Genomic DNA, 62,853 nt, shown 5'->3' with positions numbered 1-62,853 from the left:
TTCATTCGAAGACATATCCATGACGCTCTACAAACTGAGTACCTTGCTGAGGAGGATCCACGTGCATTATGGGTCGCTTTGGCTGATCGTTTCGATCACCAAAAGGACATATTCTTGCCTGAAGCAAGACACGACTGGCAGCACTTGCGCTTCCAAGACTTTAAGTCTGTGAATGAATATAATTCTGAAGTTTGTCGAATCCGATCACTTCTCAAGTTTTGCAATGAAACTTTGACTGAAGAGGATCTCCTGGAGAAGACCTACTCGACCTTCTCTGCTTCTAATATTGTCCTGCAGCAACAATATAGAGCTCAGAAGTTCACTAAGTTCTCGGATTTGATCTCTGTTTTACTTCTTGCTAAAAAGCAGAACCAGCTGTTGATGAAGAATCATCAAGCTCGACCTACTGGGGCTACTGTTGTGCCTGAAGCACATTATAGCACTAATCAGCACCCAAAACGCCAAAAGAGGCGTGGTAAGGGCGGCCAGAAGCCATCCCACCAAGGTCAACAGAGCCAAGGCCCATCCAAGGGAGGAAACAAAGCCCAGAAGCGCCCAAACCTCGCTCCCAACGCCCCAAACTTCAAGAATAAGAGCAAAGCACCTGCCACAATGAATGACGATATGTGCTATCGTTGTGGTTCCAAGGACCATTGGTCCCGTATTTGCCGTGCTCCCAAGAAGGTTGTGGATGCATATCATTCTCGTCGTACGAAGTTTGAATCAAACTTCCTGCAAGTGGACGAACCGGAGACTACAAAGATGGAGGTTTCTGACTTTCAGGAGGATACCACTCCTATGGAAGATTAGAATCTTAGACATAGACTTATTTTTCAGTTGAAATAATACAATTGGGGCCGAATTCCACCTAGTGGCCGAACCCCACCTTGTTTTTGGTTGATTTTGAACAATTTTCCTTTATGTTTTGGATTATTAGTTGGCGATTTATTTTGGATATTAAGTTTTTAATCCTTGAAAAAATGAAATTAGTTTGAATTGATACTTGTTTTTATAAACTTTTATGCATGTGACCGATTCAAATTAATTTTTCATTCTAGGTATGACTAGTGGGAAAGTTAGTTGTCTGGCAGATAGTGCAACCACGCATACTGTTTTGCGTGAACGCATCTATTTCACTAACTTCATACCTAAGAATGCACCTCTGACAACCCTCTCAGGCCCATCCAACCTGATCGAAGGATACGGTAAGGCACGTATAATGTTGTCCAATGGTACAATCTTGACCATTGCTGAGGCACTTTATTCTCCACGTTCCGGAAGAACGTTACTAAGTTTCAAGGACATTAGAGATAACAATTACCACGCTGAAACCCACGTAGAAAACGGAGTTGAATTTCTGTGCGTAACTTCCTACGAATATGGCCAGAAGCGTATTCTAGAGAAGATGGAGCGTAACCCGAGTGGTCTGTATACTACGACCATACGCCCCATAGCATGCCACTATGTGGCCGGCCCTACCACAGGGACCGCGCACGAAATTACACTTTGGCATGATCGTTAAGAAGTCACATTCCGGATTTGCGATTGTTGTAGTATATGTCGATGACATGAATCTCATCGGAACTCCTGAAGAGCTCGCGAGAACTGCTTCGCACCTGAAGTCGGAATTTGAGATGAAAGATCTAGGTAAGACTCGATACTGTCTCAGTCTCGAGATAGAGCATTGTTCGGATGGAATCCTAGTACATCAATCGAACTACACCCAGAAGGTGTTGCGCCGTTTTAATGAGGATAAAGCGAAGTCTTCGAGTACTCCTATGGTCGTTCGTACGCTAGATGCAAAGCGAGATCCCTTCCGTCCGAAGGAGGATGATGAAGAGATTTTGGAGCCTGAAGTTCCTTATCTAAGTGCGATAGGCGCTTTATTGTACTTAGCTCAATGCACTAGACCCGACATCTCCTTCGCTGTTAATCTTTTGGCAAGATACAGCAATGCACCAACACGCAGACATTGGACTGGCATGAAAGACATCTTCCGTTACCTTAAGGGTACTACGGATTTGGGCTTATTCTATCCCTACGAATCCTCGAGTGATGCCGCACCCTATGCTCATCGGGTTGATTCTCCCCTTGTTGGTTATGCCGACGCTGGATACTTATCTGATCCGCACAAGGCGCGTTCTCAAACGGGTTATGTCTTTACCGTTAGAGGCACCGCAATATCTTGGAGGTCAACTAAACAGACCTTAGTTGCCACTTCGTCTAACCATGCTGAAATTCTCGCCTTACATGAAGCAACTCGGGAATGCTTTTGGTTGAGAGCAGTAGTGGGCCATATTCGAAGCTCCTGTGATCTTCATCCCGCCGTTAATGCCCCGACGACGATTTTTGAAGACAACGCAGCTTGCATCGAACAACTCAAGAAGGGTTACATCAAAGGAGACAACACCAAACATATTGCGCCGAAGTTCTTCTTTACACATCAACAACAAGAGCATCAGAAGATTGAAGTCACGCAAATCCGATCACAAGACAATCTGACCGACCTCTTCACCAAATCACTAAACTCAGGGGGAGTATCTTCTAGATACTTGCTTGATCTTAATGTACTCTTTTTCCCTACGATTAGGAGCATTTTTCCCACTGGGTTTTTGCTACCTAACTAGGTTTTAACGAGGCACCCACCTTGGGTTGGTCATATCCCTGATGACGTCCTGTAGACGTTTCTTTTGACTTTGCATTTCTCACGCATTTTTCCTTAGACTATGGATTTTGTCCCTACTTGGGTTTTTGCCATAGCCTTAGGGTTTTTTAGTGAGACTTACTACTTATGCAAGTTCCTACCTTATTGAGAATAAGCGTTGTTCCTTGGAATCAGTGCCAACGAGTCGACTTCCTCAACTTCTGCATGATGCTGAATCTACCTTGAGTATTTACACACTCAAGGGGGAGTGTTGTAAACATTCCTAGTTTAAGTATGATTGTGTAAATCCTAGATAAGATTTGATTCTAGTTATCCTTTCCTATTACAACTTGTATTACTTGGAGAAGAAGGAATATCTTCTCTCTCTTTACTACTATAAATAAAGGCACAATGTAGGAGGGATAACAACACACACATTCCCCTACAATTCTACAAACACACATCTCTCTCCTCTCTCTCTCTGCCGCCGGCCCTAGTCCCTCTGTCAGATAAAATAGACCACAACAATGACGAGGTTTTTATACTCTAATATTTTTGCTTGTAATATCATTTCATACTCCTAATTTCTACACATATCAATTAAGCAAAACAAAAAACCATATCAATTGATGAAGTAAAAAATATAAATGAACTAACCAACACATGATCCAAACTATAATTTAACATTCTACGTGATTAATTTAGACTAAAATGAAAAATTTACTTAAATTTAAAAATGAAGAGATTGAAAGGTAGTGGAGAAAAAACAGCTTACTGGTTGTGGAGCCGGTCGTCGAGGAAGGGGGTGGAATTGGGGAATGGAATAGCCAATTAGGATTGTTAGTATTGGAATTGAAAAAGTCAGATCTCTTTGAAAGTTTGAATCTTTTTTGTTTTTTTTAATTAACAAAATGGTAAAAACTATATATCAAAGAATGGGATTTAGTATAGGGCCTACAGGCTCAAAGGAGGATGTCTTTCCAAACCATTTAACCAAAACCGTTTTGCTTAAATGACTTGGCTCAAAACGACGTCATTTTGGCCAAGTCATTTGAAATAGAATTAGTCTTCTTCTTCCTCCTGGTTTCCAGAATGCAGAATACCAGAACGATGTGCAGCCACGCTCCTCCTCCTCCACTACATGCTTAGACTTGGGTGGTCCTCAGAGGCCCTCACAGCCACTTATTCGGACTTCCGAGTGGTCCTGGGACCACATGGGTCCCTTAATAGATCCGCCCCTGGCTACGGTAAGACTACCATTATTCAAGAGTCTGTTAAGTTGTTTTGATAGTACGAAGGAATTGGGTGTGGAGATAAGTTTCAAGTCTTATGAGGCTCTATTTAAGATCATTTTGCGCCACAACCAGCATATGACGGCCAAGAGGTATTTTAATGCAATGTTGAATGGGAATAGAGCCCAATATGCATACTTATAAGTCTCTCTCGAATCCCACGCTCAAGAGCTACGGTAGAGAGAATCGATGGGAAGATACCTTGTATCTCTTCCATAACATGATATCTGAGTCAAGAGGTAATGATGAAAAGCCCAATAATTTTACCATTCCCATTGCTCTGAAGGCGTGTGCGAGGTTAAGGCACTCACATATGAGAAAATAATACATGGGTTTGTGAAGAAACATGACAAGGTTGCATTGAATATGTTTGTGGGTTATGCGTTGATTGAATTGTATCCCAAATGTGGAGAAATGGGCAAGAATGTGAAAGTATTTGAAGAGTTTTTGCAACCGAATTTGTTTTTATGGAGCGCGACAAAAATAATGCAGAAGCTTCTACCCTTTAATAGCCCTCCCCTTGACAATTCCTAGCTTTGCCACTGGTAGGGGAGAAGGTGTATTACTCAGCCTCATTGATGGAATGGCAAAACAAACTTATATTCGCAACAATGGTACTAAATAAGCAGAGCAAGTGTGGATTAGCTTCTTTTCCTCAGCTACAAGAAAAGGAGGTGCATTTTTCTTTAATTTATGTCTACCCCATCTACATTATTATGAATTTTCTGGGTTTCTGAATGATCTTATTGCAAGAAGCAAGGAACGCCATATCATAGACTTAGCACATTTTTTTAGTCTCCATATGCCTGGAATGCATATAGAGAACATAAATGGTCAAATTTTAGCATTTACTAGTAAATATGCCTGTGTGTTGCTGCGGGACTTGAATATATTAGCCTTAACCATATGAATAAGACACATTTAACCTAAAATAAAATTCAATATAATCATGAACGAACAAAAGGGACATATGAGTGAACGGTGTCGGTAAGATAAGCAGCTTGGCTTTTATATACATTCAATCGAGCTGATTACAAAAGATATGGTTGCAAAAAATGCTTTGTTTCCCTAAGCAACATGCATTTTGCACATATATTGCCCTTGAAGTTAAGATGGCAAAATAAATGTCATGCAGGCCAGCCACCTGTTTTAGTAGTTAAACAAAAAAACATAAAAAGTGTTTCGTTCTTGTTTCAGCAGCTAAGCAACTAGGTAGAAGAATGTTTGTTCAAGTTGATGCAATGAGAGTTCTCCTTATAAATCAACACTGAGCAAAATTAACTGGGTTAGTTTGTGGATATGCAACCAAAATTAACACTAATAAAACTAGCACTTGAATCAAATGCATAAGAAAAAGCAGATGTTAAACATGAGAAAGATTACATGGAAAAGAAAACAATGTTAAATATCCTAGGTGCTCCATTTATAATTATTCTCTATTTCTATATATTTAAACTACCAATTATCAGCACAAATATGTCATTTCCTTGCAACTACCACAACTACATATAAAACATACTTGATAGAGCATGTACTTGCTTTAACTACATCTTTATTAAAAAAATTCATTGGGTGGGAAATGCAGAGTGTTGCAATGGAAACATGAAGACCGAATATAGGAGTGTGAATTAAGTGTGCCGTATGCTATATCAATGTCAACATTTTATTTTTACTTAAAATAGCCCCAAAGATTATATAATAATACAGAACTCACCAAACCACTTACCCTAACAAAAAAATGCCGAGAATAAACCTGTGTCAATATGTAGCCAAAGGGAGACATAAACTACAGATCAACAGTGACTAAAAACAAAATCTCAGAGACCAAACATGCACAAACATGCAGCAAAAAGAAAAAAAAAAGTTGGAAAAACTGACCTTTAATTGTGATTCTAATGAAAACAGCGAGGTTGATTAAACCTACAGATCATGCGCAACCCTCTCCTAAAACCAAACCAAACGCAAGATAAGCTAAATAACAAATGACTTCATTCAATACAACAACAACAACAACAACAAAGCTTTTTCCCACTAAGTGGGGTCGGCTATATGAATCCTAGAACGCCATTGCGCTCGGTTTTGTGTCATGTCCTCCGTTAGATCCAAGTACTCAAGTCTTTTCTTAGGGTCTCTTCCAAAGTTTTCCTAGGTCTTCCTCTACCCCTTCGGCCCTGAACCTCTGTCCCGTAGTCACATTTTCGAACCGGAGCGTCAGTAGGCTTTCTTTGCACATGTCCAAACCACCGGAACCGATTTTCTCTCATATTTCCTTCAATTTTGGCTACTCCTACTTTACCTCAGATATCCTCATTCCCAATCTTATCCTTTCTCGTGTGCCCATACATCCCACGAAGCATCCTCATCTCCGCTACACCCATTTTGTGTACGTGTTGATGCTTCACCGCCCAACATTCTGTGCCATACAACATCGCTGGCCTTATTGCCGTCCTATAAAATTTTCCCTTGAGCTTCAGTGGCCTACGACGGTCACACAACACGCCGGATGCACTCTTACACTTCATCCATCCAGCTTGTATTCTATGGTTGAGATCTCCATCTAATTCTCCGTTCTCTTGCAAGATAGATCCTAGGTAGCGAAAACGGTCACTTTTTGTGATCTTCGCTAGATTGCTCCGGTCATTAGTGTGGATAAGTATATAGATGGATAGAGATAGGAAAGCAAACACAAGATGTACGTGGTTCACCCAGATTGGCTACGTCCACGGAACAGAGGAGTTCTCATTAATTGTGAAGGGTTTACACAAGTACATAGGTTCAAGCTCTCCTTTAGTGAGTACAAGTGAATGATTTAGTACAAATGACATTAGGAAATATTGTGGGAGAATGATCTCGTAACCACGAAACTTCTAAGTACCGGAGTGTGGTATCGTCTTGACTTGCCTTATCTGTCTCATAGGTAGATGTGGCATCTTCTCTGGAAGTACTCTTCCTCCATCCAGGGGTGGTATCTGTAACTGGTGGAGATGCACAAGGTAATGTATCAATTTCACTTGAAGCTTACTTGTACTTTCAGGCTTGGTCAAGCGCGATACAAACCATGTAGTAGGAGTCCCCCAAGTCGCCGAGCTAGGGGATCTGCTGAAAGAGGTGACAGACAAGGTAAGTAATCAGAGCTCCGGCTGATTGTTCACATTCTCCCTATCTTGCAGGCAGCATGAAGGATAAAGAGAAGAAAAATGAGAAGAGATGATATGGGATACTTTTGCTTTTGAAGAAGTAACTTTCCACAGGCTTATTCTTGAACTGGGCTGGAGGGTTTTCTGGTTTCCTCCAGAGTATAAGGCCGACTGAAGAATTTGAGGGTCAAAACAAGTCCATCAAATCTAGAGTACGTTCGACCCTGCTGATATGGGATACGTTTGCTTTTGACAGAGTAGTGGATGTATCGGCACATGTGCTGTTACGGTTGTCTCCACATGCTTCCTTGTATCCTTCTCACTTGCCCTATCTGTTCCTCAGGCAGATGCGGTATCTTCCCTGGAAGCATAAGATGTTGAAGATGAGTACTCGAGAGCAATGCCAGGTAAGTAATCAGGTAAGGGGTTCCAGGCAGTCAGTTCCTGGCTGGAAGCTTGATTCCAAGTGCTGACTGATTGCTCTCTTTCTCCTTGTCTTGCAGGTAAGAACAAGGCCAAAGGAAAAGACAGGGAAAAAGCATGATATGGGATACTCTTGCTTTTAACCCTGATGATATGAGATATTCTTGCTCTAGTATAGCTTGTTTACAGAGGTATTATCGGGGGGGGGGGGGGAAAAGCTGAATATTTCGAAAGGCTTCGTTGGGAGTGCCCTCTCAGATAAGAGGAAGGGTTGAGCATTTTTGCAGGTCTGCCTGTCCGTTGGGGATGGAGGTCGACATATATATGAGTCTCCCTAACATCAAGTAATAATGCTATTCCTTTACCCTGCTTGGTCATAGCACGGTAGTGGGAGCTGCCAACTTCACATGTTTTAACTCTGTCAGAGCACTTTGAAAAAGTGGTCTATGGTATCTGGAAAGCTGATGTTGCGTGTGAAGATTACAAACAAGCTTTATCCAAGGAGATCCAGCTCTTGAAGTTGGGAAAGTGGTGACTCTTCGGTTTTCGAACAAGCAATCCTGTCGGGGATCTGGCTTTCGAGATTCAGAGAACGATGCCTCTTCGATTTTTGAGAAAGCAATCCTACTGGGGGTGTGGCTCTTGAGATTCGGGGAGTGGTGTCTCTTCGATTTTTGAGAAAGTAATCATGTTGGGAGTCTGGCTCTCGAGATTCGGAGGGCGGTGCCTCTTCGATTTTGGAGCAAGCAATCTTGTTGGGAGTGTTTTCTCGAATGTGAGTAAAGGTTGGGCATGTTTGCTAGTCTACCTTGCCACGAAGCACAGAGGTTGACACACAGGGACTTTCCAATTATCCAGCAGTGGTACTGTTCCTTTACACTCTCTTCGATTTTTGAGAAAGTAATCATGTTGGGAGTCTGGCTCTCGAGATTCGGAGGGTGGTGCCTCTTCGATTTTGGAGCAAGCAATCTTGTTGGGAGTGTTTTCTAGAATGTGAGTAAAGGTTGGGCATGTTTGCTAGTCTACCTTGCCACGAAGCACAAAGGTTGACACATAGGGACTTTCCAATTATCCAGCAGTGGTACTGTTCCTTTACCCTCTCTTCGATTTTTGAGAAAGTAATCATGTTGGGAGTCTGGCTCTCGAGGCGGTGCCTCTTCGATTTTGGAGCAAGCAATCTTGTTGGGAGTGTTTTCTCGAATGTGAGTAAAGGTTGGGCATGTTTGCTAGTCTACCTTGCCACGAAGCACAGAGGTTGACACACCGGGCCTTTTCAATCATCCAGCAGTGGTACTGTTCCTTTACCCTTGTGGGTAATAATATGGTAGCTAGACCTTCAAAATTTATATGTCTAAACTTTGTTAATGTTGTTTCTTTGCTATTCTTTTACCCTTCTTGGTCAGAGCGATGTAGTGGGAGTTGCAAGCTTCACGTGTCTCAACTTTGTCAGAGAACTTTGGCAAAGTTATCTGTGGTACCCATGAGCTACTGTTGCGTGTGGGAAGTGGGTGATTGAACAGTACGATTCATGTGCTTTCTACTTCGCCAGAAATCTTCGACAGAATGCCCATAATTTCCACAAAGCTGAGTGTGCGTGTGACAGGTGCTGACAAGGTTGGAAAAGTAGGTGCCTCTTCGATTTCTGAGATCGGCCCTCGTGGTCTCTGAGCAGCCCAGCTTTTGAGAAAGCAAGCCTCTTCGATTTCTGAGATCGGCCTTCATGGTCTTTGAGCAGCCCAGCTTTTGAGAAAGCAAACGCCTCTTCGATTTCTGAGATCGACCCTCGTGGTCTCTGAGCAGCCCAGCTTTTGAGAAAGCAAACGCCTCTTCGATTACTGAGCAGGCGTCTCTTCGATTTCTGAAGCTTCGTCGAGTACAGATTTTTATAGGGGCTGACATTAAGTTCCAAAGCACACTTGAATATCCACCAGTAGAAGCTCCATTCTTGCACTTCTAAGATCTTGATTTGTCCGACCTCTTCTCTCTTCAACACCTTTGAAAATGTCTGGCCCCTCCGACCGTCGTTTTGACTTGAACCTTGTTGAAGAGGCAGCCCCGCCTTCTCCAGACAACATATGGCGCCCATCCTTCGTCTCCCCTACTGGTCCTCTTACCGTTGGGGATTCCGTGATGAAGAATGATATGACCGCTGCGGTAGTGGCCAGGAACCTTCTCACTCCCAAAGATAACAGACTACTTTCCAAATGGTCTGATGAGTTGGCTGTTAAGGATTCTCTGGCTCTCAGTGTTCAGTGTGCAGGTTCTGTGTCTAATATGGCCCAACGCTTATTTGCTCGAACCCGCTAAGTTGAATCATTGGCGACTGAAGTGATGAGTCTCAAACAGGAGATTAGAGGGCTCAAGCATGAGAATAAACAGTTGCACCGGCTCGCACATTACTATGCTACAAACATGAATAGAAAGCTTGACCAGATGAAGGAATCTGATGGTCAGGTTTTACTTGATCATCAGAGATTTGCGGGTTTGTTTCAAAGGCATTTATTGCCTTCGTCTTCTTGGGCTGTACCGCGTAATGAAGCTCCAAACGATCAGCCTCTGATGCCTCCTCCTTCTAGGGTTCTGTCCAGTACTGAGGCTCCGAATGATCCCCCTCCGGTGCCTTCTCTTTTTGGGGCTCTACCGACTGCTGAGACTTCTCCTAAGCAACCTTTGTGAAGGCTCCCTCTTGTTTGTTTATTTTGACTCAAGTATATGTACATATTTGTAACTATTCGGGGATATCAATAAATAAGCTTTCCTTCATTTCAACGTATTGTGTTAAATACACCAAAGCCTTCTTCGCTAAGTTCTTTGAATTTTCTTTTGTTGAAGCTTGTATGTTGAAGCTTTGTGAGTGGAGCATGTAGGTTGAGGTAGTGTTCCCTTAATTTCCCGAGTGAGGAAAACTTCTCGGTTGGAGACTTGGAAAATCCAAGTCACTGAGTGGGATCGGCTATATGAATCTTAGAACACCATTGTGTTCTGTCCTGTGTCATGTCCTCCGTTAGATCCAAGTACTCTTAAGTCTTTTCTTAGGGTCTCTTCCAAAGTTTTCCTAGGTCTTCCTCTACCCCTTCGACCCTGAACCTCTGTCCTATAGTCGCATCTTCTAATCGGAGCGTCAGTAGGCCTTTTTTGCACATGTCCAAACCACCGTAACCGATTTTCTCTCATCTTTCCTTCAATTTCAGCTACTCCTACTTTACCCCGGATATCCTCATTCCTAATCTTATCATTTCTCGTGTGCCCACACATCCAACGAATCATCCTCATCTCCGCTACACCCATTTTGTGTACGTGTTGATGTTTCACCGCCCAACATTCTGTGCCATACAGCATCGCCGGCCTTATTGCCGTCCTATAAAATTTTCCCTTGAGCTTCAGTGGCATACGGCGGTCACACAACACGTCGGATGCACTCTTCCACTTCATCCATCCAGCTTGTATTCTATGGTTGAGATCTCCATCTAATTCTCCGTTCTTTTGCAAGATAGATCCTAGGTAACGAAAACGGTCGCTCTTTGGTATTTCTTGATCTCCGATCCTCACCCCTAACTCGTTTTGGCCTCCATTGGCGAGAGAACTCATAAGGAAACCCAACATTTTTTTAGAATATGATTAGCATTCTCATGTGTCACTTTCAATGTGAATTTCACACTTGTTTTTGACTCTTGCATTATCAACCACTTTTGTTCCAAATCCTGTATTCCAGAAACCAGTCCCAACATCTTGCAATTGAATAAAAGAGCATTGTAAGATTGTAGAGATGCATAGAACAGATAAAGCTAATGACAGACAGCTAAGCTACTTCATCTATTTCATAAGTCCATGTCTCCACCCAAGCCTAAACATCCCGACATTGCCCCAATAGGTGTGGTGTCCTGACCTGCAAGATTTACAAAGAAGAAGTAGAGAAATTGATGCCACAAATTATCACAGCCACCAAACAAAGGGTAAGTCTACAAATGTCAATTTTCATGCCACAAATTTGTGATATATTACAATCTAAAATCACACACATACATCATACATAGACATAGATCAGAGGAAAGGAAGCAAATATTTTCAGCAAATGCGATGGAATTCCTTACTTGGGAAAGGTTTGGCCCAGTGATGTGTACTATCCAGACTTTGCACATCCAGAAAGTGAAAAATATGACCTACCAAGGAAATCAGAGCATGCATGTGTTAGGTTTATCCTTTGTCTGTCCAACTGTGCAGTAGAGACCAAAATCAAAGAGATCGGTGTGTTTTACCTTTGAATTTTCCTATTTCCAGACTAATTTGCAGTGGTGGACTGCATATAAAGTTGCAGGCCTCCTTGATTTTCTTTTGCTTTGCAGGAGAAAAGAAGGCTCTAGGTTTGTTGGGGAGATGATCGAAGCCTATGGAAAACTTATACAGCTACCCAATGGAAAATTTAGGAATAACAAACGATATTAGGCATAAAAACAGAGTAAAATGTAGAATCAATCCAGAAACTGGTAATGGTTTTTTCAAAGATTAAAAGGGCAGTTAAACTGATTGGAATAAAAATAGTCACAACACATGACATGATTAGATGAACCACTGCGTTATCTGTAAGTTAAGTTGTGGCCCCATAAAACAGAAACACTTTCCAATGCATAACACAATAGATTTTGTTTCAAGTATACCTTGTATGACAGTGAATAAGTTCCTGCTGATTTTCTCCATCCATCTAGCCTGTTGTGAGAATCAGATGTACAAACTTGAACTCTGGAGCTTTGTTCACCAGAATCACTTCCTATTCCTAAAATTAGGCAAATTCCCAACAATAACAACAAAAAACCTCTTAGATTTCACTTTCACTTAATCATAGGCATCCACTCATCCGTAACAAATGGAGAAATAAGCAGAAATCATCTTGAGACAACAGAGTCCAATGTTGCTGCCTCAGCAGCATCTTGAATGTGGAGAATACCAATTAACCCCTTCTCTTCTTGATGCCATAACTCATGCTCCACCAATTTGACACTACATTAATCAAATTCCCCAAATTTATCAATTCGATAATCCACCAGTTAGAAAAATCTAACTTACAAACCGCATAATGATCAATTACCTAGAAAAAGAAAAAAGGAAAGTTGGCATTTGAAATTGACTCTGGAAAAATTGAAGAACAAAATATGCAAAATTTTTGTGCTGAGCAAAAACAGCTAGCGGTTAAAGTACATCCAAAGTTTTCTTAAGATTCAAACAGAAAAAACAATCAATCAAAAGACAAATTTTAAGGCTCAAAGGTACCTGCCGGGTGAAGTGCAATGAATTTGAAGATGGCGCAGGGTAGAAGGACCTTGTTTTAGAAGGGAAAGATGCCTAGGCGAGTGGGAAGCTGCACCGATTCCACCATATTTGGAAGTTGCACAAAGAGAAGAAGAAAAAGAAAAAGGAGTTGGAGGAGGAGGTAGAGAACACAAGCATAACCATATAAGTGCCTAATAAAAACTAAAAAAGTTAAAACAATTATGGACGCCTTTGTATGATAATAAACAAAAAAAAAAAAAAAAGTGCAAAAGATACAAAAGGTAACAATAGCATCTTTATATTTACCGTTTACACTTGCGGTAAAATCTCAAAATATTTCACAAATATCATATGAAATGCACAATATTACAAATAAAATTGATTAATTAGCACAAAAAAAAAATGATAGTGGAGAACTGGAAATAACTATTGTTTGTACCATACTTGACCAATCCCGAAACTACTGAGCACCGATCAACGTTATACCGTCAAGGACCCAGAAGAGCTTCCCTTCAACCAGGAGGCCAATCACAATACGGCACGTGTCGACATCAGAAGCCAATCACAGCTCGACACGTGTCAACATCAGAAGCCAATCACAACACGACACGTGTCAATGTTAGAACAAAACTAGAAACTCTATTCTATAAATAGGGATCATTCTCCCACAATAATCTCTAATGTCATTTTGTACTAAACTATTCATTAGAACTCACAAAATGAGAGCTTGAACCTATGTATTTGTGTAAACCCTTCACAATTAATGAGAACTCATCTACTCCGTAGACGTAGCCGATCTGGGTGAACCACGTACATCTTGTGTTTGCTTCCCTGTCCCTATTCATTTACATACTTATCTTCACTAGTGATCGAAGCAACCAAGTGAATGTCACAAACCTGACACTTTCTGTTGTACCAAAGTCCACGCTGATTTTGTGCATCAACATTTGGCGTCGTCTGTGGGAATCGACACGAAAAGTTATGTCGGTTCTCTCTCAATTTTTCACCTCCGCCGTGAATCTGCAAAAACCCAAAATTTACAGAAAACAGAGTTTCTTCCAAAATCCCAATTACAGAGAGGCACAGACTCCCACCACCAAACCTCATCTAAACCATCCCCAGTTCCTCCACCAGTCGAAGTCCAGTGCGTAAAATGCCACTCCTACGGGTTCACAGAGGATTACACCCCAGCATATATCTCCCGCGTCCGAGATTGCTACCAGGGCCGTTGGATTTGCAGACTCTGCGTCAAGGCGTTGAAAAACGAATTGGTGCGATCAAATAGGCTCATCTCCACAGAGGAAGCCCTGAACCGCCACACCAACTTCTGTAAAAAGTTCCAGTCGCAAAAAGAAACAGAGCACCTCATCTTCGCAATGGGTCAGATTTTTTGGCGGAGCTTGGATTCCCCGAGAGCCTGAGGTCAAATTCTGGTAGTAACCTCGTAGAAGTTGAAAGGGTTCGCTGGCCGCCGCTTGTTCGATTAGGATTTTCCAGCGAGCTTCACATCTCGCACTCGATTTACCCAAAGAGGACGAGGGAGGGGTCCGGGTTTCGGAGTGAACCCGTCGAAATGTTTGGCGGTTAAGTCCGGTGGGCTCGAGGAGAGGTGGGCGACGATCCAATCTTGGGGGAACCAACTGCTCGCGGTTTCGGATCCGAAGACCCATGAAATTATGGAGAAGGTGAGGAGCTACCAACCTCCACCCTCTAATCTTAATACCTGGGAATGGCGGGAACCAGCTGGAAGCCCGGTTAACCACCGACTACAAGCCCTCCGGTCTGTTATGCAACCGTTGGTACCCGTTTCAGAAGAAGAAGGACGGCTGGTTCAGGCTGTGGTTCGACCCGACCGTCCTCATCGCTCCGTTCACCAGCTGTTTTGCTCAGCTAATGACGCTTTATTACGACGCAGTTTCGGATGATTAAAACCACAATGCCCCTGGGTCCAGACTAGGGTCCCTCACTTTGGTTCCACTGAGTCACTTCTCTACCTTGATCCCCGTCTCAAGGACTGACAGCTATGGTGTCACCACTGGGTCCCGTGCTCCCTACCAGCTCCGAAGCTGCCACCGCTGAACACAGATATGGATGGAAAGTAAGGGCATCTCCAACCGAAGGGTCTAGAGGGCCAGAGGGTCGAAAATAGTCCTAAAATCGTCTCCAACCAAGGGCTAGGCCAGAAGGCTCTGGAATCTGGGAGGGCCCCACGGGATCGGAGAGGGCTGGAGGCTGGCTGGCTTATTTTTTTTTTAATGTTTTCTATTGCTGTCGGTTAAAACTGACAGCATTAAAGAGGTTTTATTTTTTTTTAATAGTTCTACTATTAGTGTCGGTTATAACCGACACTAATAGTTTGAATGTTTTTTAATATAACGGCTAGTAGCCGTTGTATTATTAGGCTTTTTTTTTTTTAATGAATTTAAACTTTTTTTTTCCCTTTTTTTTTTCCTTTTCATATTAATCAAATTTTGTTTCATATTTTTTTTCAATTCTATTTTACAAAATTTGTTTCAATTTTTTTTTAAATTCTATTTTTTTCCTATAACTTCTATTTTACAAAATTTGATTCATATTTTTTTTCAATTCTATTTTTTTCCTAGGCCATTTATACAACATTAAATTAAATTATGTTTGGCCCTATGGCCCTTTGGCCCCCGGTTGGAGACGGTTTTTTGTGATAGCACTAAAACGAGCCCTTTGGCCCTCTGGCCCTCGGTTGGAGACGGAGGCAAATATGGCCCTGTACTGTTCATTAAAATATTAATATCTTGGGGAATCTTGGAGGGCCAGAGGGCTCAAACGAGCCCTCTGGCCAGCCCTCGGTTGGAGATAGCCTAAACTTCTCCACCTGTTGTGGAAGCATTTTGTTAGAAGATCCGAGAAGCTGATAGCATTCTCTTTGCCTCACCTGAATACAATTACCTCGTCTCGAACCCTAGACGATCAGAGCAAGCTCTCGGGGAAGAAAATGGCCGAAAGAGCCAGGCCTTGCATGCTGTTTATCTTTTGACTCAGAGGGGAAGAAAGTCTTCAACAACATCATTTCCATACCCATCTGTCTTTTTCCACATTCATGATAATTTTGAAAAAGAAAAGATAAGGGAAGAGCCCTTGTCGGTCAGATCCACCAGATCCACACGTGAACAAGAGATAAGTCTTCACCTAATTCAATTATTTTTATTATTTAATATTTATGTGATGGTGGAACAATGATGACATCTTTGTATTATTTAATATTTATCAAATGGTACTGGTTATTGTGTGATGGTGGAACAATGATGATATCTTTATTTTATTTTTTGAATGTTTTCCACTAACTGATGGTAGGTTTACAACAGATGCTGAAAGTGGATGTGGGTTGCCACACCCATGCATTTTAAATTATGTTGAAATTATCAGCTCAAATCCAAAAGAACTAATCCACTTTTATAACCTAAAACTATGATATAATACGCATGGCAAGGTTTTACACTTATAAGAAATATACATATTAAATAATTGTTGTTACCATATTTCTTTTACGTATTTACTATATTTATTCATTGTACGCTCTAGGTCCACTGATCAACATTATTGCTGCCACGTGCTCGTGGTGATCTCTTGTCTGACCAAACACCCACTTGCTCAGACATTCGCTTATTGGGACACCTATGTGCCTGGACCCAACTCGATGACCCTACGTATTGCCCCGACTCAAAGACCCGAGTTGCGGACCCGATCCACGGATCCGACACATAGACCCAATATGCAAACCCGACAAGCAGACCCGAGTCATGTCGAGAATAAACTCATACTGAGTGCATGTCGACATAAAGTAGATACTTGCAATGAGGAATACCACGAGCTGAGCCGCCTCGTAGCGAGCATAGCCTCTAGCCGAGCCGCCTCGCAACGAGCATCGCTTTCAGCCGAGCAAACGCCTCGCCGCGAGCATAGCCTTTAGCCGAGCAGCCTCGCAAGGAGCATCGCCTCCAGCCGAGCAGTCTCGTAACGTGTGATACCTTTAGCCGAGTATTGCTTTATGTTGAGCATTGCCTTGGGTTGAGTACTGGTTCAAGACATCTAGCCACTTCGGCCCGTACATGGATTGGATTTGAAGTCTCCAGCCAAAAGACTCTCTTGACTGAAGACTTGGGGGACTACTGTTGGTACCACACATAATGGGCCTCAGACTTTGATACATTGGGCCTCATTACCCAGCCCATATGATTATGTAAAAGGAGGAGCCCCTTATTCTATAAAAGGGGACTCCTCCCCCCTCACAAATGGGACTAAATGAATCCAACATAGGGCAATACCCTCACAAATACCACAACACTCTCTTTCTCTAGGGACTCCCCCTCACCCTTGTAATCCATACATACAATCAGAGAAATACAATCAGTGTGGACGTAGCCCAAACCTTGGGGTGAACCACGATACATCTTCTGTCATTTACATTTCTTGCAGATTCACGGTCGGATTTACGTTGTTCCAAGACCATCCGGTTTTGTGCATCAACAACTATAAATTTTTTAAAATATCAATAGACCAAATTCCAGATTTGAAAGCACCTAAGGACGAAGATAAAATATTGCAGGAGAAAACTATTTTAAACAAAATGAAAACTCAGAATTTAGGATAAAAAAGAAGGAAAGCAATCAAACAGAAAAGAAGACAAAAGAGAAGAAAAAAAATTAAAGCAAAATACCTGAAGGTCGATGAAATTCAAGCTTGGAACTGAAAAAAGAAACATTCGGTGGTCAACACTCAACACCCAATCACTAAATAATTAAGTGGTGACCATGAACACATGAATAAATTGTAGAGATTAATTATACGGAATCTTACTGTGGAAAAAAAACTAAGTGAAATTATGTGTTGCGCACAATGATATCAAAGAAGAATAATTTCTATTTAATTGACATTAAATCCGAATAAATGATTCATAAAATTACAGATTTTCAATCAAATGCGGAATATATACAACAATTTTATTTCTGATTTGAATATAACCAACTACTTCCCAAGTTGTATCAGTATCAATGGCTCCAACATGGTGACCATCTGCCCCTAAAGTATTCATATTTGCAAACCCTCGTCCAAAGAAACATTCACTCAGAAATTAATCACTGAGTACGCAAGGTTGGCATGCATATTCACGTTTAATCATGGCCATGATGATAGGAATTAAAAAAAACACGAAAATAGGAATGATGTACCTTTACTTAGATTTCAGGATTCTAAAACCTATCGCTGAGATTTGAGAAACATAGGAAATGTGTTTCATGATTTCAAATTAGATTTGCATAAGAGTTCAGAAACGCAGACATGCCTTCTTTTCATTCTCCTAAACGCTAAACGCTAAACCCTACCACAATCAAGCACCATCTATCTAAACATAATCAGAACCCAAAGCACATACCAAATCTCTAAAATCAATTTACCCAACCCCTAAATATATAATAATAATAATAATAATAATAATAATAATAATAATAATAATAATAATAATAATAAAGCCTAGGCTTTCAAAACCAAAACTCCCAAATAGTACCAGAATTTTGCAATGTGCAGGGAATATACTAAAAAAACTTAAACCACAATCAAGCTCCATCTATCTAAACATAATCAGAACCCAAAGCACATACCAAATCTCTAAAATCAATTTACCCAACCCCTAAATAATAATAATAATAATAATAATAATAATTCTAGTAGAAATTCCAATCCATTACAACAAAACATAGATCTAAAACAACAAAACACAGAATATCAGGTATTGCTGGATGTAGATATCCAAAATAGCGGCACCCATCAATTGATCTAATTACGTATCCATTCCCTATCCATGGCATACAAAGTATATACTCCCTGTTTACATGTTATAATACATTTAGTAGACCAGCAATCATAATTAACAACCCTAATTGTTGTATACACTAAGCTCTGCAACTGAAAATGTTTAATTAAATTTTCCAACTTAAAACCCTAAATTAAATCCTACAAATTGAAATAGCAGAGAAACAGAATTAGAGAGAAGGAAGAAATCACTAACCTTCGAGTTGTTGGAAGCTCTGATGGATGTTTCTTTTCATCGAGCCCTAAAAACAGAACCCACAATTGTAATATAATATCCATTCATAGGTTAAGAATCAAATTAACCCAACCTTGTGTATAGAAAAATTGAACAAATTTAGACATTTATATGTATGTATATTCCAGTAAAAAAGATTGAAATGCACTGAACCCTAAATTGCAAAGCTACGTCAGACTGATTGAAGAAGAGAAACAGAGGGAATGGGAGAAAACCCTAAAAACAGAACCCTCTCGCAACCTAATACAAAATCAAGCCAACAAATTCCATTTCAATTTTGACAAAACAAATCGAAAAAGAATAATGAAAACCTAAACGAATTACAGAGGAACTGATGGGTTTATGCATCAACAACGTGACTCGGCCGGATGGAAACGAAGCACAGCCTCTCTCCCCCCTTGAAATCTGAAATCCCCACCTCAAAAAACCACAAACTTTACAGAGATTAGAATAATTAAGGAACCAAGAAATACATAAGGAACCAAGAAATGGAAAAACAGTCTACCTACAGAGGGATGAGAAGCAAACAGCAGGAAAGTATGAAAAAGCACAGAAATGAGCACAATGAAACAACAAAATTCCAATGACAGTTTTAACAAAGCAAATGGCAAACCAAACAATAAACAATGAACTTAAAACAGTGCATTATCTGTTGAATCAGAGGAAAAAATTGAAAACCCATACCTTCCCATACATTCCTCTGCCATTCTCTCCTCACCGACCCTGTGCGATCACAAATCAACCCGAAAAAATGGACACAGCCAGCCTTTCTCCTCTCCTTCTCTCTCCCTCCCTGTCCATCCCTCTCTCTAAAATTGGCGAACATCCCATAGGTCCTGACTTAGCTAAATCTCTCTCTCACTCAGTCCAAACCCATAGCTCCCATCTCTCTCCAATCCGTCAGTCCCTCTGCCCCCTCCTCTCCTCCCCCAACAACCCTCTGACCGATGCATCAGCCACATGACACCCACCCCCACGTCCCTGCCGAGAATCCTGGAAATTTGGAAAAATAACTAAAATTTACTCTCTATATAGAATTATAGCCATTTTTTTAAATATATGATAATTACAACCAAAAGTTGACATAAAAGTACTGATATACCCTTATTGACTGAAATTATTCATTGCTTTTAACTGTGAAAAAACAGCAATTGGTTGAGATCTTAAGGAACTCAGCCTCTTGAATACTACCCTACTCTCAAACCCCTCCATTTCTTACACTCTTCTTCTCTATATCCCCCATATATATATACAGCATTACTTTGGGTCTTATTTGTATCCTTTGTTGGAAGAGACTCGAGCACAAGTGCATTCAAGTGAAACTATATACAAAGCACCATTTGATGAAATAATTGCTTTTAAGAGTATGGGAAAAATCTATATGATGTCAAATAAACAGGTTCAGTGATCAGGGAAAGTTTGGCCGGTAGTATTTTCATTTCTTGTGGTCAAAGTAATTGAGAAGAATGAAAAATTGAAGGGAAATACTGCACAATGGAAAATATATAGTTTTGTAATTAGTTTAGTTAAGAAAGGATATTGTAGTATTTTTATGTTAAGTCTTGGTTAGAATAATGAAATTTTTTAATTGTTGGTTAAAATTCTATTTAGACTTCAAAGTTTGGCTAATTTTCCAAATTTCCCAAGAATCCTCTCCCGTAAATCCCCGCGAACGTCTCCCTCCAACGCGTCAACCCTTCGGTCCCCCTTCCCTCTCTCTCCCCGAGTCAAAGCCCAGATCCAGCCCAAAGACTGAAAACCCGTTCTTAAGCCCAGTGGCAATCTTGTAAATAAAGCAAAATTTGGTCTGAAATCAGCCCGGTGGCAAGGTTGTAAAGTAATGTACTAGCAAGAGTTTATGAACAGTTCACAAAATGAAAGCTTTTTGATCAAATAACAAGAATAGTTGAAATTGAGTATATCATTAAGTATAATTGATTTGATGTGTAAGGTTTATACTAGTATGTTTTTCATGTACAAAATAGAAGAACATAAACATCTAGTGATTTAGTGATTTAGGATTTTGAATGCATGACTCCAGCTTCTCAAGCTGGTTCTGTGCGTTATCAGATTTGCTTGTCTTATGCAGTACAGCATCGACTTGTGCAAATTCATTTGCCTCGGTTTCTTCCTCGCAGGCAATTTTTTTGGGGGGAATCATCTTAGAAACCAATGACCAGCTGCCTGGCTTTGACTTTGGCCCACAGATGAAGGACAGTAGAGATTCGAGCACTGCGAGAGTGATTTCTTTTACATCTCTCAACTTGTTGATAATGGCAACAGTCTCGGTGTCGTTGCTAAGAGAAGAGAATGTGGATTTGCTTTCGCTTCCCTTAAGATTCTTCATAGCCTTCTGGACTGCCTTTTTAACCATCTTCCTGGACCTCAAGTATTTGTTAACCAGAGCTCCAGATTCACCTCCTCGCGTTCTTCTTATGATCGATTGAAGACCCTGTACGTATGCCTTCGTTTGCAAGACCGCATCCTTGGATTCGAAAAAGCATAAAGTGTAACTTGTGAGTTACAATAAGGTGGACCTGAGATGATATAAAGTAAGACATTTTGGTTAATTTAAAGTTTATTTAAAGTTTCATCTCTTGATCATAATTTGTGTTTCATGTGAATGAGGATCTTAGCATGTGTGTTATGAAGGTTCTGGGTTGTGTCAATCCTACAACCTTGTTAGTTCTATGTTAAGAAATGCATTTGACAGAAGCTGCATTAAGGACGAGATGTAATCACTGTTACATGGCCACTAAAGTGACATTAATCTCCAATCTCAAGTATAAACATGAATATTACATTTTGTAGACCAAGTGGGAGAATGTTAGATTTATCCAATATAAATCGACCTTTTAAGTGGTCTACTACATGTAATAGGAATGTAATATTGGAGAATAATGTTGATTGTGATTTGATCTCTTAAAGATATCAATCCTATATAAGGTGTCTTATATTGGAAATAGGATTGATGGAATCCTTAATTGAATATAATTATAATACTTGACTTGGAGGCTAAGAAAGTAAAGTTTAGGTTTCGTTTATGGATGGAAACCCTAACTTTTAGCCTATATAAAACACCGGTCCCTATAAGCCCTAGAACACAACATAATGCTTCCCATAGAGTAGTTGTATCCGGCTAGGAGTTTAAAGAAGATCCTGGTGTTGCCGTGCCTTACTACTTTTGTGTTTGATTTCCATGGCCGCCATTGGAATCAGGTCAATTACTCATTCGTTTGTGTTTTAATTGTATAACCTCATAAGGCTAACAATTGGTATCAGAGCCGCTAGTTATATAATTAAAACCTATTAGGTTTAATGTTGGATTATATAATATTCTCTTGAACTGCGTGTTTAATCCAAATTATCATTGCATATACTCGGCAACATCACCATGCTGTTTGAATCAGTTCAATTGTTGATTATGATCAGGTTGTATAATTATTCAGTTTTAATCAAGAATATTTTTCACTAATACCATGGTTGCAATCAAGGGAAATTTATTAAGAACTATGCTAATTGATACCCTGATTATTATCAGCAAGACAAGTTGCCTGATTATGCAGTGCATTACATAGCTTTTGCTTGCCAATTGGAAATTGGACTACGCTTAGAGGCCCTTTTGATCAAGCATGAATTAAATTATGGAGTTGAAGCATATAATTTATATATAATATTCTTATAGAATTGAAGCATGAAATTTAAATTATGGTGATGATTGCTTCGAATTCCAAGAGTTTTCCAGATTATACCTATTATAATTACAGATAATATGGTTTAGTTGATAGCCTTTTGATCAGGCATTTTTGTTGCATAAAATATGTTTTGGTCGAACCACCAAAGTCTTGAGATTGCTAGTATTTTGATCAAGCTAGCACATGTAATTTTTATTTTTAGCCAAATTGATTAGTCAAATTTGATTACCACCAATAGTTCTGATAAGGGGATGTTAAAGAATATTGATTAGTTAGTTCATTGGATTAACTAGGACTGGAAACTATGGCATATTTCAGATTTTCTATTTCATTTTTAAAGTGATGTTTTTGGTTGGAATAGTTAACCATGTACTACAGATGTCTTTGTCAAATTTGTAAGCATATGTAAGTATACATTTACATTGGAAAAGTGATGCGGCCTTTCCATTTAGTAAGCTGACCTCTGCCAAAGCAGAGCATTATGTTTCATCGACTCAATTCGGATTTTGGATTTTCATCTTTTCCTTTGGTCTTAATTGCTGACAAGATTTTGTGGTGGATTTAAAAGGTTAGTATTTGGTTCCTGCATAACTTACCTATGCCGTGGCATCTCATTATTTGGAATATTATGTTTTTGGTTCCTTGTTTTGGTGGCATTGAAGAGTTTTCGTACTAGCATAACCAACTGATTATTCATAATCTAGTTTTAACTGCAACCTAATTCTTAGAATTAAGAAAGAGGCGTAACAATTCAAATATTGCTTGACATCTTTCTGAATGTATGTGACAGAATTGTTCACTTTTAGATTGTCTCAATACTATTATTGGTATATGAGCTGTGCCTATGTCTATGATTGTGGTAACATATATTACAGTTATGTTGCAGGGAAGCATATGCCAAGTTTTATGCATGTCAACTATATACCTGTCAGTTAATGAATTTTTGATAACATTCCTATACATGAAAGTAAGTCATACATATTTGGCAACATTTGTTGAGCAAATGGCATGTATAGTGTTACTTGTATGTCTAAAGCATGAGATGACATATTTTTAATATTGCCGTGGGTTTTGGACTATAGTGGATTGTAGTTTTGTTTCCACTAATTTTCACGAGATGTGAATGAATTTTTATGCCATTAATAGACTAATCAATCAGGTTTGTCTACAATTTTGCTTTCTTATCTCAGTATAGTCATTTAAATTATACATGACTAGTTAACTGTTAAAATTGATACATAATTTGTGAATTGAATGAGAATGACAGAAAGCATCCAGTGACAAGAACAAGGGTATTATACAAATGAATAAGGTTTGTAGTAATTATGGGACAATTCTCATTTGTATTTTTATCTATTCTTATATGAGAATTTTGGTTGGTCATATGATTATATATATGTTTACAAAGAAGTCGTGAACATATGAAGGCATGAGGTATGTAATCCATTCAAAGTATGTGGCTTAATTGATAAGCATGCATTTCAAGCATGTATTATTGTTTGTGGTTTTTCCTATGCCTTAAGAATTTAAACAGTGCTTTGATTAGTAAATTTTTATGTGTCATAAGGGGAGAAGAAAAGAAACTTTTCAAGGCTAATGTACGGCACATATTGGAGATGTTTTCTATGGAAGAAAATAATTTTGGTTGTTCCTTTTATTTAATTTGGTATTTACAAAGCTAATGCATGATTTTAATGCTATGTTTAGTAGTTTTGTACTACGGAAAGAAATATATAAAAAGGAAAGGAACATGTTTAACTTAAGAAAACATTTGAGCAATTTTGCTTTTAAGTAATTGACTCCATAATGATAAGTATTGACATTCTTGTGGTGGAATGAAACTTGTTCTATATGTGATTAATCTCTTTCAAGTATGTTGTCAGGTTTCTTGAGATTAATTTAATGTCAAAGGGAGTCATGAAGGAATTAGTGACATTTGCTGGCAAGACTCGAAGCTCGAATTAGGTTATCATAATTTTGTCATTTACAGTTAATTAAGCCAGTGACTTCTTGTATTGTTTCAGGGCGGAGTTGATCAATGTCTTTTCAACTAAAGCAAGCCGCAACATTTTAGTTCATGATGGGACTGTGTTTTGAGTTACTTCGGTCAACTTTGCATCTTAATTAGAATAAAAGGGATAATCTTCTGCCTATAGGTGTGGATTACTTTTTTTAGTTTAATTAAGATGGCATAGTATGAGTTTTATTTCACAGAAGTTGTGAAAATCTTCATCTTGCCTACAGGTGTTGAAGTTTTTCATGAAGGTACTTTTGTGACATAAAATCTAGTACTAGAAACTAGTTAATTTTCTTGCCTACAGATGTAAATTAATTTAGTTTCATGAAGTTTATTGGGATAAAGTTTCATGCCATTATTGACAAATATTTCCACAATGAGCCCCATAAAAGGTTATGGTTTGAAGGCATGGAAATCGGTTGCATCATGACATATTTTGTGTCTTTTCATGAGACTTGTTGATGCAAAGTATTGGACCCATGAAGGTTAATCAAGGATTGCTAAGGTATGCATTGTTTAAATTTTATGCTTGTAAATCTTTTCAATTTGAACTATGATGTCAATTTAAAGGATGAAATTTGACTACTAAAGTTTCCTTTGGACATTGAAATTGAAATGATATGAAATTGAATTTGTTATGGATGCATAAATTCATGATAGATGCACATAATTGTTTCTGGCAGATTGCGTGTCTTGATTTAAATCGAGTGAATGACACGTCTAATACGTTTTTGCAAATTTTCTTAATTTTTTTCCATGTATTTTAATTATGGTGAATTTACTAGTAACCCATGCTCGTATAGGCAGTTTTACTGGCAGATTGGACATGACTTTAGACTACTATTTTGACCCAAAACGACTCTATATTTTTATTTTATGAAGATTAGTATGCCTATTTTGATCAGTATAACTTTGGTAACAATCAAGCTTGTAAATTAATTATGATAAATTCTAAAGTAAGTGTAACTCATTGTTGAAATTCTGTTTGAACTTTATGTTGGTTGCGATGTCTGTTTTATTATGTCTAAAATATAGAGCAATTTTATTTAGGAACACCTTTGAAAGAATATATTAACGAGTGTTTGCCCAAGTGGGAGAATTAGTGAACGAAAATTGGGCTTCAACTCATTAAGTTATTTGCAAGTATAAACTTTGAAAACTTAGTGGGAGTTTTTGAGCATTAAGTGGTTTTACATGAATTTATTAAAGTGTTATTCTATCTTCCATGAATTTGTGTTACTCGAATAACAATAATATGTTTAAGTTGCACGAATGGCTACTTAGTACATGTGTACATATTTCTGTTACTTGCAATCATTTAGATTTCTCGATTGATCATGTTGTTTTGGGGCTCATAAGGACTTAGCATAAATGTGGACTTATTAATACATATAAGATGGTTGTTGGATGCACGTTTTTGGTGTAACCATCAGTGAATGCTTTCATGCTTAGTTGTACCTTTCATTGAGGTAATATGCATTCATTGACTAAGTAAGGCTATTCCCAAACGCATATTTTCAAAATTATGATTTAAGTATTGATTTGCAAATTAAGTAACGATGTTGCAAATCAATGGGAGTTTGAGTTTCGTGTTAGTAATGCCTTATATTTGCAGATGACCTATAAAGTATGTATAGAATCCATGTATTCATATTAATCTCCAGTTGGATTCATTAAGTCACATTTTTCGTGTGCTAGTCAATTATTTGATGAAATATACATTAGATATCAAGTTGTTATCAAATTGCATATTAAATGGCATGACATAGTTTGTGCATTACCTCAGTTGTGAGGATTTCCATCTTGCCCACAGGTGTTGGAAATCATTATGAAAGTAACTGGTATGGTGCATAGATCAGTGTCAAAAACATATTAATTCATCTTGCTCACAAGTGTTGAATTAATTTGTTTTATGAAGTTTTTGGGATATTTTACTTGGACATGTGCCTATTTGGTATTTTTAGTTGTGTTTGTTAGCTACAAACATCGTTTGTATTATTATTGATCCAATGAAAGTGATGCATGATTGTTTTGGAGATGTATTCACACCTGCAGGTTATGATAGTTTCATTAGATGAAGGATATCTGCATTGGCAGATTTAAGGCTTCAAAAAAGTATAAAGTGTAACTTGTGAGTTACAATAAGGTGGACCTGAGATGATATAAAGTAAGACATTTTGGTTAATTTAAAGTTTCATCTCTTGATCATAATTTATGTTTCATGTGAATGAGGATCTTAGCATTTGTGATTATGAAGGTTCTGGGTTGTGTCAATCCTACAACCTTGTTAGTTTCATGTTAAGAAATGCATTTGACAGAAGCTGCATTAAGGACGAGATGTAATCATTGTTACATGACCACTAAAGTGACATTAATCTCTAATCTCAAGTATAAACATGAATATTACATTTTGTAGACCAAGTGGGAGAATGTTGGATTTATCCAATATAAATTGACCTTTTAAGTGGTCTACTACATGTAATAGGAATGTAATATTGGAGAATAATGTTGATTGTGATTTGATCTCTTAAAGATATCAATCCTATATAAGGTGTCTTATATTGGAAATAGGATTGATGGAATCCTTAATTGAATATGATTATAATACTTGACTTGGAGGCTAAGAATGTAAAATTTAGGTTTCGTTTATGGATAGAAATCCTAGCTTTTAGCCTATATAAGACACCGGTCCCTATAAGCCCTAGAACACAACATAATGCTTCCCATTGAGTAGTTGTATCCGGCTAAGAGTTTAAAGAAGATCCTGGTGTTGCTGTGCCCTACTACTTTTGTGTTCGATTTCCATGGCTGCCGTTTGAATCATATCAGTTACTCATTCGTTTGTGTTTTAATTGTATAACCTCATAAGGCTAACAAGTGCTGCAAACGTCCAAGAGTCTGAGAGAGCCATCTAATAGCTCATTAGTCCATTTCTCATTCTGCTCTTGGGCCAAGGCTTGTTGTGTGGGGCATCTGAAGCAACCTATCAACACAACCATACAAGTCACCGATGCTACTTAGGTTATGGTTTATGGATGAGGAAGATGTGGAGGTAGCTTCGGAAGACGTCAATTTGGACAAATGTTCATCAACTTGTTGAACGATCGGGTGTGGCCTTGAGGGGAAGCTGTTAGAGCGAGTGTGGAAAGCCATTGCTTCTTTGTATTTTGAGAGAAAATAGAACAGAAGACTTTGTAGTTAATGTACAATTGAGATTGATGAGTTCTTTCGATATGCATGTACTTATTATATAGTGCTGGTTAAGGGAAGGGGACATGGAATCTCATGCACTTCAATGATAGCAAAAGGTAACACGATTTCGATTTCCATCTATATGTTCCCAAGGCAATGTTTACGCAATGTCTATTCCTACACCAGCACACCACCTCATTAGCTGATTTATTTTGCATATAAAATTCCAGAGGACACTATCATAATGTAACAATCACCCATTCATAACTAACATGTTAGACAACGATCATAAATTAAATAAGCTGTAGCGCGAGTGTCATTCGATCGGGGGCAAACACCATTTATCTCAACGATGCTGATCAACGTGTGTGATAACTTTATTATTCATCTTATTTTGCAGGTCCTTCACATGATTGTTTGCCAAGAAGGAGGCAAGATCCACCAAATATGCATTAGTTTGTTTCATGCTTGTGTTTCTATAATTTACAAAATGTAAGTTGCTGTTTGGTTAGCAAACTAGATGAGTTGGACTGTTCCCTAAACCGATAATGAACCAGCTTAATTTTTCATTAGACAAGCTTTAAGATCTGATTCTGCAATGTTAGTAGTTCATTAGTTTTTGTCACATTCATTATATATTTTGCACATGTTTATTATTTTTCATACAACAATAGTTCTAAACATGTGAATTATTGATTATTGATTATCTTCCTTGAGACAATTTGATACGATCTGCGTAAATCCCATCTGACCTCATTCATACAACAATAGTCCTAAACATGTGATGCTTCTGGTAGTGGAGTGGGAACAGTTCTGCAACAAAGGGGAAGGCTTCTTGCTTTCTCAAGTCAATCTCTGGGTCCTAGAAATCAAGCACCATTTACCTATGAAAGGGAACTTATAGCAATTGTCCAAGCAATCAAGCAGAATTATTTACAAGGAAGACATTTCATCATAAAGACTGATCATCAGTCTTAAGTACTTCCTTCATAGTAGAGCTCACACATCATTCCAACAGAAATGGGTTACTAAACTATTGGGCTTTGACTATGAAATTCAATATGAGAATGGTTCAGAGAATGTCGTTGCAGATGCATTGTCAAGGGTTGCAGGTTCTGATCAATTACTAGAAGAGCCTAGTGATTTTCCCTTGAACCACTGGAATGCAAAGCCATTTCTTACCCTTATTTTGGCTGGATGGATGATATTAAAAGGTCTAATGAGAAAGATGAATGGATCAACCAAAAAATCAAGAAGCTGGGGTACAAACCTCCCAACCACTCAAATTCTGGTACTACGTTGCAGTCCGAGTATCAGTTCGACAATGGACTACTGAAACACAATTCCAGAATCATATTGAGTCCTACATCCTTTTAGAGGTATAAGGTGTTAGAGGAGCATCATGCCACTCCTGCAGCAGGTCATCAAGGAGTCCTTAAGACTTAACAGAGAATTAAGATAGGGTTTTATTGGGAAGGAATGAAGACTGATATCAAAAAGTTTGTGGCTGAGTGTCGAGTATGCCAGCAAAACAAATATGAAACTATCTCTCCTCTGGTTTATTGCAATCCTTGCCCATTCCACAACAAATTTGGACTGATATTAGTATGGATTTTGTGAGTGGACTACCATTATGCAATGACAAATCAGTGATTATGGTTAGGGGTGGGTTCGGTTTTTTGTTTTTTGCCAAAACCGAAACCAAACCGAAATTTCGGTTCGGTTTTTTTTTTTTCGGTTCGGTTTCGTTTTTTTTTTTTTTTTTTTTTTTTTTCAAAAAACGAAAAACATTGAAATTTTAAATTTTAACATATCCAACACAATCATAAAATAAGCATTCTAACTAGAATCAAAGACAATAAAAATAAACATTTAAAGTTGAACTAAAATCATTAATCAAGTCTTCCAAAGTCCAAACTAACAACCTCACAACACAAAAATCATACAAATGACTTAGAAAAATTAAATTGTATGATGTTGTTCAAAGATCAGGGTTGTTTGCTTGTAACTGCATGTTGACAACTTGATTAGTAAAAGTAATGTATGGGTGGATTTATTTAGTGTGTGTTGGATTCTTTTCCATCACAAATTACCCATGTAATCTACCCGAAATAAATGTTTATGGATTTTGTTACATGTTATATGAGAGTAGATTTGGAAAAGAAAGCTGGGGCAGAAGCTGACAGTGCTATGGAGATGGATGTCGGTGCTTCAGGAGGAGGTTTGGTTCCGGAACCTTATATGGGGGAGAAATAATAGGTTAGGGTTTAGAGTTTTTATAGGCCTTTTTTTTAATATTTTGAGCTTAAAGTTTGGCAACACATTGGGTTTAGCACATTTTAACTTACAAATTGGGTTTAGAAAATAATACCAAAACAAATAATTAAATAAAAATAATTAATTTGGTTTGGTTCGGTTTCTAGATCACTAAAACCGAACCGAACCAAAAGAATTCGGTTCGGTTCGGTTTTTCCAATTTGGTTCGGTTTTTTCGTTCGGTTCGATTTTGTCGATTTCGGTTCGGTTTGGTTTTTGGTTTGGTTTTCGGTTTTCGGTTTTTTGAACCCACCCCTAATTATGGTGGTTGTGGATAGACTCTCCAAATATGCACATTTCATTGCATTATCCCATCCATACATTGCTGCTATAGTAGCTCAAACATTTGTGAACCATGTGCTTATATTGCGTGGTATGCCTATTTACCATAGTGAGTGACAGAGACCCAATTTTCTTAAGTGCGTTTGGAAAGGGTTCTTCAAACTACAAATATCAAAACTGTGTATGAGCTATGGATATCACCCATAGAGTGATGCACAAACTAAAGTGGTGAACAGGTGTCTGGAGACATATTTAAGGTGTTTTACTAGTGCTCAACCCAAAAGATGGCTTCATTGGCTTCCTTAGACTGAATGGAGTTACAATACCTCATATCACACCTCTGCAAAGTTTTCACCACTTGAGTTAGTGTATGGTTACCCACCTCCTCACATTGCCATCTATAAGAGTGGTACTGCAAAGGTTGATTTGGTTGCAAGCGATAAACTATTGTCTATGCTGAAAACTAATTTGGAGGTAGCAAGAAACAGGATGAAAATGCAGGTGGATAAACATAAAATTGAGAGAGAACTTGAGATTGGTGATGGATATCCACACACCATTTTTTACTTCTCCCACACTTTTTTAGTTTTTTGCCGTCGGATCGGATGAATTAAAGAAGATCAACGGACAGAAATTAATAAGGGTGTGTGAGAAGTAAAAAGGGGTGTGTGGATAGCACACCCCTTTTTCTATCTAAAGCTTATCCCTTATCAGTTGCAGTCTTTGGCATCTCATGCCTTCCACAAGCTACAACCAAGGTTTTATGGACCCCTTGTTTGAAGTAATATCAATAATTGGACAAGTTGCTTCTAAGAACTCCTTGAAGGTTGTAAATTATGTTGGAGTTTTTTTTTAGTAGAAAATCTCATTGTAACTTATTGTCTTACATTGGTCACCACCAAAAGTTTTCCACACTTCATAAGACTTTGTCCCTCTTACAAAATGATTGGAGAAGTGGACCAAGGAGAGCAAAATAGGGCCCAAACCTTGAATTTGAATTTTAGGGTGTGATATATAATATATAATTAATTATCAAAAGATGGGCATGAGGCTCAACCTCTAATAATTAAATTTAATAATTATTTACTTTGTGACTTTCAGGTGAATAAGGGAAGTAGGCAAGGGGGGAGGCATTGGATAAGCTACAGTAGGCCCCACTTGTGTTGGTTGATGCTTACTAGTTTTAAGTTTAGTTGTTTGGTTTGGATTAAGTTTAAGTTTTTTCATTACACTGATACACTCAATTATGTATGACTTTCGGTTATGTTAATAAATGTCCAATGATTTATTTGTTGTTTGTTTGGTTGCCATTGTAAGTTAGATTAGTAGAACCCCGAAACCCGGAAATTTTCTGGGGTGTTACACTTTCAAGCACACATTTCTGTTGCTTTCACACATACTACAAGTTTACTATTGTTGTGCTTTTGATGCAGATAAAAAGGAAACAAGGATTCAAACACCTTGAAAGGGTGAGGATGTGAAGTATAGTACCGCATCGCAAAGTTAAAAAACTTTGTAAGGGCTCATAAAGATTTGGGCCGACTCCCTTATAGCTAATTGGTTTTAGGCTATAACCTTAACTTCCTTAAAAAATTGACTCCTTCAACCCGTCTTAATATGTAGACCATGACCATGTGTCATCATTGTTGTCTATGATGGATGTAGGGGACATGGGCGAAGCTACATGGGGACAAGGAGGGGCGGCAGCCGCTTCGGTCGCCTGAAATTGCCATTGAGAGTGAGGATTTTGCCCTTCTGGTCCTTTGAACTACCACCAAAATCTATTGTGCTACTTCACTGCTCCTATGTTTTGTGCTTTGCTACTTTTGCATTTTATTTATTAAATACCCAGGCCTCTTGGAATAAAAAAGACATAGAACGGAGTCGTTAAGGAGGGCTACTGTAGATTGCCATTGTTCTAAGAGTCTGTTAAGTTGTTTAATAGTACAAAGGAATTGGGTGTGTAGAGAAGTTTCAAGTCATATGAGGCTCCATTTAAGGCCATTATGAGCCACAGCTAACATATGATGGACAAGAGGTATTTTTATGCAATGTTGAGTGAGGAAATAGAGCCCAATATGTGTACTTATAAGTCACTTGGTCATGCACGTAAGGTGTGTGATGAAACACCCCGCTCAACCGTCTCTCTCTTGAATCCCATGGTCAAGAGCTACGGTAGAGAGAATCCATGGGAAGATACCTTGTATCTCTTCCATAACATGATATCTGAGTCAAGAGGCAATGATGAAAAGCCCGATAATTTCACCATTTCCAGTGCTCTGAAGGTGTGTGCGAGGTTAAGGCACTCACATATGAGAAAATAATACATGGGTTTGTGAAGAAACATGACAAGGTTGTATTGAATATGTTGGTGTCTTATGTCTTGATTGAATTGTATTCCAAATGTTGAGAAATGGACGAGGTTGGGAAAGTATTTGATGAGTTTTCGCAACTGATTTTATTTTTATTTTTATTTTTTATGAAGCGCAACAAAAAGAGGGCAGAAGCTTCTACCCTTTTATAGCCCTTGCCTTGACAATTCCTAGTTTTGCCACTGGTAGGGGAGAAGGTGTATTACTCAGCCTCATTGACGGAATGGAAAAACAAACTTATATTTGCAACAATGGTACAAAATAAGCAGAGCAAGGGTGGATTGGCATCTTTTGCTCAGCTATAAGAAAAGGAGGTGCATTTTTCTTTAATTTGTGTCTAACCCCATCTACATTATTATGAATTTTCTGGGTTTCTGAATGACCTTATTGCAAGAAGCAAGGAACGCCGTATCATAGACTTGAACACATTTTTTTAGCCTCTATATGCCCCTCTAACAGGAAGACCGTCAGCATATATTTACTGAGTAAAGTGTGTGAGAATTGAATCCTCCTTCGAATGCCCTTGATTTGTTGATTTTATTATTATCTCTCTTGAGACAATTGGAATCTTGACAGCCTTGACATGTGATATAATCGATCTGTTTACACAAGCCCTATGTGATCCACTGACCTCGATCATAATTTCAAACGTTGCTGTAAAATTTACCTCTTAGGCTTGACTTTGGAAAATTACAGTTAAACAGAAATGGTCGAATTTTAGTATTGAAGTACTAGCAAGAGTTTAAGATCAGTTCCCAAAATGAAAGGTTTTCGATCAAAGAACAAGAATAGTTGAAATTGAGTATATCATTACGTATAATTGATTTGATATTGTAAGATTTATACAAGTATGTTTTTCATGTACAAAATTGAAAAACATAAACATCTAGTGATTTAGGATGTTAAGGAGGGAGACTCTTGTTTTGATCATTTGCCTAAATAGGCTCTCAAGTCCTTCTTCCTGATCTTGAATGCATGACTCCAGCTTCTGAAGCAGGTTCTGCGTGTTCTCAGATTTGATTGTCTTATGTAGTGCAGCATCGACTTGTGCAAATTCATTTGCCTCAGTTTCTTCGTCGCATGCAACTTTTTTGGTGGGAACCATCTTGGAAACCAATGACCAGCTGCCTGGCTTTGACTTTGGCCCAGAGACGAAGAACAGAAGTGATTTGAACACTGTGAGAGTGATTTTTTCAACATCTCTCAACTTGCTAATAATGGCAACAGTCTCGTTGTCGTTGCTAGGAGAAGAAAATGTGGATTTTCTTTCGCTTCCCTTAAGATTCTTCATAGCCTTTTGGATTGCCTTTTTAACCATCTTCCTGAAGCTCAAGTATTTGTTAACCTCACTTGTGAGAGCTCCAGATTCCCCTCCTCGCGTTCTTCTTATGATCGATTGAAGATCCTGTACATATGCCTTCGTTTGCAAGACCGCATCCTTGGCAGTGCTGCAAACGTCCAAGAGTCTGAGAGAGCCATCTAATAGCTCATTAATCCATTTCTCATTCTGCTCCTGGGCCAAGGCTTGTTGAGTGAGGGGCAACTGAAGCAACTTATCAACACAACCGTACAAGTCTCCGATGCTACTTAGGTTGTGGTTGATGGATATGGAAGATGTGGAGGTGGTTTCGGAAGACCTCAATCTAGACAATTGTTCATCAACTTGTTGAACGATCGGGTGTGGCCTTGAGGGGAAGCTGTTAGAGCGAGTGTGGAAAGCCATTGTTCTTTGTGATTTGAGAGAAAATAGAAGAGAAGACTTTGTAGTTAATGTACAATTGAGATTGATGTGTTTCTTTCGATATGCATCTAGTTAATATATAGTGCTGGTTATTGGAAGGGGACACGGAATCTCATGCACTTAAATGACAGCAAAAGGTAACACGATTTCGATTTCCATATATATGTTCCCAAGGCAATGTTTATGCAATGTCTATTCCTACACCGGCATACCACCTCATTAGCTGATTTATTTTGCATAGAAAATTCCAGAGGACACTATCATAATGTAACAATCATCCATTCATAATTAACATGTTAGACAGCAATCATAAATTAAATAAGCCATAGCACGAATGTCATTCGATCGGAGGCAAACACCATATAACTCAAAGATGCTGATCAACGTGTGTGATAACTTAATTTTTCATCTTATTTTGCAGGTCCTTCACATGATTGTTTGCCAAGGAGTAGGCATGATCTACCAAATATGCATTTGTTTGTTTCATGCACGTGTTTCAATAATGTAGAAAAATGTAAGTTGTTTGGTTAGCAAACTAGATGAGTTGGACTGTTCCGTAAACACAGATAGAACCAGCTTAATTTTTCATTAAACAAGCTTTGAGATCTGAGTCTGCCATGTTATTAGTTCATTAGTTTTTGTCCCATTAATAATATATTTTGCACATGTTTATTATTTTTCATACAACAATAGTTCTAAACATGTGAATTATTGATTATTGATTATATATCTTCCGTGAGACAATTTGATATGATCTGCGCAAATCCCATGTGACCTCATTCATACATTGTTATAACTCGAGCAAAGTTACCTCTGAGCTTTGTGTAATTTCGGGAAAGTACAGTACTAATTAATTGATTTTCATCTTGTAATTTTGGGAAGTTATTTTTTGCATGAATTTCTTATATAAATATTGTAGTAATTGGAACATCCATAAAACAAATGGAAATTTAAGCGGAAGAGTATATCTTTTGTATATTTTGATATCAAAAGTTGAATACATTTACCAAGTTTTTCATGTACAAAGTTGAAAAGCTAATATCTAGTGGTTTAAGATATTGAGAAGAGAAACTCTAGTTTTGATGAGTTGCCTAAATGGGAACTGGAGGCGTTCTTCATGATCTTGAATGCACGATTCTAGATTGTCAAGCTGGTTGTATTCATTGCCTGAACTTTGGAGATGAGATTAGCTTGTCTTGTGTCCAACGACTGACTGCAATCCAGCATCCACCTTTGAGAAATCATTTACTTTTGTTTCTTCCTCGCAAGCAACTCTTTTTGACTGTATCATCTTGGAAACGAGTGACCAGCTGCTTGGCTGTGATTTTAGCCCAAAGATGAAGGACAGTAGGGATTCAAACACTGCGACAGTGACTGCTTCAATATCTCTCAACTTGCTAACAATGGCTACTGTCTCGTGGTCATTGTTGAGGGAGGTGGAATCTCATAGATTTGTTGATCGATTCCCTTGAGATTCATCATAGACTTGTTGATTGTCTATGTCACTGTCTTCCTAGAGGTAAAGTATTTCTTGACCTCACTGGTAAGTGATCCAGATTCACCTCCCTGTGTTCTTTGCATGATTGATTGAAGTTCTTGCACACAATCCTTGGTTTGCGAAAGGGCATCCTTGGCAGTGCTTCAAACATCCAAGACCCTGAGAGAGCCATTTAATATCTCATTAGTCCGTTTCCCATTCTCCTCATGGGCTAGGGCCTGTTGAGTGAGGGGCAACTGAAGCAACGTCTCAACACATGTGAAGATTGAAGAAGAAGCTTGAAGAAATCGAAGAAGCAACCGTAAAGTTTGCAGGAAAGAGAGCTTGAGAGTGTCGGAAGACGAAATTGTATTTCCTTGATGATCAAGTAATCTTACACTTAGCTATATGTATTGGTTTATTACATGGCTTGTAATATAAGCTAAGACTATGGATAATATTCTCTTATAACTTCCTTAACCACTTTTAACAACCTATAACAACTCTGTAACAATCCTTATAACTCCCTATATTATCTTGTGACAAGTGGCAATAGCTAGACCCCTGATATATCTTCACTTGGATCCTTAGCTTTGTCTTTGTCTTTACTCTTACACCCCCTCAATCTCATGCTTAAGTGAACTGAGCATGAGATTACCACAATGTTGCTGAAACAAGAGTGTAGACAAGCCCTTAGTGAGTATATCAGTTGATTGATCTTCAGAAGAAACATGATGTACATGAAGATCTCCTCTTGTAACTCTAGTCTAGCTTAATGTGTTTAGACTGAGCATGAAACACATGATTAGTGTCACGCCCCGATCCCGACATACGTCCAGGATCGACACGTAACATCACCAAATACTTGTATAACTCACATATCTCGTCTCTGGGATATGGCAAATCACAATTCGAGAATCAAATTACAAAGTAATTTTTCGTTTACCTTATGGCTGCATCTAACCTCCTTGTTAGACTGCATACGTACCCTCAATAGGGATCAAGCCATTCGTAGTTCACTTATCACAAAATCAGACATTTATTCCACTAAGTTCAAGCAGAAAAGCATAGCATTCCTCAATCATTTATTATAACATGTCAACATGTAATTCCTGGACTCAGGCTACATAACCAATCCCCATGAAAACATGATTTCTCTCCCATCCAACATATAAATCATTATGTCTCATCATGATATCGCAATTCACAACACACATCATATTTAAGAGCCGACGAAACACTAAACCATTCTCTAGCCGCATTAATTAATTAATTTGATCAAGTACATATCTTCTAAATTCATACCTTATGAAATCATAATCGAATCATAGAAAATCCCGAATGAGTCACTCAGACGTCCAACATCTTTTCTAACTCAATTCACAAGACTCTCGAAACCATTGACACAAATATATATAAAACTAATGCTAGAGTGACACAGTTAGGCCAAGCCTACTCCTCCAAATAATGGGATTTTAGGTCGCTCCATGAAATTCAACAACCTCGGGTTCCAGACTACTCAACGGAACCAACCCAAATATGATCGCCTATAAAATGTACCAGGCACAACCAATCATCATCACCTCTAGAATGTGTATGGTCCCCCATCGCGGATATACCAAGCAGAACTATAGGCATAATCTCATTGTGTAGATAATGATCACCCATTGCGGATATACCAAGCATGATCACCCCTAAATACATATGGTCCCCCATCGCGGATATACCAAGTAGGACCACATCCTAGCTCTAGGTAGTGAACACCCATCGCGGGTTAACCAAGCAGGGTCAAGATAACCAAGTAGATAGTGACCCCCCAACACGGATTAACCAAGCAGGCCCATCCATGTACCACGGCTACATGGTGCAGTTAGATCAACACACAAACCACTTACCCTTATCTCATCCACTATGATTTACATCGTAATCACTTGCACTATTAACTTCTCATGGCCACTATCTTATCATACAAGCATAAAAGTTCTACGTAAACTTCTCATAAGATTTTGGGTTCACATCATCATAAAAACAATCATTCACATCATACATATCTAACCACATTTCATAAACGTTTCCAAACTACAGTAGATTCATGGTTACTAAACATAGATCGATGCTAAAATAAAAATAACAATTCAATAGGAAGCGCATTTAATCAACAAGTATAACTCAATATGGTGCCACTAATACATATACTCGAGACACACGTCAACTAGGAACGACACGTCATCGTGATGAGCCAACTAAGCTCCATTAAGCCTCAACAACATACTAGAGGTAAGCAACCTCAAGAGTAGAGCACATTGACTAGAACGTCAACCGTCGATAAGGTAGGTCCATTAAGGTCAACAACCTAAGGTTATTCAATCCGGAAGATCCGCACATCAGATTTCCAATCTGTAAGTTCTCAAAGGTCCAACAACTGATAACTAGGGTGTTCACAAAATTGTACGACGAAACAATGATCAGATTGTCATCAATCATACAAACAAGTGGCGGTCCAATTTGATCACCACCCCAAACAATTGAATTTCGAGAAACCGAGCTAGACATAGGTTCACAGGGTCACTAGAAGGTATTTGGTACTTAGACAATGCTCATGGACGGTCTCATGCACCGCCACACACGGTGGTAGCCAAGGTGGAAGGTTTAGAAACCCCGAATTTTCAACATTAACTAAATGAGCTCAAATTTACATGGTAGCTAGAGCTCAATAAGGGAAACACTTTTCACAACTAGGCTGATGATAAATTCTAACCGGAAATCTTCGAAATTCACTGGAGAAAACTGGATATCTAGGGTTCTAAACACCCAACTCTAAAATGAATACAAAAGCACGAACCAAGCATATCAACTTGAAGATTATGAAGAGTAGATGAAGTTTCATACCTCACTCGAAGGAAATGGTTGCCGGAATCACCGGAAAAATGACAAAATCGCCGGAAACCCATGGAACTTTGCTGCCTCGAACTGGAAAAATGGATAATAAAATGGAAAATATAACATCACAGAGATGTAGGGCTCGTCAGGAGCTTTCCATGGACACCAAGAACACCCAAAATGGAGCTCGAATGAAGGAGATATGAATGGGTCAAGTTGGCAGGTTAAAGGGTTGAAATCGCCCCAAAAAGGGGTCAAAATCAGACCCCTCCTTCTTTTTTTCTTTGTTTTTTTTTTTTTTTAGAAACCTTCCCCCCCCCTTTTATTTGATTGGTCATTCTCCTTCTAGCTAATTGGTCCTCTTATTTTTGCTTAAATCTGATTAAGCTTCTTCCTTGTGGAAGTTTAATCGATTTAAAATCTATAGTTTAGTAACACAACTTCAAATGTCCGTAATTATACCGTTATAATCCGGACTCGCAAACGGCTTTCGCCAATACGTTCGTGGTTTCGAGATCTATTCGAAAACGCTACTTGTGACCTCGAAAGGTCAACGAGTAAATAATAATTTTCCAAACTTCACTATTCGTAACTAGTTTAATTGAAATCTAAATTCAAATAAATTAATATAAATTCTTGAAAAATAATATAAAATCTCAATAATACAAATACGTAGATTATAACAGTGTAATCCATGAAATGCTATACTATCGGGGGAGGTTGTATCGAATTTTTTGTACAAATTTAAGCTTAGGGTTTTCACCATTTAAGTATTTTTGGCTAGCTAAAAAAAACACCAGGAGGCCTAGTCGAATGTTGAAGCAGGCACAGAGCGTACGTTAGGCCGCCTCCAAGATCAAGATTGTGTATGACCCGCGACATCGTGGAGCAGCTACCTCACAGTAGCATAGCAGTGTCGTTAATAACTGTGGTGTTGTTATTCAACAAAATTGTCCTATGCAGTGGGAGTCTTGGGTAGAAATTCCCAAGGGGACAAAGAAACTGGTGCGAGACAAGTTGTCGGTTAGTATATTATTTTTAGCCCTTATCATTTTTTTAATTTTGTTTACAAATATTAAAAACCAAAATATATTATCTTAATATTATTAAATTTCTTACTATTATTTTATTGTTTTTCATATTCGTAGGTCATTTATGATCTTTAGGACATATCCCCTGAGGCCATGGCCTACTTAGAGGAGACCTTAGCAACCCGATACAAACATTGGAAGAACAATCTTCACACGCATTTTAAGTTACGAGATGATCCTGAGATTGCTCGCCTACATGGTTGCCCAATTGAGTTGCAGGACCGGCCAGAGGATTGGGAGTGGCTCTGCAAACATTTTACGGACCCAAATTTTGTGGTATGTACATAATATTTTAATAATAATTTATTATTTTTTTAATTATTTTTTAAGCTTGTTTTGTTAATTTATTTCAAATAGTTGCACTAACATGTATACTATGTGTTTAACAGAAGAAATTTGTTGTTGGCAAGAAAGCTCGGGAGTCAAAGACACTTTCACCATTCTGATTCGAAGCCCTTTTCGTATAGGCTTGAGGCACGACGTCAGGTAAAAGTATATTAATTTTGAAATTTTATACAATTTATTTATTATTATTGATTAATAAAATTTTCTTAATGTTTTTTTCTTCAGGAGGGTTCTAAGTTCCTAGAGATCGACATGTTCGAGGACGTTTACGTTCGACCTGGTGATCAGACCATTGAGCAGCTTCATGTAAGTATATGTAATTGCTATTATTCTTATATGTATGAATCGTTCAAATATTATTTATATTTTGTTATTAAACATTATATGTTTTTTTCTTTATTATTACATGCTGCTATGGTGGAAAAGTGCACTACTGTTCTCCAAGAAGCAACATCACAGCTTCCCCTGGAGACCCCGATCGAGGACGTCACGATACTCAAGGATGCTGGTTTTCAGATCCTTACTGATGTCCTGGATCAGAACTTCGGTCGTCATCATGGCAAGGTTGTTTAGTGTATGGGGAAAGCGCGGATTAGTGAGACAGGTGCCTATTCTTCCAGATCGAACACAGCAGAGGTCGATGCATTGAAAGAGGAAGTGACAACCCTAAAAGGTCAACTTGCAGTCTAGGGCGAGCAAATGAGGGCCCAGGGCGAGGAGATGAAAACCTATGTCGTGCAGATGAGAGACCTTGTACTAGCCATACAGATGTCCGGCCTCCAAATCTCCCTACCAGCACCTGATCTTACTCCACCTTCGACATTTGCGCCACTTCTCCCTGTCGATACCCAGTAGCTTGATGTATCAAACCTAGAAGACTACTTGTAGTTTTTTCTTTTTTGTTCGGACATCTTGTATGTATATTTTCATATATTTTATAATAAAATACTTTTCCTTAGTTAATTAATTATTGTTTAAAATTTAATTAAAATATTTATTAAAAATTTTAAAAAATTTTTTTGACCAAAACAAAAGAAAGGGGTTTGTGTGATGAAAAGAAACCTATGTCGTGCAAAGCCACTAAGCCACTTTGCGCGACGCATGTCCTACGTCACGCAAAGCCACCTAAGCCACTTTGTGCGACGCATGTCCCTACGTCTCTCAAAGTGGCTTAGGTGGCTTTGCGGGATGTAGGACATACGTCGCATAGAGTGGCTTTGCGTGATGTATGTTTCTTCGTCGTCGTGCAAACCTTACTGTCACTGCTTTGGCGCGATGAAGGTTTTGTTGCTCTATTTTTCAGGCAACGATTTTTGACTTTGCGCAACGAAGGTACCTACATTGCGCAAAGTGTTTTTTCTACTAGTGTCGGATGTGGCCTTGAGGGGAAGCTATTAGAGCGTGTGGAAAGCCATTGCTTCTTTGTGTGTTAAATGAAAAGATAGAGTTAGAGATCGAAGACCTTGAGAGTTGCGGTTAATGTTCCAATATACATTTCATCTTCGTTTTATTAATGTATAGTGTTGTTTGAGGATAGATTTGATTGATCAGCCAAATGTAACATGTTTTCAATTTAGATCTTACGCGATGTTTTATGCAATGTCTCTTCCCACACCTGCATTCCAACGCAGGCAACGGATTAATTAATTATCGCATATAATTTAAATATGCAATAGCACAATTGACTTTGACCCTGTGTCTAGCCACCCACCCTATATGTTTAGGCCTAATTAATTAATGCATAAACTCAATTATGCGGGTAATTAAATAATAAGGTTATTTGTACTATACTTGACCAATCCCAAAACTAATGAGCACCGGTCAACATTATACCACCAAGGACCCATAAGAGTCTCCCTCTAACCAAGAGACCAATCACAACACGAAACATGTCAACATCAAAGGCCAATCATAACGCGACACGTGTCGACATCAGAGGCCAATCACAGCACGACACGTGTCAATGTCAGAATGAAACTAGAAACTCTCTTCTATAAATAGAGATCATTCTCTTACAATATTTCCTAATGTCATCTATACTAAATCATTCACTAGTACTCACTAAAGGAGAGCTTGAACCTATGTACTTGTGTAAACCCTTCACAATTAATGAGAACTCCTCTATTTCGTGGACGTAGCCAATCTGGGTGAACCACATACGTCTTGTGTTTGCTTTCTTGTCTCTATCCATTTACATACTTATCCACACTAGTGACCGGAGCAATCTAGCGAACGTCACAAACTTAACATTTTATGTTGTACCACAATCCCCAATAATTTTATGCATCAACATTTGGCATCAGTCGCCCTAGCTCCTACAAGCTTAGAAGCTCTGATAGCAAGACCCTTGGCCATCCATTGAATGTTGATAACCTGAAGTACTATTACAAGTAAACTCACATTGTATAAGTGTTAAGCTTCAGCTGTTCGACATCCTATGTAACGAAGACTATTTGGCATGAATTCAATAAAAAGGTGATTAGACAACTCGGTCCTAATCCTCTTACATTCCTAACAATGAAACACTCGGGTTCAATGCTTTAACATGAATGCTTCCAACATGAAACAAAGTCTAAGTATATGTCAGCAAGACTATACAAATAAACGAACAACTTCACAATATATTTGTTCAATCATACATTCCAACACATTCATACATAAGCCAACTGTGCTTTGAAAGGGTTCAACATACTTTGTGTCATTCGACACTTGCTACAATGTGCCTAGACACCTTGCCCTTATTCTCACCAATCAGGTGATGAAATGTGAAGAAGGAACTCATCTTCATGCCACCAACCAGGTGATGAAATGTACAACCCATACTCTAATATCATTTGGCAACTTGCCAATCATGCCACCAACCAGGTGAAGAAGGAACTCATCTTTATGCCACCAACCAGGTGATGAAATGTACAACCGTACTCTAATTTAATTTGGCAACTTGCCATTCATGCCACCAACCAGGTGAAGAATGAACTCATCCTCGTGCCACCAACCAGGTGATGAAATGTGACGAAGGAACTCACCTTCATACCACCAACCAATTGATGGAAGCAACTCACCATTTATTCCACCTACCAGAAGACGAGTGGTACAACTTGTACATGTGAACTCCTAGCATTCACAAATAATAAAAAACCCTCAAGCTTGACAACTCAACTAGGGGAGCACTTATGCCCAACAAGTGTTATAGTCACCAACAAAGTCTTATTGCAAGCCAACAACAACTTCAGTGCATGGCATACGAAGATTAAGCTATTCAGCCCTCTTGCATATGTTTCAGACATTTCCCCTCTGTAACAATGCAAACACTACAACTCGTAGAAAGCTTCACACACTCTTGATCAAAACAGTGTGAAGCAAAACCAACTTATGGTGCCAACAAGAGTTTCATCAAAGGAGTTCAACCACAATTCTCAAAAGCTTCACACACTCTGGATCAAGACAGTGTGAAGCAAAACCAATTTATGGTGACAACAAGAGCTTCATCAATGGAGGGCAACCACAATTCTCAAAAGCTTCACACACTCTTGATCAAGACAGTGTGAAGCAAAACCAATTTATGGTGCCAACAAGAGCTTCATCAATGGAGGTAACCACAATTCTCAAAAGCTTCACACACTCTTGATCAAGACAGTGTGAAGCAAAACCAATTTAAAAAGGAGGGCAACCACAATTCTCAAAAGCTTCACACACTATTGAACAAGACAGTGTGAAGTAAAACCAATTTATGGTGCCAACAAAAGCCTCATCAAAGAAGTTCAACCACAATTTTCAAAAGCTTCACACACTCTTGATCAAGACAATGTGAAGCAAAACCAATTTATGGTGCCAACAAAAGCCTCATCAAAGAAGTTCAACCACAATTCTCAAAAGCTTCACACACTCTTGATCAAGACAGTGTGAAGCAAAACCAATTTATGGTGCCAACAAAAGCTTTATCAATGAAGGGCAACCACAACTCGTAGAAAGCTTTACACACTCTTGATCAAGATTGTTCGAAGCAAATTCAATTTATATGGTTCATCCAAACCTTCGACTACTACAAGGTGTGGCTTGCATCGCAATCTCTTGCTCAACAGTGTGGAAGCAAAATTTGTTTATGTTATCTCTCCCACATTTTCAAATTTCTAATTTTCCCAAAACAAAAGAAGGAAAATTGGGAAATTCAACAAAGCTTCACCAACAAAAGCTTCATCAATGGAAGATAACTACAAATTCTCAAAAGCTTCACACTATCTTGATCAAGATAGTGTGAAGCAAAAATCATATCATGGTACCCAACAAAGCTTCACCACAAAAGCTTTACCAACAAAAGCTTCATCAATGGAGGATAACTACAAATTCTCAAAAGCTTCACACTATCTGGATCAAAATAGTGTGAAGCAAAATCAATTCATGGTACCCAACAAAAGCTTCAACTCCAAAGCTTCACCTACAAAGCTTCAACACCAAAGCTTCACCTACAAAGCTTCAACTCCAAAGCTTCAACTACAAAAACTTTAACTCCAAAGCTTTACCTACAAAAGCTTCAACTCCAAATCTTCACTTACAAAGCTTCAACTCAAAAGCTTCACCTACAAAGCTTCAACTCCAAAGCTTCAACACAAAAGCTTCACCCACAAAAACTTCACCCACTACAAAAGCTTCACTCACTACAAAAGCTTCACCCACAAAAGCTTCACCTACAAAAGCTTCACCTACAAAAGCTTCACCTACAAAAGCTTCACCCACTACAAAAGCTTCACCCACTACAAAAAGCTTCACCTACAAAAGCTTCACCCACCACAAAAGCTTCACCTACAAAAGCTTCACACATTCTTGATCAAGATAGTGTGAAGCAAAATCAATTCATGGTACACAACAAAGCTTCAACACCAAAGCTTCACCGACAAAGCTTAATATATATATTTTCGAAAATTCGAAAATTCAGAAATTAGGAAATTCAAAAATTTGAAAATTCGAAAAAAAAAAAAAATTGCCTAGGCCTCCTCTTCTTTGAGCCTAATAACTTTCATAAGAAATATATATGAAGGAGGAGTTTTGGGCTACCACTTAGAAAGGAAATGCCTCATTCGTCAACTTCCTCGACCGGAGACTTGAGAGACTCCTACCATATGCTACTGCACCTTGATACTCGGAAGTCTCACGACCTTTCAGTGACTTGGATTTTTCAAGTCTCCAACCGAGAAGTTTTCCTCACTTGGGAAATTAAAGGAGCACTACCTTAACATACATGCTTCACTCACAAAGCTTCAACATACAAGCTTCAACAAAAGAAAAATTCAAAGAACTTAGTTAAGAAGGCTTTGGTGTATTTAACACAAAACGTTGAAATGAAGCAAAACTTATTTCTTGATATCTCCGATAAGTTACAAATATGTACATATACATGAATCAAAATAAACAAACAAGAGAGAGCCTTTACAAAGGTTGCTCAGGAGAAGTCTCAGTAGTCGGCAGAGCCCTAGAAAGAGTAGGCACCAGAGGGTGATCATTCGGAACCTCAGTACTGGGTAGAACCCAGAAGGAGGAGGCACCAAAGGTTGATCATTTGGAGCTTCATTACGCGATACAGCCCCAGAAGACAAAGGCAATAAATACCTTTGGAGAAAATCCACAAACCTCTGATGATCAAGTAAAATCTGACCATCAGATTCCTGCAGCTAGTCAAGCTTCCTCTTCATGTTTGTAGCATAGTCATGTGCGATCCTATGCAACTGTTTATTCTCATGCTTGAGCCCTCTAATCTCCTGTTTGAGACTTATCACTTCAGCTGCCAATGATTCAACTTGGCTGGTTCGAGCAAATAGGCATACACAGAACTGGCACACTGAACATTGAAAGCCAGAAAATCTTTAACAACTAACTCATCAGACCGTTTGGAAAGTAGTCTGTTATCTTTGGGAATGAGAAGGTTTCTGGCCACCACTGCAGTGGTAATATCATTCTTCATCACAGAGTCTCCAACGGTAAGATGACTAGTAGAGGATAAGAAGGATGGGCGCCATATGTTGTCTTAAGGAGACATAGTTGCCTCTTCACCAAAGTTCAAGTCAAAACGATGGTCGAATGGGCCAGACATTTTAAAAAATGATGAAGGAGAAATGAGGTCCAATAAATCTCTGAAGTACAAAAATAAAGGGAAAATTCCTACAAGCAATAACTCTCTGAATGTACTTCTTCACATAATTGGTGCCCTTATAAAAGAAAGGGCAACAGGGCCGTTGGTTCAAAAATCGAAAAGGCACCACTCTCCACACGCAACATCAGCTCCTCGGGTACCACAGATAACTTTGCCAAAGATCTCTGACAAAGTTTAGACACATAAATTTTGAAGGTTGAGCTACCCTACTATTACCCACAAGGGTAAAGGAACAACATCACTGCTTGATAACTGGAAAGTCCCTATGTGTGTCAACCTCCGTGCTCCGTGGCAAGGCAGACTGGCAAAAATGCCCAACCTTTACTCATATTCGAGAAAACACTCCCATCAAGATTGCTTGCTCAAAAATCGAAGAGGCACCGCTCTCTGAATCTCAAGAGCCAGACTCCCAACATGATTACTTTCTCAAAAATTAAAGAGGCACTGTTTTCCGAATCTTGAGAGCCAGATCCCCGACAAGATTGCTTGTTTGAAAATCGAAGAGGCACCACTCTCCGAACTTCGAGAGCCAGATTTCCTTGGATGAAGCTTGTTTGCAATCTTCACACGCAACATCAGCTTTCCAGATACCACAAACCACTTTTTCAAAATGCTCTGACAAAGTTAAAACACGTGAAGCTTGCAGCTCCCACTATATTGATACGACCAAGAAGGGTAAAGGAATAGCATTATTAACTGTTGTTAGGGAGACTCCTATATATGTCGACCTCCATCCTCCACGGACAGGCATACCTGCAAAAATGCTCAACCATTCCTCATATCTAAGAGGGCACTCCTAACGAAGCCTCTCGAAATACTCAACTTTCTTCCCCCCCAATAATACCTATGCAAACCAGCCACACCAAAGCAAGAGTATCTCATATCATCAGGGTCAAAAGCAAGAGTATCCCATATCATGCTTTTTCCCTGGCTTTTCCTTTGCCCTTGTTCTTACCTGCAAGACAAGGAGAAAGAGAGCAATCAGTCAGCACTTGGAATCAAGCTTCAAGTCAGGAACTGACTGCCTGGAACCCCTTACCTGATTACTTACCTGACATTGCTCTCAAGTACTCATCTTCAACATCTTATGCTTCCAGAAAAGATACCATATCTGCCTGAGGAACAGATAGGGCAAGTGAGAAAGATATAAGGAAATATGTGGAGACAAGTGCAACAGAACATGTGCTGATTCATTTATTACTTCGTCAACAGCAAAAGTATCCCATATCATCAAGGTCGAACGCCCTCTTGATTTGATGGACTTGTTTTGACCTTCAAATTCTTGAGTCGGCCTTATACTCTGGAGGAAACCAGAAAACCCTCCAGCCCAGTTCAAGAATAAGCCTGTGGAAAGTTACTTCTTCAAAAGAAAAAATATCTCATATCATCTTTTCTCATTTTTCTTCTCTTTATCCTTCCTGCTGCCTGCAAGATAAAGAGAATGAGAACAATCAACCTGAACTTGAAATCAAACTTCTAATCTAGGACTGATTGCTGGGAGCTCTGATTGCTTACCTTGTCTGTCACTTTTTTTTCAGCAAATCTCTTAGCTCGGCGACTTAGGGGACTCCTACTACATGGTTTGTATCGCGCTTGACCAAGCCTGAAACTACAAGTAAGCTTCAAGTCAAATTGATACATTAGCTTGTGCATCTCCACCGGTTAAAGATACCACCCCTGGATGGAGGAAAAGTACTTCCAGAGAAGATGCCACATCTACCTATGAGATAGATAAGGTAAGTGAAAACGATACCACACTTCGGTACTTAGTAGTTTCGTGATTACTCAGTGGCTTGGATCTGGCAAGTCCCCAACCGAGGAGATTCCCTCACTCAGGAACTTAGGGGAGCACTATTTGTACCATACTTGACCAATCCCAAAACTACTGAGCACTGGTCAACATTATACCTCCAAGGACCCACAAAAGTATCCCTCCAACCAGGAGGCCAATCACAATGCGACACATGTCAACATCAGAGGCCAATCATAACGCGACATGTGTCGACATCAGAGGTCAATCACATCATGACACGTGTTAATGTCAGAATGAAACTAGAAACTCTCTTCTATAAATAGAGATCATTCTCTCACAATATTTCTTAATGTTATTTGTACTAAATCATTCACTAGTACTCACTAAAGGAGAGCTTGAACCTATGTACTTGTGTAAACCCTTCACAATTAATGAGAACTCCTCTACTCTGTGGATGTAGCCAATCTGGGTGAACCACGTACATCTTGTATTTGCTTGCTTGTCCCTATCCTTTTACATACTTATCCACACTAGTGATCGGAGCAATCTAGCGAAGGTCACAAACTTAATATTTTCTTGTACCAAAGTCCTCACTGATTTTGTGCATCAACAAGGGTAATTTAGCCAAAGGTCAATAAAAACTTTACCATTTAGTCATATATAATGACATGTTTTTATTTTGGACTTAATCAATGATATATTTTTATTAATTAAGCATAGGTCAATGATGAATGCCACACTTTAAGTCATTATATGTAGTTAAAATTTGACTCTTTTAATCTTATCTCTTTCTCTCTATGAATGCAACATGGCCTCCTCGACCTTAACAAAGTCCACCAATATCCCAGTACTAAAATCGAGACCCCAGGTTACGAACTCGAACTCAGAGTTTTACCTCCATATTTTCGACGAGGCTTCGTGATTTTCCTACTAGGTAAGGGTTGGGAACTCATGAACTTTTTTCCTTTTTATGGTTCTGATCTTATGCCAGAGTTTGAATGTGAAAATCCGTTTGATTTGGTGAAGGTTAAATGAAAATCAACTTAGAGAAATTTTCCCCATTTTCCGACGAAGGACCAACGATGTTGCAGGTATTTTCTAGCCAACTCCAGCCATGGCTCAGCCCCAATTAGGTATATTTCTATTCCTTACCTCTTGAGCTTTATTTGGCTTTTGAATCTTTGAATTTGGTTGAGAAATGAACTCGTTATGGCTATTTGAATTTTTCCGACCACCTCCCCTGCAAATCCGGTCATCTTCTTCGTTGGTTTTCGATATGAATTCATAGAACAAGAAACAGACATTGTGTTGCAGTATTTGAATCCACAAACCTATTTGAATCTCAATGCACAATCATAGAACAGGAAACAGACACTGCAACAAAGTGTCTGAATCCATAGAACCGAAAATAGACATTGTGTTGCAGTGTCTGAATCCACAAACCTATTTGAATCTCAATGCACAATTACAGAACATGAAATAGACACTGCAACAAAGTGTCTGAATTCACAGAACAAGAAACAGACATTGCATGGTAGTGTCTAAATCCACAAACTTATTTGAATCTTAATGCACAATCACAAAATAGGAAACAGACACTGCAACGAAGTGTTTGAATCCATAGAACTGAAACAGACATTGCGCTGTAGTGTCTGAATCCACAAACATATTTGAATCCGAATGCATAATCAAATAACAGGAAACAGACACTGCAATGAAGTGTCTGAATCCACAAACCTATTTGAATATGAATGCACAATCACATAACATGACACAGACACTGCGTTGCAGTGTCCGAAAAATGGAGGTTGAAGGTGGTGGGAGGTGGGGGAGGTTGAAGTAATGGAGGTTGAAGGTGGTGGGAGGTGGGGAGGTTGAAGTCTGAAGGTGATGGGAGGCGTGATTTACAATGAAGAAGATTAAAAGGTTTGGTGTTTTAAACAGTAATGGCATCATTTGTAATTTTAATTTGATTGAGGTGTTTTAATGTATCTTAAAGTCTCATTGACCTATTTATAATTCCAATAAATTTGATTGACATATTGTTAATATCATAACTTTTAATTGATTTTATACAAAATCACCCTAAATAATAAAGTATGTGATTAGTTAAATTATCATCAAATCATTTTGCAGGTCTTTGAGCAAGCATCAGGCAAGATCTGCATTATTTTAGGACCATGCATGCACTATGTTTCCATCATGCAGAAAAATGAAATAATTAACTGTAATTTCTTAAAATTTATGAAAATGCATGAATGAGATCACATGGGATTTATATAAATTATATCAAATATGTCAAAGCTGTCAAGATTCCAATTGTCTCAAGGAAGAAAATCAATAATCACCAGTTGATCTCATTCAAAAAGAGGGCTTGATTCTCTTGTTTATTTTTATATGCAAAATAATAAAAAAGTTTAAATGATAAATAACTCAACTCATAGCCACAACTGTATGTATTTTGCAAATCATGCCTCCTCCTTGGCAAAGAATCATGTGAAGGACATTGCATAGACATTGCATAGACATTGCATAGAGCCCTCTGACATTTTATATGCAATATGGATCAGCTCATGAGTTGGTATTGCTGGTCTGAGATGAGACATTGCATTGACATTTGACAGGGAATATATAGATCCAAATCGAAATCATGTTACCTTTAGCTTGTGATCAAAGTGGATGAGATTCCATGTCCCCTTCCCTTAACCAACACTATATATTAGGCAGATGCATATGGAAAGAAACTCATCAATCTCAATTGTACATTAACTACAAAGTCTTCATTTCTTTTTTCTCTCAAATCACAAAGAAGCAATGACTTTCCACACTCGCTCTAACAGCTTCCCCTCAAGGCCACACCCGATCGTTCAAGAAGTTGATGAACATTTGTCTATATTGAGGTCTTCTGAAGTCACCTCCACATCTTCTTCATCAATCAACCACAACCTAAGTAGCCTTGGAGACTTGTATGATTGTGTTGATAGGTTGCTTCAGTTGTCCCTCACACAACAAGCCTTGGCCCAGGAGCAGAATGAGAGATGGACCAATGATCTATTAGATGGCTCTCTCAGACTCTTGGACGTTTGCAGCACCGCCAAGGATGCCGTCTTGCAAACAAAGGCATACGTACAGGATCTTCAATCAATCATAAGAAGAACGCGAGGAGGTGAGTCTGAAGGTCTTACAAGTGAGGTTAACAAATACTTGAGCTCCAGGAAGATGATTAAAAAAGCTATCCAAAAGGCTATGAAGAATCTAAAGGGAATCGATAGCAAAACCACCTTCTCTTCCCTTGACAACGACCAGGAGACAGTTGCCATTGTTGGCAAGTTGAGAGATGTTGAAGCAATCACTCTCGCAGTGTTCGAATCACTTCTGTCCTTCGTCTCTGGGCCCAAGTCAAAGCCAGGCTGGTCAATTGTTTCCAAGATGATTCCCACCAAAAAGGTTGCATGTGAAGAAACCGAAGCAAATGAGTTTGCACAAGTCGATGCTGCACTACATAGGACAAGCAAATCCAATAACGCACAGAACCAGCTTGAGATGCTGGAGTCATGCATTCAAGGTCAGGAAGAAGGACTTGAAAGCCTATTTAGGCAGTTGATCAAAACAAGAGTATCTCTCCTCAACATCCTAAATCACTAGATGTTTATGTTTTTCGATTTTGTACATGAAAAGCATATACTTGTATATAATCTTCCCATACAATTAAGGATATACTCATTTACTTGAAATTTCAACTACTCTTGTTCTTTGTTCAAAAGCTTTCATTTCGGAATAGATCGTATACTCTTGCAAGTACTCACCAAAATGTAACCATTACCGCTCTATATATATTCCGATTATCATCTTGTTCATCGACTCGAATCTAAAAATCAAAAGAAAATGAACTTATCATTATTGACCAATTATCAGGCGAATAATTGAATGAATTATCATTTCCCAATGTCAAGCCTAAGAGGTAAAATTCAGAGTAGTAAGTGAAATGTTACTGGTGACATCACATGTGATTGGTTCAAATTATGTCAAATGTCAAGGCTGTCAAGATTCCAATTGTCTCGACGGACAACAATCCATGCTATTCAAAGTAATAAATATATGCTAATTAGATGGACAAATACAGACCAAAAATAGGTGTACTTCAAGGTCTATAAGCCTTGCTTTACTTCTTGAAGTTAATAATTCTGAAACCCAGAAGTTATTAGCTGTGTCAAATATTTTCTTCTTTTGCCAATAACTCAACAACCCTTGCCGAAGAGTGCGGACAAAAATGGACCAATGAACTAGATGGATCTTTGAGACTCCTCGATGTGTGTGGAATCATTAAGGATGCCGCGTCACAAACAAAAGATTGTACACACGAACTTCAATCAATTATGCGCAGAAGACGGGGAGATGACATGAGCTTCATGATTGAGGTTGAAAATAACTTAGCTCTAGGAAGGATATCAAGAGGGCAATGAACAAGGCCTTAAAGGTCAAGGAAAGTCAAGACCAGAACCATGAGTCTCCAGATACAATCAACATGTTGAAAAGAGCTAGAGGGTGCGCTGTTGGCCTTGTACCCCAAGCGACGGGCCTTGTTAGGGCGTGTGGTGTAAGACTCATGTTGAGTTGTCAATTATTATGAATCGAATTACTTGAAAGACAAATAACTTGATCTTCAAGATATTTGGCTTTTAATGTGATTCAATATTGGTTGGCAAGAATCATGGAACCAAGATATATTTAGTTGACTAATTGAAACCCTAATTAAGTAGGACATATTGTACATGCCTTGGTGGGACAACATTAAGAATAAATGGTGATTTGGTGTATTCCTCTAATTACTATAATAGGCGGAATTAGGGGAATCCTAATCACTATATTAAGGGTGTCCCTGCTTTCACAAAACACACGTTCCATTCCGAGCAAACCCTATTATTGCTGGAACACTTCTTCTTGTTGAAAGTAGAAGACTCATTTGTCATCCACAAGAGCCATGTCTTCCGTATTCCAAAGATAAGTAAATTGTAATTGATTTATTGTAATTTTGGTTTATCAAATCTGTGATCCTAATGTCTTGTTGTTGTTCTTATGATTTCGGAAATATCTTACATGTGGGCCTTTTGACTCAGCAATTGAAGAATGTTGGCGATACTGCCAACAACACACCCTCTGCAGTCCACATGAAGCATGCAAGTATTATCCAACCTTGTGAAAGTTAACACTTTTGTATTTTTAGTTTTTTCCTTCGAAATGGGGCGTAACCGACAACATCATTAGGCAATCCATTCATCAAGTTGACTACAAAAAGCAGCCATTTGTCTTATTCACAAAATGTATAACCTAAGTTACATAGTTAACCATTGATCAAAAAGTGAAATTTTAACGTGACCATAAGACCATGCATGAAATATTAAAAATTTGGGAGCAGGAAAAGATAAAACAAGCATTGTTGTACAACCAAGAATCCACACGTGATGATGAGGATTGACAGGTAATTGTAATCACTGGCGTAGAGGCGTACAACGGGCCGGCTCCAAATTCTCATGTGCATACTGCACACGCGTGACGCAGCCTCCTCTTGTCTTCTGAAGAGGTAGGCATGCCAACCAAGAAGGGGTTTATGTTTGCGTCTCTCTAAATAGTTTACATTACACAACGCAAATTTGAATTAATTTTGCATGATTATTTAAACCAAGCCCCCTCGTGCAGCCCCATCACTAACTATTAGTTTTGTACATGAAGCAAATCTCAGTGGCTAATGAATTGGAGATACATTGGGATATGATCGAGTTAAAATAATAGGGTTATGAGTTGGAGTTTGTGTTGGTGTTGGGGAACATTGCATGAACACCACTGAAAGCGCTTAGATCGAAATCGAAATATGTGATAAGATGCTTTATGTCTCCCTAGCTACCCTTTGAGTCATTGCATGCCCCATTATATATGTAGAGTAGGTGTTTAAGGAAAGCATAAGCAAACTTAAAATTGCAAAAACTGAACTTCAAGTCTCCAAAACCTCTCTCTCTCTCTCTCTCTCTCTCTTGCTAGCAAAGGAAAAAAAAAATGGCTTCGGTCTCATCTTTAAACCCGAAATCCAACTACCATGTTCGGTCGATAAGCTTGCCTTCCAAACCACACCCGCTATTTCAACAATGTGAAGATCATTTGTTGAGAATAGCAGCTTCTGATGTCTCCTCTTCGTTTTCATCATCATCGATAAGCCACAGATTGAGTGACCTTTTGGATTTGCACAATTGTGTGAACAAGTTGTTTCAGTTGCCCCTCGCACAAGAAGCCTTTGTCCGGGAGCGAAATGAGAAATGGGTGGATGAGCTTTTGGATGGTTCTCTTATGCTCTTGGATGTATGTACAGCAGCCAAGGATGCCTTGATACACACAAAGGAATGCGTACGTGAAATCCAATCCATTATGCGCAGAAGAAGGGGAGGCAAAAGCGGGTTCACTAATGAGGTTAGGAAATACTCAGCCTCACGGAAGGTGGTCAAGAAGGCAATTTGCAAGGCCCTGGGGACTTTGAGGAGTTCTCAGAAGAAATGCACCTTCTCTTCCACTAACAAAGACAATGTAGCCGTGGCTTTGATTGGCGCGTTGAGAGAGGTTGAAGCAGTCACTCTCACAGTGTTTGAGTCCCTTTTGTCCTTCATCTCTGGAGCAAAGTCACAATCAAAGATGAGCGGTTGGTCTTTCGTTTCAAAGCTTATGCTCACCAAAAAGGTTGCTTGTGATGAAGATGATGAAGATGATGAAGATGATAAAACCGGCATAAATGAGTTTGCTGATGTAGATGCTGCACTGAACTCCCTTGTATGTCAAGAGGCAAGCAAATCCGACAATATGGTCGACGGTGAGAATATGCAAAGCGAGCTGCAACAATTGGAACTGTGCAGTCAGGATCTTGAAGAAGGACTCGAAAGTCTGTTCCGGCGATTAATCAAAAATAGAGTTTCCCTTCTCAATACCCTCAGCAACTAATTGTAAAAATTTTACTGTACTATCATGAACATCCAGATTTTTGTTGCCCTAGAAACTATATCTTTGTACATGAATGAAATATACATGTGTTGTCATTTGTAATACAAAATGATAAACACTTCTGCTTAAATTTTCACTGCTCGTCTTGAAAAGCATTATTTTTTGGACCATGAGTTCACGCCAGCTCTCAAACTAACATTAATCTTCAGGTTGCCTTATCAATTTTTCAATTATGAAACTGTGCATGGTACCAATCTAGTGAAATTAATGGTGAAATAAGTCCTTTTAGTCCAATTAAAAAAGAAAATAATTTACTGTATGTCTATCAAAACCTCTGTTTAACTGATGCCATCATTATGCCCTGCAACAAAAGCTCTGGTAACTACAATTAAATCAAGGGATGTGACATCCACGCCCCTTTTTACTTTTCTCACACCCTTTTAATTTTCGGTCGTCGGATCAGATGAATTGAAGAAGATCAAATGACAGAAATTAACAAGGGATGTGGGAGAAGTAAAAAGGGGTGTGTGGATAGCACACCCCTTAAATCAACTATGCCCGTTCAATTTAGATGATGAGAGGTAAAGTTTTTCGAGATTTCGTAATTTCGATTGAGATCATATGGGATTTCTTTAAGCAAATTATATGAAGTTTCAAGGCTGTCAAGAGCAACTTGTCTCAAGGGAGATAATCAATATAATTAATCAACAGTTAATTAATAATGCTATTATTCATCTCACATGATTTAAGCACTAAGCATATCCAAGCTGTCTCTCAGTTAGAGGGACAATAAGATAATTTGGCATGCTAACTGTGGAGAGAGACTTACATTAAACAGCGGCTGAGGCAGGTAAACATATCACGCATTACTGTGTATTTTAATTTTTTTCACTTAAAAATCGCATGATTAATTTGAGATATGAAACTTTAGTGTCACTATTTCATGTAAGTTTTTTTCTTGCCTCTAATGCTTTTTTTTATTAACAAAATAGAAACTAAAAAATCTTTTCAAGAAAAAAAAATAGAGATAAAAAAGATGTGAAGTCTAAAGATATAATGTTGCTTGCTTCTTGAAATATAATTATTTTGAAATGCATAAAATCCACGGGATTTTTTCAACAGTCAAAGTTTTATTTAAATATTTTTTTTTTGTTTGCATGCATTATTGGGTGAATGTGCAACTTATTTCAATTGATTGTTGTTGAAATGTGAATAAAATTTATCCAAGTTGTGGGATTCTGTGGCTAGTTGGTGCATACAGCAAACGCAACCAAATAAGAAGATGGCAGGAACTTCACATCGACGCTGTAGAAAATTTTATGTGACTAGTTGTTACTTAATATTGTAATCTATATTACATCTTAATACCAAATAATTAATTATCAACACGAAGCTTCAAATCAGCCGTATTTTTGTATCTGATATCTTGAATTATTTTTTCAAAATAAAAATCTTGGATTACAGCGGAAAGTAACACGAAAACATTTGTTTACATGTGCAAACGCATAACGCACCATTATTAATTTCTGCTGCATCAAATAGAAGAGAGAGAAGAAAATGTATAAATTTACATGGGGAAGACGATAAAAAAATCTCCGTAGTCGTAAACGCCATCACAAATCTTCGTCGTTGTCATCGCAACCATCACAAAGCTCCATAGTAGACTCTGAATATCGCCATCACAATCTCTCTCTCTCATATCTTCATAATCGGACAGCCGCGCAACCACAATCATGCTAATGCGCATCCACAATCGCACTCTGGTCATATTTGATCAAATCATATGCTTATTCCATTGTTTCATCTGGCTTTGGTTGTAGAAATTCTATTTGCATCTGAAACATTTTCTAAATTAGGGTTTCTAGATTAACTAAAGTTCATATATGTAGAATTTTTGGTTTAAAGTTTCAATGTATATTTCATGTATGTTTGTACAAGAGTGAGTCCGGGTATATATGAGAAGAGGGAGGGAAAAGAGATGGGAAGGATGGCTGTAGCAAGCAGCTGACAAGAAAGAAGAAGGCGTGTTGCCTACCTAATCTAAACCTTACACAAAGACATTACCCCAATCAGTCTCCTCCCTTATATCAAGAGAAAGGTAATTTACATACCCTTACCCTAAAGATTACAATGAGCCTTACCCTAGAGATTTACCCTAGGGGTCACCTTGGTAGTAGACTCCATATGCAGCATCAATCATATGCAACATCAGTCATATGTAGCATCAGTAGATGCAGCATCACAACACTCCCCCTCAAGCTGGATCAAGGAGATTAATCGAGCCAAGCTTGCCTAGAAAACGATGGAATGGAGAAGAGGCTAGAGCCTTGGTAAAGAGATCTGCTAGTTGATCATGGCTTCGCATGAAGATGGTCTAGATGACTTGAGTGTGCACTTGCGCTCTTACAAAATGACAATCAACTTCAATGCGTTTCGTTCATTCATGGAACAAAGGGTTAGCAGCAATGTGCACGGCTGCTTGATTATCACATATAAGAGACATGGGAGTAGTACTAGTAAACCCTAAGTCTGAAAGAAGCCTTTTAAGCCATATAAGTTCACATGCAGTGGCTGCCATGGCTCGAAATTTAGCCTATGCGCTGGAGTGAGCAATGACATGTTGCTTTTTGTTCTTCCAAGTGACAAGATTTCCACCAACAAACATGCAATAGCCCGTGGTAGATTTCCTATCAAGTGCATTCCCTGCCCAATCTGCATCAGTGTAGCCACTGATGGCAGCGGAATTGTTGTTACGCATGATGATTCCTTGTCCTATTGAAACCTTGAGATAACGCATGACTCTCTTGCCAAGCTCACTGCATATGTGATATTAGGACGTGTGATGGTGAGATATATAAGTTTGCCCACCAATTGTTGATACTAGCTCACATCATGCATGGCTTCTCCATCTATATTGAGCTTTAGTTTAGAGTCCACGAGAGTGATGGCAGGTTTGCAATCAAGCATTTTTGCTTCCTGAAGAAGATCTAATACATACTTTTGTTGATGTAGAAACAATCCCTTTGAAGAGGTTGCCATTTCGATGCCCAAAAAATACTTCAGCTTTCCCAGGTCTTTGATAGCAAAGGTTTGGCGTAGTGAGAGTTTTAGCGCCTTAATTTCAGCGACACTATCTCCTGTGATGATAAGATCATCCACATAGATAAGCACCACCAATTTCCCACTAATGCCAGTTCTTACAAATAATGAAGAGTCAACATTACTTCATAGGAATCTAGCCTTCTCTATAACTGAGTTGAGCTTGGCATACCAAGCTCTTGGGGATTGTTTCAATCCATAGATTGCCTTGTGTAGTTTACAAACCATGTTGCCTTTAATACCATCATAACTTGGAGGAGGCTGGATGTACACTTCTTCTTGTAACTCTTCGTGAAGGAAAGCATTCTTCACATCCATTTGATAAAGAGTCCACCCACAATTGATTGCGACTGAGAGTAGAACCCTCACTGAATTCATCTTGGTCACAGGAACGTTTCCTTGTAATCTACCCCAAAGGTTTGCGTGAACCCTCGAGCAACAAGCCTGGCCTTATGTCTCTCAATAGAACCATCAACCTTGAATTTAATCTTGTAAATCCAACAACTTCCAACAGCCTTTTTCCCTTGTGGTAGTTGAACCAAGCTCCAAGTTTTATATTCTTCTAGAGCATGAAGCTAATTTGCCATGGCTTGATTCCATTGTGAGAGGAGAGATGCCTCTTGAAAGCTTCTAGGTTCACTATGTTTATCAATGTCACAGAGAAATGCAGCATGAGATGTTGAGAACTCACCAAGGTTGATACTTTCACTGATAGGACACCGTGAGGCATAAGTAACATAGTTTTGCAACCTAGTTGGAGGTTTTCTAGTTCAATGATGATTTCTTTTAAGCCCTTGAGACTCTGTTGGAGATTGTGAATGACCAGAATGAGACTCCTCGTCTTCCTTATTGGCAGGGATACGATGATCAGATATTGAGTCAAGTTGTATTTCTTCAATCTGGTTTGATGTATTATGCCCTAAGAACTTATGTATTGAAGCATGTTGTTGGATAGAAATTTAGTGCCATTATCTAATCTCAACACCTTAATGTCTGATTGAAATTGTGTTTTAACATGCATATGAAAATCTTTGAAAATAGCTTGGACTTCACTCTTTGATTTCATAAGATACACAAAACTCATTCAAGAGAAGTCATCAACAACTAAGACAAAGTACCTAAACCCTCCTATTGATTCAGTTGCTGGTCCTCATACATCGGTGTGCACCATTTCAAAAAGTTTACTTGTCCTAGACATTGAGTTAACAAAAGGTAGTCTAGTAAACTTAGAAAATTGACAAGTATCACAAGTAAAATGTGATTTACAAAAATTTGGAAACAATTTAGACAAGATAACTTCAGATGGGTGAGCTAATCTCTTATGCCAAAGTTGGTTTTCATCTATGGACTTCGATTGAGATTGAAGAGCCCGAGTAAAATAGGCGTTCTTGCACAGGTAGTAAAGTCCATTTATGAAGGCCCCTTCACCAATCATCTTCATGGTGAGAACATCCTGAAACATCATGTTATTTGGTGAGCAAATGGCATTGCAGTTTAGGGTGTTTGTGATCTTTCCAATTGACAGAAGTTGGAAAGGAAAGGTTGGTACATATAAGGCAGTGGAAGGTGTTTTGTGTGAGAGTAAGTTTATTTCTCCTTTTCCCAAAACTAAAACAGTTTTTCCATTTGCAACAAACACATGTGAGGGATTTGAAAAACGTTTAAAATGATGCAAATTTGTGATTTTGTTTGTCATATGATATGTGGATTCTAAATGAATTATTCAACAATCATTTTCAGTATTAGTTAACAAGGCAGTAGTGAATGCTTTGAGTATACCTGGTGCTTCATCCCGTGAAACTTTCTCATTTCTAGCAAGAAAGCCGGCAAACTGTCCCAACATGGCTGCATGATTGTTCTCTTCATTTCCGTGAGCTTGTGATCCTCCTCCGTGTCCCTTGCTTTGAAGATAAGCTGCAAACTCATTGATAAGAGACAATGGATTAGCAGTGAACTCCATGAATCCTTGTAAGACAATAGAGGGATAAGCATTAGCAAGTTAGACCTTGTACTGAGGTTGAAATTGATGTAAGGACCTTGGTATCATTTTTCCATCTTTGCTGAACTTAGGCTTGAGTTCAGGATGAAGTTCCCAACAGTTGTCTTCCACATGACCAACGCCATCGCAATATTTGCATTTCAGGTGTGGAAACAACATAACCAATACAGGGAACAGGGGAATACCGGACCATATCTGCTTTTGCGCCATGACAATCTCACTCGAATTACGGGGACCTACACATATTAGTACAGTATACCGGGGTCTCCGGCCAGAACCACACGTGCAAGTTTCCCTGCATGTGGCTCGTCCGTGCTTTCGCTTTCCGAGGCGCTGCCTGTGACTCAGCATGGGAGAGGGGGGCGGAACTGCACACTTTCGTGTTCAGAGCATTGTCCGAGTGAATAGGCAGCGCCTACCAAGCAAAGCTTTCTTGAAGAGGCTGGGCTGGTTCCTTTTCGGCGCCCGTCTTTTATTTATATGTATTTTCAAGGCAAGCCCCAGGAAAGTATATGTTGGCTCCCAGCTCCATCTCGGCCGGCATCCTGCTCTCGAGGAGGCGGGGTTTTACCCTTGTACACCTTAGCCTCTGAGGTTTTGTAATTTAAGGCATATGCACGAGTCTCAGTCAATCTCGAGATGTGCTAAGCATTCATCACTTTCTTCCTTGCTTCTTCTCGTTAGATAGTTGCACAAACATTGTTGAACGTGGGAAACTCTTGATTCATCAAGACGTGACTCCTTAGATCCTCGTACCCAAAGTTCAAACTCCCCAACAATTGGTAGATTTTGTCTTCCTCGGCTCGTTTTAGGAGAATGGCAAGATCTATGGTATGTGGAAGGTATACATCCAACTCATTCCACCTAGCCATGAGGTGTCCAAAGTGTTGAACAAATGCTTTCCCTTCTTGTTGGGCACTGGCAATGTCCTTCTTAAGTTGAAAGACACGTGCATAGTTGTTTTGATTTCCATACATATCCTGCAAGGCTTTCCAAAGCTCACATGAAGAATTGTAGTAGCTAAAAATCTCAACAACATGTTTCTCCATGGTGTTGAGCAGCAAGGATATGACAAGTGGATCCTTGCAAGCCATGCACCATATGTAGAGGAAGAGATGTTTGGAGCTTCCACACTTCCATTTACAAACCCTAATTTCCCTTTGCCTCTGAGAGCAAGAGACACAGCTTAAGACCAAGGGAGATAACTAAACTCGTTCAAGAGAACTGAACACAAACGTTGATTGGTGTTAACCTTGACGTCTGAGAAATTTGAAGGAGAGGTATGCGAGATGTCACCCTTTATGTTTACTGAATTTTCTTCAACCATGGCTTAAGATTGAAGGAAAGATGTAGCAGAAAAAATGGCCAGAGGCAGGTTACAAAACCTGCTTTGATACCATGTAGAATTTCTAGTTTAATGTCTATTTCATGTATGTTTGTACAAGAGTGAGTCTGGGTATTTATGAGAAGAGAGAGGGAAAACAGATGGGAAGGATGGCTGCAACAAGCAGCCGACAAGAAATAAGGAGTGTTGCCTACATAATCTAAACCTTACACAAAGACATTACCCCAATCAGTCTCCTCCCTTAAATCAAGGGAAAGGTGATTTACATACCCTTACCTGAAAGATTACAATGAGCCTTACCCTAGAGATTTACCCTAGGGGTCACCTTGGTAGTAGACTCCATATGGAACATCAATAGATGCAGCATCACAGCAATATATATATATATATATACACACACACACACACATACGCTCTTGGATTGGTAATTAGGGCTTGGGTTTGATGAATCTCATGTATGCTCGTTCATGTCTTCTATCCCCCTTTCTTTCTGTGATTTTTATCTAACATAGTATAATTTTGCTTTTTTTTTTTTATGTGTAAATATTCTGATAGAAGTAATTTCGTGACTTGAATGGTTATGCAATTAACCTGGTTTAGTTGACATTAATGTTTAAGTATAGGCACGGAATGTCGCTGCAAATGCAACTTGAAACTTGACCATAAAGCTTAGACTTTGTACTCACAGTTTTAGGAGTTTCTTTAGTAGTTTGCATTACATGTTAAATGAATAAATGCTTGCTATCCATTACCGCCGTTTATGGGTTAGTATTTTCCAATTCATATCTATTCGCATTTAGGGCTTACTGTTTTCCAACCAAGGAAAGAAAGAAGAATGCACTACAGTGCAGGTGCTGTACCAAACAATGGAGGTTGTTTCTAGGAGTTTCTAAGAAAGTTTTCTTTTACAGAGTTATCATTCATTTCACGTTTGACCTGATGCAGGGGTTAGTGTTTTCCAAATTCAATTAGTTTGTTTGATAAATTACTTAGTTGTGGTTACTATTATGCAGTTTCGTTGTTTGGAAAAGCCTATATCGAAGTCTAATACTGATATGCATGAACTCAATTATTGTGTCAGTTTTCTGTTAGGCATGTGTCAAAAATTGCATCAATACTCCATATTTTCGTTTTGTTGTAGCCATATTATTTTTAATTAAATACTTAGAGAGGTGTTATTCCTTCCCCAATGTCTTATCTTCCCACCCACTTTTTTATGAATTTTTTAATTATAAATTTGTCCATTTGTAAAATGACTTAGTTACCCCCTTTTGCATTACTTT

The 62,853-nt window shown here is 38.7% G+C and overlaps 4 protein-coding genes and 2 pseudogenes across 12 annotated transcripts; 3 read left to right on the top strand and 3 right to left on the bottom strand.

Annotated features, from left to right (window-relative positions):
- Window positions 1-4,856: 4,856 nt before the first annotated feature.
- On the bottom strand, window positions 4,857-19,829 carry LOC126585753 (uncharacterized). Of its 6 annotated transcripts, none has more exons than XR_007610638.1 (9): window positions 19,525-19,829; window positions 18,802-18,847; window positions 17,455-17,483; window positions 12,762-12,952; window positions 12,152-12,491; window positions 11,753-11,900; window positions 11,588-11,656; window positions 5,815-5,880; window positions 4,857-5,689 (listed from the first exon to the last, which is right to left on the bottom strand). XR_007610638.1 is itself a non-coding variant. In XM_050250252.1 (5 exons), exons 1-5 carry the CDS (start codon window positions 19,534-19,536, stop codon window positions 12,377-12,379), a joined length of 393 nt encoding a protein of 130 aa, XP_050106209.1. In that variant the 5' UTR covers window positions 19,537-19,829; the 3' UTR covers window positions 11,908-12,376. The 6 variants fall into 6 exon arrangements, 2 of the variants coding, with proteins under 2 accessions (XP_050106209.1, XP_050106211.1); XR_007610640.1 differs by having other exon boundaries at window positions 4,857-5,080; XR_007610637.1 differs by having other exon boundaries at window positions 4,857-5,880.
- A 917-nt stretch (window positions 19,830-20,746) lies between these two features.
- Window positions 20,747-27,705, bottom strand: LOC126585751 (uncharacterized; annotated as a pseudogene).
- Window positions 27,706-33,503: 5,798 nt separating this feature from the next.
- Window positions 33,504-39,034, bottom strand: LOC126585749 (uncharacterized). Of its 4 annotated transcripts, none has more exons than XM_050250250.1 (2): window positions 38,822-39,034; window positions 33,504-34,441 (listed from the first exon to the last, which is right to left on the bottom strand). In XM_050250250.1, exons 1-2 carry the CDS (start codon window positions 38,881-38,883, stop codon window positions 33,601-33,603), a joined length of 903 nt encoding a protein of 300 aa, XP_050106207.1. In that variant the 5' UTR covers window positions 38,884-39,034; the 3' UTR covers window positions 33,504-33,600. The 4 variants fall into 4 exon arrangements, 1 of the variants encoding a protein (XP_050106207.1); XR_007610634.1 differs by lacking the exon at window positions 33,504-34,441 and adding an exon at window positions 35,411-36,112 and having other exon boundaries at window positions 38,822-38,907; XR_007610635.1 differs by lacking the exon at window positions 33,504-34,441 and adding an exon at window positions 35,411-36,600 and having other exon boundaries at window positions 38,822-38,904.
- A 1,310-nt stretch (window positions 39,035-40,344) lies between these two features.
- On the top strand, window positions 40,345-41,209 carry LOC126585755 (uncharacterized; annotated as a pseudogene).
- A 9,684-nt stretch (window positions 41,210-50,893) lies between these two features.
- On the top strand, window positions 50,894-51,886 carry LOC126585750 (uncharacterized). Its single transcript, XM_050250251.1, has one exon. The coding sequence runs from the start codon at window positions 50,961-50,963 to the stop codon at window positions 51,789-51,791; it is 831 nt and encodes a 276-aa protein (XP_050106208.1). The 5' UTR covers window positions 50,894-50,960; the 3' UTR covers window positions 51,792-51,886.
- Window positions 51,887-54,128: 2,242 nt separating this feature from the next.
- LOC126585748 (uncharacterized) lies at window positions 54,129-55,285 on the top strand. The gene has a single exon (XM_050250248.1). The coding sequence runs from the start codon at window positions 54,198-54,200 to the stop codon at window positions 55,125-55,127; it is 930 nt and encodes a 309-aa protein (XP_050106205.1). The 5' UTR covers window positions 54,129-54,197; the 3' UTR covers window positions 55,128-55,285.
- The last annotated feature ends 7,568 nt before the right edge of the window (window positions 55,286-62,853 follow it).

Source organism: Malus sylvestris, chromosome 10 (genome assembly GCF_916048215.2).
Source record: "Malus sylvestris chromosome 10, drMalSylv7.2, whole genome shotgun sequence".
Lineage (NCBI taxonomy): Eukaryota > Viridiplantae > Streptophyta > Magnoliopsida > Rosales > Rosaceae > Malus > Malus sylvestris.
This window is presented reverse-complemented; position numbering and strand designations above follow the sequence as displayed.

What these genes read in the sequence shown, in the direction of transcription:
- LOC126585753 (XM_050250252.1), bottom strand. An exon ending in GAGCTTCCAACAACTCGAAG is followed by an intron (nt 17,484 to 18,801) that starts GTTAGTGATTTC and finishes TTCTTTTTTCAG; the next exon opens with TTCCAAGCTTGAATTTCATC. An exon ending in CATTGCACTTCACCCGGCAG is followed by an intron (nt 12,492 to 12,761) that starts GTACCTTTGAGC and finishes TGATTAATGTAG; the next exon opens with TGTCAAATTGGTGGAGCATG.
- LOC126585749 (XM_050250250.1), bottom strand. Translation starts at nt 38,883, where the DNA reads ATGGGTTTCCGGCGATTTTGTCATTTTTCCGGTGATTCCGGCAACCAT. An exon ending in AACCATTTCCTTCGAGTGAG is followed by an intron (nt 34,442 to 38,821) that starts GTATGAAACTTC and finishes CAAATCACAAAG; the next exon opens with AACAATGGCTTTCCACACTC.
- LOC126585750 (XM_050250251.1), top strand. Translation starts at nt 50,961, where the DNA reads ATGACTTTCCACACTCGCTCTAACAGCTTCCCCTCAAGGCCACACCCG.
- LOC126585748 (XM_050250248.1), top strand. Translation starts at nt 54,198, where the DNA reads ATGGCTTCGGTCTCATCTTTAAACCCGAAATCCAACTACCATGTTCGG.